The sequence below is a fragment of the Nicotiana tabacum genome, chromosome 5, assembly GCF_000715075.1.
Source record: "Nicotiana tabacum cultivar K326 chromosome 5, ASM71507v2, whole genome shotgun sequence".
In the NCBI taxonomy this organism is placed as follows: domain Eukaryota; kingdom Viridiplantae; phylum Streptophyta; class Magnoliopsida; order Solanales; family Solanaceae; genus Nicotiana; species Nicotiana tabacum.
The window spans coordinates 66,905,534-66,977,622 of record NC_134084.1 but is presented as its reverse complement, the minus strand read 5'-3'; the positions used below and the strand labels follow the sequence as shown (position 1 = coordinate 66,977,622).

General features: G+C 37.4%; 4 protein-coding genes across 4 annotated transcripts; 1 reads left to right on the top strand and 3 right to left on the bottom strand.

The window, feature by feature from the left end:
* The first annotated feature begins 19,761 nt into the window (after positions 1–19,761).
* On the top strand, positions 19,762–21,636 carry LOC107760504 (mitotic spindle checkpoint protein MAD2). The gene is made up of 6 exons (XM_016578560.2): positions 19,762–19,986; positions 20,473–20,603; positions 20,689–20,809; positions 21,076–21,179; positions 21,275–21,396; positions 21,476–21,636. The coding sequence occupies exons 1-6, from the start codon at positions 19,898–19,900 to the stop codon at positions 21,530–21,532; spliced, it is 624 nt and encodes a 207-aa protein (XP_016434046.1). The 5' UTR covers positions 19,762–19,897; the 3' UTR covers positions 21,533–21,636.
* A 3,335-nt stretch (positions 21,637–24,971) lies between these two features.
* Positions 24,972–25,283, bottom strand: LOC107760501 (uncharacterized). The gene has a single exon (XM_016578554.2). It carries the CDS (start codon positions 25,281–25,283, stop codon positions 24,972–24,974), a length of 312 nt encoding a protein of 103 aa, XP_016434040.2.
* Positions 25,284–25,341: 58 nt separating this feature from the next.
* Positions 25,342–26,813, bottom strand: LOC107760502 (uncharacterized). Its single transcript, XM_075252875.1, has 3 exons — positions 26,684–26,813; positions 26,125–26,640; positions 25,342–25,634 (listed from the first exon to the last, which is right to left on the bottom strand). The coding sequence occupies exons 1-3, from the start codon at positions 26,811–26,813 to the stop codon at positions 25,342–25,344; spliced, it is 939 nt and encodes a 312-aa protein (XP_075108976.1).
* Positions 26,814–32,205: 5,392 nt separating this feature from the next.
* LOC107760506 (trihelix transcription factor GT-4-like) lies at positions 32,206–40,684 on the bottom strand. The gene is made up of 5 exons (XM_016578561.2): positions 40,055–40,684; positions 39,166–39,204; positions 34,232–34,360; positions 33,571–33,795; positions 32,206–32,676 (listed from the first exon to the last, which is right to left on the bottom strand). Exons 1-5 carry the CDS (start codon positions 40,602–40,604, stop codon positions 32,474–32,476), a joined length of 1,146 nt encoding a protein of 381 aa, XP_016434047.1. The 5' UTR covers positions 40,605–40,684; the 3' UTR covers positions 32,206–32,473.
* Positions 40,685–72,089: the final 31,405 nt, after the last annotated feature.

The window sequence follows — 72,089 nt, the reverse complement described above, 5'->3', positions numbered from 1 at the left end:
CTCAGGTAGAATGTATGGAGACAGGGGGAGCATAACTAAGGAATGCATAGAGTGAGGGGGAGTTCACACTTGTTGTACTACATGCATTTCGAGAGGAAGACTTCAGGGAAGTAACCAGTCTATCTAGCTTATCTAGCTTATCACTGTCTTTAACTAAGTCTTTGATTAAATTTTCTTCTTTTTATACTCAATGGTTTGTCATCATCAAAAAGGGGGAGATTGTTAGCTTCAAGGTTTAACGTATTAATTTTGATGATAACAAACCAATACAATTATTAATATAAGAACATTTACTTGTGGTAATCTTATTTTTTGTATAGGTTTATTCAAGAAAGAAGATGTCGGTAAAGATCCAAACAAATATGAGAAAAGAGATATCGTATGAAGAATTTATCAAGGAAGATTATTTTCAAAGATTTGATCTCCAAGCGCCATAGAAGGAATAATATTTGAAAGTGAAATTTCAAATATTGAATGTCTTACTACAATATCAGAAAAAGAATCTACGGAAATTATGGATGGGAGGTTTTTCAACATCTTGAAAGGAAAGTTGCTAAAATCATGGAGAAGATCTATTATTTTGTGGAAGGAAGATACTACAAGGACAAGGAAGAATATATTTTCTATGGAAAGAAAATATATTATGAATGTAGTACAATCTATATTATAGAAAGATATTATTTTTCAAGATTAAGAAAGAAATATTTTCAATATAATGGGAGAAGAATATATTTTCTATGGAAAGAAAATATATTATGGGTATAGTATATTCTATATTATAGAAAGAGATTATTTTTCAAGATCAAAAAAGGAGTCAAAGATTTATTGAGATCTATCAGAAAGGAAATATTTTAAGAAAGATATTTTTACCAGGACAAGTACTACAAGGAATTGGCCAAGTCTTGCATTTAAGGAATGTTGCACAAAGAAGCTTATTATTCAAAATATATACTACGGAATGAGATGGAAAGTATTATTCTTATGGAAAGAAGCATGAGTTACTAGAATCAATCAATAAATTGCTACAATAATGGAAAAGTAAATCATGGGGATTTTGATTGAATCATTATGACTATTCTCAAGTAGATATTCATAAAGATTATATATTGCTGAGAATTATTAATCATGGATCTATTCAAGGAAGGAATTGATATTGGCATCATGATTGGAAATTCAAAAGGAAAGTTTGCATTAACAGAAGATATCCAAATCTGCCAAGGATCGAGATCATATTCAAAAGAGCAAGAAGCAGTAAAGGAAAGTTGGAGCAGCAGCAAAGGAAATCCTTTTCCAAAATTAGAAGACCGTTGCAACGGCTAGAATATTCAACGACCAAGTATAAAAGAGAAAGCACTTGCAACAACAAACTTAACCTTCTATACAATTGTCTACCCAACTACAAGTTCTTTGTTCTACTCTTAACAAGAATTGTAATTCACTTTTATAGATTTATTGTGTATCTAAAAAAAGAGAAGAGAGACAGAAAATAATTGGAGAGGCAGTGTGTCCTAGAGGTTGTATCATTGTTCATTTCTTTGGTTGAGCGAGTGAAAACCAAAGGGTCATTGTTGGTGAGCGAGTGAAAACCAACCCTGTCAGCATTGGTGGTGATCGCTGAAAATCACAAAGGCTGTACTCAATTCAATTTACGAAGAGCTCTAAAAGACAACATTCTTGCAACCCAAGAGGACTGGATTAGGATACCACATTGGTTCCGAACCAGTATAAAATTTCTGGTGTCATTTACTTTATCGCTTTTATGCTACATTCTGTTCCTTTACTGTTTCTTGTGATTAACACTTGTTTAAATCGAAAGGACTAACAGTTCTGTGCAGGCTGTCTCCGCATAAGTCGACTAGGTTTAAAGAGTAGTCGTAGAAATTTAAAAAGGCTACAATTTACCCTCCCTCTCAAAAGATATGCGTATTTCACTAGTTAAATATTGAAGAAAGTTAATATATTATTAATAAATTCATAAATTCATAACTAAAGATTTAAACTCTAAAGTACACATTTAAATCCACTTGAATTAGCGAAGATTCATATCCAAATTTTCAGCAAAAAGGTATTCAATAGCTTTCACTTGAAGACAATTTAAGAGCTTAACGGTTAAATCATTTATCTAAATATTTGTTGGCATTTGTCCAATGAAAAAGGTATCATGTGCACATCTTCAAATCTTATGTCCTATGCAAAATAGAAACTTTGTGTAATGGAAAAGATTGTGTGCATATTTTTAAAATTATTATTAGTAACCTTAAAGATTTTATATGGTTGTTATATAGGGGTAATTTTACAAAGAGCGTTCTGTTACAAACATGGTTGTTACTGTTACATATAAAAAGCTGCTATAGAAAAAAAAAAAAAAATCGATTTTGAAAAAAATTTAATTTTTATAATAAATAATTGTTATATAAAAATGTTGTTAAAAGAGAAGTTTGACTGTACTTGGAATTTGAGCCATTTTACTCCCGGCCTACGCTAGTTTCACAAGGACGCTTGAAATTAATTCTGCTAAAAATATCATTCCTTAAAAAGCATATAAACATTAAATGCAAATTGTTATGATTGCAGTGAAATAGAGCAATTGTTTCGAGCTTTTTATCGAAAAGATGAGAGGAAATTTAATGATAATAGTCAAATAATCCTATGGGAAAGGTAAGAAAATAATTGTCCAATCGGCAATATTATTGATACAGTCATACCTCTATAACAACCTCGTTGTTCCGAAATTTTTGACTGATGTTATGAATGACATATATTATAACATAATATAATATTCGATGCCGAAAAATACTCGACTTTTATAGTGAATGACTATTATATAAAAATGATGTTATAGAGAGGTGTGACTGCATAAAGTACGTTACATTTTACTCCCTCAGGACTATAGTATCTATTGTTTTATAAAGTGTTTGCATACTGCTTAAGAAAGATATTTGATAGCTTTATTAATAATAATAATTGTCTGAATTTACCTTCTTTTTTTTTGAATGTCACTTAGTTACTACTCCATTACTACGTCCTAATTGTAATTTTAAATTTGGGGGAAAAGTAATATACGAGTGGAAGTAGTAATTATCATATCATTAAGCATTTTTTCCTTTTCTCTAATGCTCAACTAGATTTTGAATAGAAAAAAATAACTTTACAAAGTGATTTATTTATCTATCTTCTACGAAAAGAGTTATATAACCAAAATAATATTCATAATAAATTACAAACCATATCTCCTCCACGATCGATACTACAATGTTTTATTTACAGATCTTTTGTGACTAGACATCGTGATATTTACAAAGTCACATAACAAAAAAAAAAAATTGTAATGGACAATAAACCGAGTTTCCTCTCCGTTCCTTAACCCCCATGGTACAAGGAAAACACTATGTATAAGATTGCAATGTTTTATTACAAATTTTGGAATCATAACACTAAAATAATATCTACAAACACGAGTCTACTCTCCTGAATCCTGATCCTCAACCCCCATCGTACAAGAAAAGGAAAATACTAGGTACTAGGTACGATATTGCAATTTAAGTGAACAAACCCCAATATCATGGAGAGAGGTAGGCTTGTGTCAAACTTGAGGGACCGAGGCTTTGGCTCTAATAAAGCAGAAGAAGCACGTGGTGGGTAAATGAGGGCGTGTGGGCTGTAAAAGAAAAACACAGTTGATATATGTTTGTCTCGTGCTCTTGCTTTTTTATTCCATTACACATGCAATGAGTGAATAAAGTTGTACACCACAAACTAAAGTTGCCCTATAGTCATGACACACAAACCTTATCCTCCTCACTTACCTGTACCTTTTTCCTTTTGTTTGGTCTTGCTATAATCATTACTTCCATCGTTCCATATTAGATGAGGTAGTTTGATTTGACACGAATTTTAAGGAAAAAAAAAGATTTTTAAAACTTGTGATCTTAAAAATTTAAGGGGTACAAAGTTTGTGGGTCCATGACATTTGTGTGACTATAAAGCTTATCATTAAGGATAAATGAGTAAAATGAAAGAGTTTAAAGTTGAATTATTTTCAAATTTAAAAATGTGTCATTTATTTTGGAACAAGCTAAAAATGAAAGTACTTCATTTAATATGAAACGGAGGAAGTATTTTATATGGATGGCATCTTTGCGAGCTTACATGTATTTTAATTATTTTATTAATGTGTATTGCCTTTTATTAATATAAGTATCGAATAATTTTATATTCACCAAGTTAGATAGATGGACAGATCTTCGTGACTTTGATTTTACTTCATTAACCGCTAATTACATCCTCGAATGCTACTTATTCATACTATTATATCTTTTCTCTAGAGTTCAAGGAACAATTCAATTTTTTCTTCTCTTTCTTTTAATTTTAAAGGGTTTGGGTGGGGTGGGGTGGGGGGTAATGTGTTCTTTGTTTCCATGGCCTTCATGTGAGTGCAAATTTTGGCAGGTTTGTTTTTTATTCTGTCGCAATAGATCATAATATGTTCTCCGTATATGAAATTAATGGTGAAACCAGAATTTTCCTCACAGGTGTTCAAACTTAAAAGAAGCAGAAAAAACTTCTAACCAAGAGAGTTCAATATATATTAGTATAATTTATTGACGAAATACAGTCAATTAACCATCCTTAGAATAATCTCGCTTCGTCCCTGTGTGGAATAAGCTAGGTGATATGACATTGGCTTAATAATTAATATTGTCCCTAAAGTGATATGAAAAAAGCTTATAATATTCACTTTTTAGTTAAATATCCATGATAGGATATCATGGTACCCTTCCCATTTGGCACTTTTCTGTTCATGTATATATATATATATATATAATAAAATAAAATAAAGTCTTCGCAGGGGCGTACGCAAGATTTTTGGTAAGCGGTATCAAAATTTGAAAAAAATGAATGAATGAGTAATCACTATAATGAAAACCGGTGTCATTTTTTATAGTTATACCCAATATTTTCATTTTTTATAGTATTTATATATATATATATATATAATAAAAATTCTGACAAAGTGGTGTCACGTAGCACCGTTTGCCGCATGCTATATCCGCCCCTGAGTCTCTTAGGAAAAAGAAGTCAAATTCGTTATTTCCAACAGAAGAGGAGTTCTCTCTTCTGCTCCAGGGTATTGAACCGGGGTGCTTTGGTACTGTTAGACCAAAAAGTGTTAAGCCTTTTGTTAAACTAATTAATGAGGAAATAGAGGGTGAATCCTAGTTAGACATAATAAATTCTAGATCTAATATTGAAGGGGATCAATGGGATGAGACCGTATTCAAGAGCAATAAATACCAAGCATATGTTCAATGATTGCCAATGAATATAGTAATAGAAGCATGCAATAAATGCAGATAACGGCAATAAATGTAATAAGGAGGAATTCATCACCCAAATATTTGATGACTTGGGTGATTCTTCTTTCTGACAGCAACGTGGAATAGTGAAAGGTATTGATGGATAACGAATCTTTGGATCTTGTAAACAAAGAGTGAACAACGTGTGTTTGAACAAGGTAGTAAGTGAACAAGACAAGCATTTGTATATTCTTTATAGCCAACCCTTTACAATGTGCTCTACTCAAAAAATCATGATCCCCCTTTTGTTCTCTATCTCTTCCTATTTATAAGGGATATTCCCAAGAAACCCTAAAAAGTACAACACAAGGAATATCCAATGGAATATTCTTTATGTCCATTGCTAAACCTATCCTATAGGTTACTTCCTTGATCCATCTACTTGACCTTGGCAATAATCCCTCTTAAGATGACTCCTCGTCGTTGTGCGGTGGTCGACTCTATCCACGACCCTGTTTATTTGCAGATATCAAGCCGCCCAAATTTAGACCAATACAGTTAGTCCCTCTACTTGTTGAGGTCGTGATCTTGCACGTCCTTGATAAGCAGATCCGGTCTGCATCCGTTTAAAAGAAATTTGGTCGTGTTGATTGAGTCGAATCGGCTGTGGTCGAAAAAACGGCGTGGCCAGCGGGGGTGCGATTGGTATGGCTAACGTGGGGAGACGTTATGGCCAAGCGCATCATCATTACGCCTCTTCCCAATGCAGTGTCTGTGCTTCTGTCGCTTCGATTTTGGTGCCATTGACGTTCCTTTGCTTCGATTCTGATGTCACCCAACCCTATAAATAAATGGGGGGGGGGGTTCATTTTCAAAAAAATTCATCATTTCTTATTTCTCAGGTGCATTGTTCTTCTTTGATCTTCTTCTCCGATCTTCGCTTTCAATTCTTTGCAGCCTCTTCAATTCGAATCCATGACTTCTTACCCAGTTAATATTTTCTTATTCAAAATTTGTTGCATACGTTTCGCTACGGAAATATATCAAAATCCCCCTATATTCACGACGAAGTCTTCGATGCCACTCCTTTATCGGTGGCCCTTCTTCCCGGCGGTGAGGAATTCATATTTGAAGAGGAGGAAATCTTCCCCACCGTGGAGGAGGTAGTCCCCAAGAACCCTTTGGTCAGATATGACTTCCCATAGGAACTTGCTCCTGCTCAGAAGCTTTCTGAGATGAGACCGCCTCAAATAACCGACCTCCGGTCTAAATATCGCATTCCTCCTCACGTCGAAATTGTTCCGGCCGAGGGCGTCATCATAGAGGTTCATCGACCTAGATATTGTGCTTTCTACATTTACCCATTCTTAATTGGTTATTCTCTTCCTCTCCCCCCATTATCGGAGGAGTTTTGCCGATTTTACAACGTCTGCCCGGCGCAGCTCTCCCCTTATTTGTACAAAGTTTTCTGATGCTCCGTACTGCATATCTTTTGCAACTGTCTGCAATTCTTTCTGCAACTCTGCTTAATTGCTTCTACTGATACTAACAAGCTTATTGGATTGTGTTTGCAGATAATGGTGAAACAACGAGGTAAAGGCTCTAAACAACCAGGCAGAGGAGAATCCTCCGGGGAGGGAAACAGAAAATGGTAAGATTGAATGTTCAAGCCCGGTAAAACGTTAAAAACATTAGGAAGATGATTAAAGCTGCTGATAGGGCCATTGACATGTCTGGGAGTGAGTACGAGCCCCCCCGGGAGATATCTTCAGACTCAATCCTAGATTATATCCTTGACTGGCCGGAGAGAAATAGACTAAGAGACACTCATCCCACTTCCCCCGTTACCCAAGCGTTAGTAAATGTATCTTCTGGGTCGTTTGAGGGCTCAGCTGAAGGCGATGAGGATGAATACTCCACCTTTCCCACAACTTCATTATCCGGAGAGGGTGCAGTAGGAGACGATGAGGAAGTAGGAGGAGAAGGAGAAGTAGGAGAAGGGGGTGAACCTAAGATTGGCAGGGTTGCGAGAACTAGGAAACCGAAGGTGTGGTAAGACCGATTTATTAGTGAGGTGGCTTATCACAAGTTTAGAGAATGGTGGTCGGTGAGGAAATTAATCTCGGAGAGGAGCTTTGTGGATAGGGATTTACTGCCTCACAACCCCAATGTGAGGAGGCAGTTTAGGGAAAGAGTTGGCTGGGAGTATTTCTTGAACAACTGTGAGGATGAAAACGAGAACCTGGTCAAGGAATTTTATACCAATGTTGCCCTCATCAAAAAGGACACAAAAGTGACCAAGGTGCGAAATCTGAAGGTGTTTTTTGACGGGAAAATAGTAAATGATTACCCCGGATTTGATGAGGAGGATGAGGAATTGTATATGGCAAAGATGGAATTGGGCGAGGAAGTCCGTCCCTGGTTGGCACAGTATCTGGCAATCCCAGGTACCACCCCTATTGGCTAAATGCGGGAGTGAAAATTTTGAGAAGAAGTCTGAATTTCGAAGCCAAGGGGTGGAAAACATTTGTGTGTAGTAGATTGGACCCCACTACACATGACAACTCCCTCCCTCTTTATCGGGCAGTTTTGGTGGCATCGATCATGGCGGGGTACCCGATTAATGTCAGGAAGGTAATGTCTTGGGTAATCACACTTGTAGGCAATGAGCATGATAGAAACTACCATTTCCCCAACTTCTTGACTATGTACTTTAGGGACCTCAGAGTTGAAAAGAGACAATTTGATATCAAGGTCAAAGCGAGGGACTATCTCTTGTTACAGCATGCAGGGGGATGACAACCCAAAGAGCAAGAACTTTAAGGGAACAGCTACTGCTCCAACTGGCCAGTCTGAAGAGCTAGTTGTGGTAGTGGCTCCTACTCAGCCTGCCTCCACCTCCACAGATATTCCTCCTGGCCCATCCACCTCAGTAGATCCGGAGATACCCTCTTCCCGAGCTTACCCAATGACTGCGCACCGATTGAGCCAGGCTCTTCTCAGTATCAACAACTAGACGCAGACAGTGTCATCCAAGTTGTCTATCCTCACTACCACAGTAGAGGCTAAGTTGGCTCATCCGCCTCCACAGGTGCCACAGTCCATAGAGGATGCCCTTAAGGAGATTCTAGCCAACCGAAAAAAATCCTCGACACTCAGAAAGTGCTCACAAATGCAGTTGATACACAGAGAAAGGCTCTCAAGAAGCTTGCTAAGGAGCACAAGAAGTTGAGGAAGACGCAGGCTTCCAAGGAGTCTGTAAAGGCGCTGAGGGTTGATGTTGACAGTATAAAGGCAGATCATTTGCCTTTGGACTTATTGCTACAGGACCCAGTACCATCAGCTCATCCCTAGCCCGAGCAGTCCCAGAGGTCTCCCAAGAGGAAGAAGATGATTCCCAGATCGGACGATGCAGTCATCCTGTTGGCAGATCCACCAGAGGCCTCCTCTAGTCAGCCAAAGGATGCACCTCACGAGCCTGTCTAGGTCCAAGCCCAGGTCCCAGCAGCAGAGCAGCAGGCCATAGGGAACCAGTCTGATGTTCCCGAGCACAATGAGGACCCAGGGATCACTCAGGAGCCCATGCAGGCAGATGGGCCATAGGGAGTCTCTATATCATTTTCCCTTTTCTTTTTGGTGCTTATTTAGTTTAGTTGGCATTGGGAACAATGCCAGCTTTCATTTGAGGGGGTAGACCCTACTTTTATGGATTTGGATTACTGTATATATTTGATAGTTTTTATGTTTTCTTTATTTTTCATCTTTGGGTTGTATATAATTTTAACATTTCGTTACATTTATCGTACTTTTATTTTACTTTGGGTCTGTATATAAAGTTATGTTACATTGTATATATTTATCCCATCTATTGTATATTCGACAAATCCCCTCTTGTATATATTCATTTTACTTTCCGCAATTTTTCATTCTTAGGTTCTTATTTATGTTCGTAGCTTCGTGTTTTGAAAGTTTGCAACAAGCCTTTGGTTTTCTTAATGCCACGGTTCATTCCAAAGGTGGAGTTTGTGTGAACCGGGTGGCTCTTCCCAATGATGGATGGCGTGACAACTTTCTTAAGGGTTTGAGTCCGTTTTTCTTTTTGTTTTTGGTAGTTAGTGATAAGGGTGCCTCAAGCAAAGCTTCACTTGGGCCTAGCACATTTGCCTTTGATCTTATGGTCAAAAATAAATTGTTGTGTTTAGGATGGTGAAAGTCGTGACTTTGAGACTCTTGTGTTGACCGATAATCATCAAGTGATTTTTCGGGACCATTGTATGCTCAAATCTTATCTAAGGTCGTTGTGGGCCCCCGACTCTGTGTCTTTAGCAATCCCATAGCTTGTGTGATGAGAAATTGCAGTGCAAGTTCAAGTCCCGCGCCATTGGTCTAGAACTTTACCTGAATGTTTGTTGAGGTGAAATCCTAAGTGAATTTTGACTTGAGACATTGATTATAGGCTCTTCTTGGTCCAAATGATAGCTTGAACACTTCCATAACCCACCAATGATAAGATCCCTAGTCAACCCTTGTGTGCCTTAAACCTTTTTCCTTCAAAGAACCATGATACAAGCTTTTGCCCGTTCTAAAAAATACCCTCTCTTGGCACCTGATCTTTCCTTTAGCACATGACAAAAGTATAAGTTTGGGGGGAGAGACGAGGATAGAAACAAAGTGGTAAAAAGGTACAAAATGAAAAAAAAGGAAAGGAAATGAAAAAAGAAAGAAAAGCAAAAAGACATAAATAATGCTCAAAGTAGAATTGAATAAAAGGGGATTCAAGAAAAATAAAGAATGAAAGGTGTGGAAAGTTGAAAAAGGAGAAAAGATTTGAAATGTATAAGAAAGAGTGACAATGTGTCTCTCTATCCCCTTAGAAAGAAGTGAAAAGACTCAAAAGTCAAATGAATTTAAGCCAAAATGAAACAAAAGAAGTGCTTAAGGGAAGATGGAACCTACTTAAACCAAACATTACCTAGCCTAAACCAAAAGCCTTCACTATGTCTCCTCAAAAACCCTATATGATCTTGAGTTGAATGAAACTTACATTAGTGGTGACTCACATAAGGGGCAAGCATATGGTACTTAGAGCCGGACTCGTGACTTTTCCTTGAGAGAGATGAGTGATCACTCACATAAGGGGCAAGCATATGGTACTTAGAGCCGGACTCGTGACTTTTCCTTGAGAGAGATGAGTGATTTTCCATTAACCTCGTTCTGAGTGCCACTATTCTAAAGGCGAGGTTTGCTTAGGGAGAGTTGAGGATGTATGAGTTTGGGTTCCACAATGACCAAAGTAATAGAAAGAGTTCTTTGATGTGTTGAGTCAACTCTTGATGCTCTTGTGTCGCACTTAATCCATGGTGTTTCAAAGAGTAAATGTTGTTAATGATTCATTTGTATTGAAGGCAATTGTTAGTCCCAATTGATGCTAGATGAGGTTACTTTAGGACAGCTGAATTTTCTGGGATTTTCACTTGAGGGGTGAGTCTTATTTTGTCTGCTTGAGGACAAGCAAAAGCTTAAGTTTGGGGGAGTTGATAACTAGAGATTTTGCTACATTTTATACTCCTTCTTGCTTAAATTTTGATTAGAAATATGTACAAAATAGTCCCAAAGGCTCACAAGTTGTGCTTGATTGCAGGTTTGATCAACAAGATGACAAGTTTGATCAACAAGGTGACAAGATGTCAAAGATCAGCTCAAAAGGAGTGAAACTTGCACAAGTATCAAGACAAGACAAAGCTCAGACAAAGCAAGGCCAGTGCGGCCACACACCATTCTGTGCGGTCCGCACAAGTGAGGTTCAGAGAGTATGATATTTAGGCAAAAAGGGCAATGCGACCGCACTAGGTTTTGTGCGATCCGCACTGGGATCAATGCGTCCGCACTCGATTTAGTACGGTCCGTAGTAAGAAGGATCAGAGAGTTGCTAGTTCCGAGTTTCAAGCCAATCGGTCCGCGCTCCATTTCATGCGGACCGCACTAGAAGCCTCCGCGGTCGCACTCCATTCTGTGCGGTCCGCATTGCCTGAGTTCAGAGAGATGAATTTTTATGTCAAGAGCCTTAGTGCGGCCGCACGTGATTTTGTGCGGTCCGCACTAGTCCCTCAGGGGTATTTTTGTCCAGATTTTTCAGCTTAGTATAAATAGCTTATTTTCCCATTTTTAGGTCATCACATAGTTTTTAGCTAAGAGTTGCGCTCGTGGGTTCGAATATTTTAGCTATTTTGGGCAATTTTATCTACATTTCAACATTGAATCTTCTTGTTTATCTTAGTAATTAATTAATATGAATCTTTCTTCATCTATTTCTGACTTTTCTTCTTTAATTATGAGTAGCTAAACCCATAAGCTAGGGTTGTGGCTCAACCCTAGTGTGGGTAATTGATGGGTCTTGTGTTTTAAGGCTAGATTGACTATGGGTGTTTGATATTTGGGCTAATTTCATGTTTAATTGCTGAATTAGTGGTTGCAAACACTAGTTTGTATTTAGTTGACTTGAGCTCTTCTTGAGAAAGAGAGCTTGAGTCTCTAAAATTGGTCCAACAAGGAATTGGGGTGTACTCAAGAGATTGATAGCCCCAATTAAAGGGCTAAACCTCAAGAGAGTAATACCCGACTTGAACCTTGATTGCTTGTGTAAATTTACATACCCAATTGGTCTTGATAAAGTCAATTCGGGCAAAATCACTTGAACCACCGAGAGGTGTAGAGTGGGTAAAATCGTGCAACAGTTATATCATACTCCCCAAATATGTCAATCATGCCTTAGACTCAAGTATCCGTCAATTGACCACCTAGGCGAAAGTCACTACCCTAGTGCCTTTTAAATCATTTGAACAACCCGTAATATTTTACTCTTAGCTTATTCTAGTTTAATTTACCATTGTAGTTTGACAAAAGTAGAAGTAAAAAAAAAACCAAAAATGTTTAGAAGTGTAATTTGGAACACATACCCAACTCTAAATTAGATAGATACTCGACTCCAACATCTAGCTCTATGTGAAAATCGATCCCGACCCTAAATCGGGTAAAATCTATTTCGACCCTCTCTCGCTACTTAATAGTAGTGCAGGGTAGGCTTCGATCAACGCCCCTGTCCAGAACGGGTAGCATTATCTCCCCTGAGGTTCGCTCAACTGCATTATTAAAACCTGTTAGTGTTATGCAGCGTGGTGCTATCTTGTCCTCGAGTCTCATTTGTGTGAGAACTCGAGGGTGAATAATACACGTGCCACTTCCTTCGTCTACCATTATTCTTTTTACATCAGTATATGAAATACGTAAACTAATGACAAGGGCATCGAAGTGAGGAAAAGTCAAACCATGGGTATCTGACTTATCGAAGGTGATACTATCTTCGAGGTCATCATACCGTTCGTGGGTGATCGACCGCTTCAGTTTATGTGTGGTGGTAAACTTCACGTGGTTGATTGCTGCTTCATCGCCCCCACTGATGATCATTTGGTTGGTGCGGGCGGGGAGGGTGGCCTTGGGGGGCCTTGGTATTGTTCTCGTCCCCGGCCGAAGTTGGCTCTCCCTCGGTACATTAACTCCCTTAGGTGTCCCTGGTAAAGCATGTTCACTACTTCTTGTTGTAGGGCTATGAAGTCCTCAATTTAGTGGACTCGTTCCTGATGAAACTCATAGAAGACGTTCAATTTTCTGGTACTTGGGTCGAATTTAATCTTTTGTGGCCATTTTACTTTTGGACCGAGTTTCTCCAGTGCGTACACTATTTTTGAAGGGGAAACACAAAAATTGTGAGCGAATAAGAGTTGGGGCATACCTCTTTCGTTTTGCGGAGTCCCTATATGTGGCCTAGACGACCCTTCGACATGGTGAGGAGAGGGCAGGATGGTCGTTCTGACGTATGGTTGGTGCCTATCCCGGTTGGGGCGTGGGCCTAAATGGTCTATTCGGCCATCATTACGACGATCTTTCCTCGGCTCCATTTGGACTGACGTTAGCTGTTGGGTTGGACCGTTGAGGTCATCCTCGTCTACTCTTACCTCGGCGCATTATGCATTGTGAATTTCTTCCCAAGTGGTGGGAGGGTGTTTCATGAGTTTACTCAACAACTTTTTGGTCGCCCTTAACCCATTCCTGTTCAACACATTTTGGAAAGTTGCCACTGCCATCCCTTCTGATACATTCGGTAAGCTCATTCTCACTTTATTGAACTGAGCGAGGAAGTCCCCGAGTCCCTCGCTGGGTGATTGCGTGACGGCAAATATATCATTCACCCTAGCTTCCGCCTTCTTAGCCCCGGCGTGGGCGGTGGCAAACTTGTCGGGCATTTCTTCAAATGTTGTTATTGAATGTGCCAGTAGTTGTGAGTACCACGTCAAGGCTCCCCCTGTCAGGGTTTTGCCGAACTTCTTTAGCAACACTAACGGTACCTGCTCTTTCAAGAGGTCGTTGCCTTTTACTATTGTGACGTAATGAATGATATGATATTCGGGGTTTGTTGTGCCGTTGTATATCTTCAAATACGATGGCATTTTGAAAGTCTTGGGTATGACATGTGGGGATGCCTCCTCGCTGTAGGGTTGTTCGAGGAACCGGCTGACGTCTTGTTTTGGTAGTAGTGCTGGGGCACCAGGTATCTTATCAACCTTTTCTTGATGTTCGCTCATTTGGTCGTGGAGTACTTTATTCTCGTTCTCCATTTCTTCCATTTTCTTTAGAATGACCGCAAGTGCATCATTACCTGCATCAACAACAGTGTGAGTGTTACCTGTTGGAGTAGTGGGTTGTTCGGCGGTGGTCGTTGTGGTATCCGCTTGCGCGGCGTTTCTATTTGCCCTTTGAACGGGTTTGTCGAGTATGTTATTTAGAGTACCTTTCAGCCACTCCTCCAATAATTTTTTCACTACTGGTGGTGCTTCCCCAGCTGTGGACGTGGAGGCTCCCCTTTCGCGTGAAGCGGTTACACTTCCATGAGGGGGAGGTGTATCACTCCGCCTGGGTGTAGCACTCGGCGTCACATTATCATCGTCTTCTCTGTCATCCTCGTTGATGGTGTTCAAGAGGTTGGTAGTGACACCCACTATTGCTTTCTGTCTTTCATTTCCTTTTCCTGCCAATGTTAGTTCGTGCAAACAAGAAAAAGATGGATGTCCTATTTTATGATCTAGAAGAAACTAAAATTTTAACTAAAAAGTCCCCACAGGCGGCGCCAAATTGTTTAACCAAAAAGTGTTAAGCCTTTTGTTAAACTAATTAATGAGAAAATAGAGGTGAATCCTAGTTAAACATAATAAATTCTAGATCTAATATTGAAGGGGATCAATGGGATGAGACCGTATTCAAGAGCAATAAATACCAAGCATATGTTCAATGATTGTCAATGAATATAGTAATGAAGCATGTAATAAATGTAGATAATGACAATAAATGTAATAAGGAGGAATTTATCACCCAAATATTTGATGACTTGGGTGATTCTTCTTCGTGACAACAACATGGAATAGTAAAAAGTATTGATGGATAAGGAATCTTTGGATCTTGTAAACAAAGAGTGAATAACGTGTGTTTGAACAAGTTAGTAAGTGAACACGACAAGCTTTTGTATATTCTTTATAGCCAACCCTTTACAATGTGCTCTACTCAAAAAATCAAGATCCCCTTTTGTTCTCTATCTCTTTCTATTTATAAGGGATATTTTCAAGAAATCCTAAAAAGTACAACACAAGGAATATTCAATGGAATATTCCTTATGTCCATTGCAAAACCTATCCTACCGTTACTTCCTTGATCCATCTACTTGACCTCGGCAATAATCCCTCTTAAACCATTTGCATCGATAAATTGTGTAAAGTTGAACATGATACCATTATCCCTGAATACTGCATTGTTTCCAGTATTATTTATCTACATAATTATAACAGCCACTGCACCAACTATAGATAACTATGATGGAGAACCATTTGCTAATAATCAGACAAGAAGGTTATATATATAATTAAAAACCTGGAGCTTGATTTGGATTTAAACAAGACTTAAGAGTACTCTTTCATTTGAAGGAGACAAAGTTTAATATAAAGTAGCAGTTCTTTACCATGCTTCCCACTTGCAAAAGGTCAGCATCTCCTTTAACTTTTTGGAGTTATTCTAAGGGAGTACTCTCTTAGGGAAGTATTTGTTTGAATTTTATTTTTTCCAAGGGGTTCACTTGAATTTTTTCCTCATGGAAATGGAACTATTGCCTAACTACATTTTGTTAAATGTACAACTCTCAATTTGTTGATTTTGTGTAACTATATCATTTAAAAATTCAAAACATCAACAAGCATTTACTTATAATTACTAAATTATGTCCTCGACGTGCACATTCACATTGCAATCTTATTTTTTAGCCAAGCATGTTAAAATTCTTTTTGAAATTGATGGCGATGAGACTTATACTTAGCTTTAGTACCACGCTAAAAAGGGTGACCAATTAATCTAAAAGTTTAAAGTGTCTTGACAGAATATACATATTATTACTTAATTATTTCTTCCGTACGAATGCTATGCTGCAAGCTTGATAATCCAAAAGTGTCTTGCACATTCATCTATGTTTTGCTTATTTCTTGGATGTTCTTCGCGAGTCCTTGGTACTCCTGTTTAAGTGTCCACTCCAGTAAGCGATGCTGTTATTGTGGATTGGGTTTATCGGTCCTGCATTGTTACATGTTGCGGTTATGAGACTAGAGCGGATCTTCTATTGCTTGATATGACCGACTTTAAGGTCTTCCTGGGCATGAACTGGTTATTTCCATATCATGCCATCCTTGATTGCCATGCCAAGACTGTTACCTTGGCGATGCCAAAATTGTCTAGATGAAATGCATCTAACCGGATTATCTCTTTTCTGAAGACTCGACACATAGTCAAAAACAATCATTTGACTCATCTAGCTTATGTTCGGATACTACTGCAGAGACTTCGGCGATTGATTCTCGCCTAGAAAAGGTTTTGCTAGTCAAGAGACAAATAATGTTAGCTAGAGGATAATCTCCAAGCCACTCAGCTTACTGAAGGGATATTGATGGCTATGACTCGTGTTGTCAAATTCGAGAGAAATTGACACTTGGAGTCATACTAAATTATATTCCTAAATTACCAGCCAACTCATCAACAACTTTTGCCAATAGTAACCCAACCCAGTGGCGCCATTTTGAATCTTCTTGATTTTCTTTCTTTATAGGTGGCTTATCAATGGGTAGGTGCTTGGAATTGGGTTCTAGAAATATCTTAATTCATGCCAAAAGTTACATTTATATGACCTACTCCAAATGGTTTTTATATAGTTTAATTTCTGTGTCACTGACGATATTTTTTTCTAACACTATATTAAATCAGATAATAGATAGTTATAAGTAACCGTCCATAAAAATAAGATTAGTAACTTAAACAAAAGGGCAAACTATCTACTAGAATAAATAAATACACTAGCAGTCAATTTGCTTTTGATTTTGGCTTAAATTCTTTGTGTTGTCAATATCTAAATTAAATTCTTAGCAGCATATTCTAGAAAATTCACCAAGAATGTTAAGGAAACAAATGAAAAATTGTGTCGACATTGTTTTCTTATATTTCAAAGGAGGAGATAATTGGTACAAATTGACTGACCCAAAAAAGAAATGTATCTCCTCCTAGACAATTTCATTTTATGGCAGATTTCAATTTTTTAGAGGACCACCTAGGTCTGGCCTCTTTCTTCTGCCATTGTCCTTTTTAGGACAACACCAAATTTTACTGTCACATGAGCTACTACTCTTTTACTCTTGTCTAGTTATTGAGCATTGATAAATATATGGTACACCTCACCTCATGACCTTAAAGAGACAAAATATACAGTTTTCATAAATAGACAAATCCATCTCGTGAGCACTTAGAATAATACCATTAGGTGGTCATTTTCTACTAATCCCCTTTGTAATCTAGTGGTAAGTAGTCTAAATTTTATTCATAGTTGGCAATCTTGAGAAGAGCATATATGTAATCAGCAAGGCCACATTGTGCATATGAAAATTCTTCAGTTGTGCTATAAACGAAGACAATTCGGTAAGACCGTGAGCTTTTGATAAAGGGATCCTCTTTTCTTCAAAAAAAATAAATATATATTTAACATTTTGAACGGTCACACAAAGTGGTGTTTTTTTCCCTTATCCTAACCACTGTCACATTGAAACTTGTTAAGATTTTACTTCCTTGCTCCTCCTCCTCCCCCCACCCCCCACCCCACCCAAAAAAAATTGACCCTATGGATCAAAAATTTACACTGTATTTATTATTCGTGGCTATACTTTTAGCAAATTTACCATTCGTACTTTATATATTTGAATTTTATAGCAAATCTATAAAACAAGAGATTAATTATTTTGAATGAAACATGAGAGAGCTTTGTTGGTTAGAGGGCGCGCTTAGTTAGGGGAAGTCTTGAGTTTGACTCTCAAAAAGAGCATTTATTTTTCTGTATTTTTATATTTCGCCTTAGTTGTATTTAAACGAATACAGTTTGTATACACCTCTGTATACAGTCAATACAAGTTATATCATTTGTATATACTCTTGTATTTCGCCTTGGTTATAGTTGATACATGTTGTATTCATCGCGCAACGAATACAATTGCGCAAATGGATATAGTTGATACAAGTTGTATTCGTTTTGCAAATGAATACAGTTAACACATATTATATTCGTTGCGCATTTGAATACAAGTGATACAAAACTAGTAACAATTGAACAGTAGCTACGAATAGTAATTAGGCAAACTATAGTTACTAGGCTTTAAGCGATAGTGCTTTACGAAAAGTCCTTAAAAAAATAGAAAAGGTGTTATATCATTCTCAAAAGTATAAGTTGGATTGCATATATATATATATATATGAAAAATTGACATCCTATAACAACACATAATAGAAGTTGGCAACTTTTTAGCCTTATATTAGGTTTGGCAAAGATAGCCCAAACAATTGGCATTATATAGCCAAATCTTAAAAAAACTACTCTCTTTTATATTCTCTCTCAAAAAAAACTACACGCTTATTTTAGCCTCCCTCCCCCTTTCTTTCCTTGTATTTCTTCTTCTATCTCTTCTCTTTTGCTCTCATAGTTTAGCAAAAATTTATGCAAATTATGCAAAAAAAAAAAATCAATTGGATGAAAAAGTAACGTTGATCTCACATCAGAGAAAATCAAAAGCAAAAACTAAGAGAGAAAAAATATATTTCAACTTTGTTTTTCTTTTCTCTTTTTTTTTTTGGTTGGATTGAATGACTGGGTGTGATTGAAATTGATTGAAAATACCTAAATGAGGCTATATATAAAGTTGAGCAAGATTATACATGATTTAGACTGGTTTCAGATAAAAAATAGACCTAATAATCCAACTACGACATGTGTATATCACAATGTATATCAGACCTAAAAATCCAACCGCGACATGTGTAGATCGTGTACATCAGTGTATATCACACATAGAGGACGTCTCTGTATATCACTTTGTATAGCGTGTATACAACACAATTATTTTATGAACGCCTGTGTATATCACATTGTATATCGTATATATAAAACAAATTTTTATGGATATACACAGATACACATAATATAGATGAGATATCACTGATATACATAGAGATATATACATATTACAATAGGGGATACACATGTGGATTTGTCTTGAACTTAAGTTTTCAATCTGAAATGTGTTATACAAAGACAGGAAAATAAACTTTTAATAAATTGTTTTGATATACACATTATTATTATGTTATACACTGTGATATACAAATAATATAATTATTAATTATTGATCAAAAAAGAAAAATAAATGTTTGATATAGCATGTTTAAGCAAGTTCTAAAATATAAAAATAATAAATATAATCGTGAGAATAAATAATATTTTGGTATACAAAGAAAATTGTTTTTTGATATAGACAAAGAAGAAAAATAAATTTATGATATCTATTTTGGTATACGCATGTCCGATGTGCTATACATTGTGATATAAAAATAATATAATATTTTTATTGTGACATACATTGATATACGATGCAGCAATATATATATATATATATATATATATATATATATATATATATATATATATATTATTGATATACAAAGAATAATATTATTTATATACAAAGAATAAAAATAAAATTTTAATATATGTGTTGTTATTGACAAAGAAGAAGAAAAATGTTGTGATATACATATTATTATTGTGATATATATATTTATTGACTATTTAATGCCAATATCTATAACTAGGGCTATTTTCTGTCAATTATATATTCCAAGTTACAAGTGGATCTTATTGGGCCAAATTTTGCGATAGCCCAACTAATTGGCCCAAAGATTTCTCCACTCCTTTTTGTAACGGTTAGTGTACAGTGGAAAATTGAAAAAGGAAAAAGAAAAAACATAAAAGAGCACTTGGACCGTCTTTTGCGTCAATTTCCAAGAACTAGCCGTTGGTCCCTTGTACTTTTCAATTTTCAATAAAACCCTAAATCCATTACTCTCACAAGTCACCAAGAATCAGTAAATTCAACCCAACTTTCTGAGAATCTTAACCTTTTTTCTTCAGATTTTGAATAATGGCATCAAGAACAGCCACCAAGGACATAATCACGCTTCGCGGATCAGCAGCAATTGTCGCTGAATTTTTTGGCTATGCAGCAAATAGGTAAGATTTAAGAAACCCCATTTCGTCAAATCTTTGTCTATGTCGACTTGCACGTTGTTAGTTTAGTAGATAAGTGCGAAAATTCAAATAAATTTTAATTATAGAAAACCCGTAATTTGCCTTGAAAAATTAATTATCAACCTGCATTTGAATGAATAGAGTGCATCGGATATAGTATTCATATGGCAGAACCCAATTAGTTGATTGATTGAAAATGCGTCGTGTTCTTCATTTAGGTGTCTTTTTTCTTTTTCCGGAATGCTGATATTTTTTGGGGGTTTTGATTTGGGGATGGGGGTTTGATAATCTTTAGTTTTAAAAATGGATAGAGACGATTAATATGATGGATCCTAACTCGTTTTTCGCTGGGTATTGTTGATTGATTAATTGATTTAACACAATGCTATGGTGTTTTTTTTAATTATGGTTTTGTTGGAATGTTGATTTTGTTTTTTTTTTCCTTTGGACGGGGGTTGTTTTTTCTAGCATTTTGTACAATAGAGGAGTATATCCTGAAGAAAGTTTTGCGAAGGTGAAGAAATATGGTCTGCAGATGTTGCTTACCCAAGATGAAGGTGTCAAGACCTTCATTTCCAATTTGACTGCCCAACTCTCTGGTAAGTTATAGAATTTTGTCAAAGTTGTGGATTGGTATTTAGGGGTAGGGAAGTGATTATTTTCTCTATGATTGTGATTATGTAGAGTGGTTGGAAGCTGGAAAGCTACAAAGGATGGTTCTTGTGATCATGAGCAAGGCCTCTGGTGAGGTACTAGAGAGGTGGAATTTCAGTGTCGAAACCGATAGCGAGGTTGTTGAGAAAGGGTAAGTTGATCTTCATTTTCTGATCTTTGGTAAATTTTGTGGACTGGTAAAAGTGTATGTTGGAGGCTTCAATGGCGGTAGAAAATATAGAGAACTTCTAATGTTTTTTTTTTGGTTTGAATTTTGTCTTATATAATATGGACTTATATGAACTTTAAATGGAGCAATATGGACAGTGAAGATTCATATAGTCGAGCCCAACTAGTTTGTTGTTTTGGAGAAAGTGTATGTTTGATCCTTCATTAATTAACTTTTATTTGGATCAGTGTTTCAAGGGAGAAAAGTGACAAAGAAATAATGAGGGAAATTCAAGCAATTATGAGGCAAATTATTTCCAGCGTCACTTTTTTGCCTTGCCTTGAGGAACCATGTAAGCATCATTTGTGCTTAGAAATACAATGTCAATGTTTCTTTAGAACTTTCTGGATATAACACAATCCTTGTTTCATTGTGTTTTTTCCATAGGTGTGTTTGATGTGTTAGCATACACTGATACAGATGTTGCAGTTCCATTCACTTGGATTGAGAGTGATCCTAAACTGATTGCAAATCCACATATGGTCAAACTGCATTCATTTGACACCAAGGTAGGAGCAATCTGCTGCTTGATTTTTTGAAGCCTGGATATTTTGGAACACTAATTTGATTTTTGTTTTCTCTATGCAGATTCACAAGGTTGACACTTTGGTTTCATATAAAAATGATGAATGGGATGAGGCTTAGACAATCCTTGTTGTTCTTTAATAAGTTGATGCTGTGTGAATCATTGATTCACATTTTGTATGTTAGATTGTGTAAATCTTGAAATGTCATTTAGTTGTTTCCAAGATCAATTTCTTTGTGTGAAACATCTTTGATGCTAAAGTTCTGAGATTAACAGGGAAAACCAACACTGAGCCCCTCATCTATAAGGTATGTGGTTTTTTTCCCTCTCTCTAGACTGTCGAAAAGAGGAGCGCATTTTAAGGAGTAAATTTCGTACATGGTCCATTTATTACCAAAAGTTACTCTTCTTTCTTTTGTTACACAAAAATTATTGTACTATCAAGTAAGAAGAACATGATTAGGACTTAGGAGGTTTGGCTGGCTGATTTTTTTCATAGGATGCGGCTGGTATTGTGGATTCCAGTCCAGTCATTTAATACACATTTAAAGTTACTAATAAGTACGTACTTTTTTTCAGTTCTTATTTTGGTCCTTTTGTGCCAGTCTGTGATTTTAACCGTTAGTTGTATTTTATTAAGTTGTGGCACCCATGCGTCGAATGGTTCAGCATTTAGCCATCCCATACAACGATTTTTACAAAACAAAAACAAAAGTATGAATCTGCAACTCTGTAGATTGGATATTTGGAAGTATAAACATCGCAAAATAAAGGTGGCATGTCTCGCACTCTCTTTGAGGATATCACTCTTGTAGATTGGATTATGATTCTGGTTGCATGCTTCCGACAGATATGCAGCTCAAAATATGTACTATTATTTGCAATTTGGGGTTGTTTTCTTAATTAAAAATATGCAAGGTTGACACTTCAACTTTTATAAAAATGTACAATAAGGTCTTCAACCTTCTATTTTTTATATGGACCATGGGGATATCGATAACTGCTTGAGTTGCACAAAGACGTTCTTGGTCTGTGGAAATTGAGGATACAATTGGGAGAAGATGATGTCACACGCTCACTTATTTCAGTATAAGAAAATGACCTCACAAAGATTTTATATGTTTCACTTACAGGTTTGCTATATTTATTTTTTATTGATCTCCTATCAAAAAAGATCAACAACAACGGCCCAATATCCACACGTGGGGTCTGAGGATATGTACGCAGACCTTACCCCTACCCCGAGGGGCAGAGAGGCTGTTTCCAGGAGACCCTTGGCTCAAGAAAGCTACAAGAGGCGATATATTAATATCATCAATAGACTCATAATAAAATAACAACAATATAAGAGATACGAAATACGAAATACGAAGTAGATGGATGGTATAGTAAAAACCAGTAGATAAAGCCCTGCATCAGTAGACGACCAGTAGCATCCTCAGACTAACTCCTAACTGGCTAGTCTCACTCTAACCTTAATGCTCGACCTCCACAATTCCCTATCAAGGGCCATGTCCTCAGTAATCCTAAGTCGTGCCATGTCCTGTCTGATCACCTCTCCCCAATACTTCTTAGGTCGCTATCTACCTCTCCCCGTGCCCACCACAGTGCTCACACCTCCTCACCGGTGCATTAGTGCTCTTCCTCTGAATGTGCCCAAACCATCTGAGTCTTGCTTCCCGCATCTTGTCCTCCATGGGGGCCACGCCCACCTTCTCTCGAATATCTTCATTCATAATCTTATCCATCCTTGTATGCCCGCATATCCACCTCAACATCCCCATCTCTGCTACTTTCATCTTCTGGATGTGTGAGTTCTTAACCGGCCAACACTTAGTCCCATACAACATGGCACGCCTATCCATCTATAAAACTTACCTTTTAGTAATGGTGGCACTTTCTTATCACACAGGACTGCCAACACTAACCTCCACTTCATCCACCCCACCCCTATATGGTGTGTGACATCCTTGTCGATCTCCCCACTCCCCTGAATAACTGATCCAAGGTACTTGAAACTACCCCTCTTGGGACTTGAGAGTCAAGTCTCAGTTCCACTCTCGCTTCCGTCGGCTCAACCCCAAATTTGCACTCGAGGTATTCCGTCTTCGTCCTGCTCAACTTGAAACCTTTAGACTCAAGAGCATGTCTCCAAACCTCTAGCCTTTCGTTGACGCTGCCTTGTGTCTCGTCAATTAGAATAATATCATCAGCAAATAGAATGCACCATGACACCTCCCCTTGAATATGATGAGTTCGTGCATCCATCACTAGGGCAAATAGGAATGGGCTAAGCGCAGACCCTTGGTGCAACCCCGTAACAACTGGAAAATGCTCGGAGTCGCCTCCTACTGTCCTAACCCGAGTCTTAGCTCCAGCATACATGTCTTTAATCACCCTAATATAGTCAACCGGGACCCTTTTATCCTCTAAGCAGCTCCATAAGACCTCCCTAGGAACCCTATCGTACGCTTTCTCCAGATCAATAAACACCATGTGTAGATCCTTCTTCCTATCCCTGTATTGTTCCACCATCCTCCTACTAAGGTGGATAGCTTCTGTGGTAGATCGCCCCCGCATGAACCCGAACTGGTTATCTGAAATAGACACCGTCCTTCGCACTCTCATTTCTACCACTCTCTCCCAAACTTGCATGATATGACTCAATAATTTGATACCCCTATAGTTGTTACAGTTCTGGATATCACCTTTGTTCTTATACAACGGGACCATTGTACTCCACCTCCACTCTTCAGACATCCTATTAGTCTTGAATATAACATTAAACAATCCAATAAGCTATTCCAAGTCTGCTCTACCCACACACCTCCAAAGTTCAACCGGAATTTCATCTGCCCCAGTAGCTCTGCCCCTTCTCATCTTACGCATTGCCTCCATTACCTATCAAAAAGATCATATAACTAGTAGAACGTTAAGGGATTACAAAATCTAATTTTTTGCTATTTTTGTGTTGCGTTATCATTTCTAATTAGAAAAGAATGAATTTGATTTCCTACGAACAATTACAAATTTACCTATATGTATTACATTAGAAACTTTTGTACTATTTAGGTTTTAAATTAAAAGTTGATATACAATTTATATTATATACAAATTAGTATTATGATTATCCATTTATGTTAAGAATCAGTTATTTCCCCATCCCTTCTCTCTCTCTCTCTCTCTCTCTCTCTCTCTCTCTCTCTTCTGTCTCTCTCTCATTCTCTGTACAACAACAACAACAAACCTAATGTAAATAAATGAGGTCTGGAGAGGATAGTGTGTACGCAGACCTTACCCCTATTTCCGATAGACCCTCGGCTCAGGAAACAATAGAGATGATATAAAGTAGCTAAGTAGTAAACAAAGGTAACAACAATGCATTATGGTGACGGGTGACACAACAACACCAACCACAACAACAACAAACACATGTAATAATAAAGAACCATGACTAAGATAATACAAAAATAGTCTTAGTACTACTGGTAAGCCTAGGAGGAACATACTACTAACTGTCAACCTGCAACCTTAATCCTCGACCTCCACACCTTCCTATTATGGGTCATATCCTTGGTAAGCTGAAGCAATGACATGTCCTGACTGCCTAATAACCTCTCTCCAATACTTCTTAGGCCTTCCCCTTCCCCTCCACTGACCCGCCATGGATAACCCCTCACACCTCCTGACTAGTGCATCTATATCTCTCCTCTTCATATGCCCGAACCATCTCAACCTAGATTCCTGCAACTTGTCCTCCATAGATGCCACTCCCACCTTACCCCTAACATCTTCTTTCCTAATTTCAGCTGCTTTTATCTTCTGGACATGGAACTTCTTGACAGGCCAATACTTAGCCCCATACAACATAGTTGATCTAACCACCACTTTGTAGGACTTTTCCTTAAGTTCGGGTGGTACATTCTTATCACACAAAACCCCTAAGGCGAGCTTCCATCTCATTCACCCTGCTCCAATAAGTAACATTCTCATTAATCTCCTCATTACCTTGAATAATGGCCCCAAGATACTTAAAACTATCTCTTTTGGGGATGACTTGAGTACTAATCTTCACTTCTACTCCTTCTTCATGCAACCCATCACTAAACTTGCACTTTAAGTACTCAATTTTTGACCTAGTCAACTTGAAACCTTTAGACTCCAGTTTCTGTATCCAAACTCCCAACCTAGCGTTAACACCGCCTCGCGTCTCGTCAATCACTATATCATAAGCATATAACATACACCATGGTAAGGCCCTTGTATGTGTCGGGTCAGCACATCTAATGCTAAGGCAAACAAAAACGAACTAAGAGTTGATCCTTGGTGCACCCCATCTCCACTGGGAAATGATCTGAGTCTCCTTTCGCAGTCCTTATTTGAGTCTTCACTCCCTCGCACATGTCCTTAATCACCCTAATGTACGCTATCGGGACACCGCTAGCCTCCATACATCTCCATAGGACCTCTATCGGGACTTTATCGTAGGCCTTCTCTAAGTCAATGGATATCATATGCAAGTCTTTCTTCCTCTCCCTATGCTTCTCCACCAATCTCCTCACAAGGTGAATGACTTCTGTAGTAGACCGTCCTGACATAAATTCTAACTGGTTCTCGGAAATAGCAACACTACGTCGCATCCTCCTCTCCACCACCCTCTCCCAAACTTTCATAGTATGACTCAGCAGCTTGATACCCCTATAGTTATTACATTCCTGTATATCACCTTTGTTTTTATACAATGGGACCATCAAACTCCACCGCCAATCTCCATGCATCTTCTTCGTCTTGAAAATGACATTAAACAAACAAGTAAGCCATTTCAAGCCAGCCCGACCCACTTCCTTCCAAAATTCCACTGGGATCTCGTCAGGCCCAGTTGCCTTACCCCTGCTCATCTTTTGCATTGCCCCTTCAACCTCATCGCTCCTAATACGCCTATAATACCTAAAATCCCTCTGACTCCCTGAGTTTTCCAACTCACCTAATACGATGTCCTTGCCCCCTCCCTCGTTTAAGAGTCTATAGAAGTACTCATGCCATTTACTCCTAATACATACCTCTTCCACCAAAACCTTACAATCTCCATCTTTGATGTATCGCACTTGGTCTAGGTCCCGAGCCTTCCTCTCCCTACTCTTGTCTAAATTGTACAACTTCCTATCGCCTCCTTTACCCCCAAGATCCTCATACAATCGCTCAAAAGCTGCAATCTTAGCCACTGTGACTGCCAATTTTACTATTCCTTACCTTCTTATTACATTCCTTACACGTCCTCTTTTCCTCCTCATCTGTACTCCTCACTGGCTTTATATATGCCACTTTCTTAGCTTTCACTTTTCTTTGGACCTCCTCATTCCACCACCAGTCCCCTTTATGACCTCGTGAATAACCCTTCATTATCCCTAACACCTGTCTAACAGCTTCCCTAATGCAGTTCGTTGTCGTGGTCTACATACATCTCGCGTCCCCACTACTCTTTCAGGCCCCCATGGCTAATAGCTTCTCATCCAACCCCTAAGCATTTGCTTTAGCGACTAGCCATCCATCACTCTTTTCTCTGTTCTTTCCCCAATTTTTCTTCCTTCATTTTCTCTGCTTTTTATCCTTTCTTTTTTTTCCCCCAAGGAATTCATCAATGAATTTTAATAGTTTTAACTTAGCAATTTTCTTTCATGCTGCACAATTGGTGTTCGAATTAAAATTATCAATCAATAAATTTTGAATATGTTTGGCTCTCCATCATTGAGAATCATTAAAAAAAACTTCAAAGTTTTGAATTCGAATTTAGGTTTTCAAAAAATATTATTTGTTTGGATTGGGTGTTGTTGTAAACGATTGGGAATATCAATTTTGAGGCTGTTTGGTGAAGATTAGAGTTGATTTTTGTTGGATTTCAGATAAAAATTCGAAGAAATTGTATACATACAAATTGTATTATAGTTGTATATAAATTATATTTAAGTTGTATTCTTTTGTAGTTTCATATTTTTTTATTTGAATGTTGTATGAAAACTAAATATTAGCTGTATACTCTATGAGTCCTTGTATGAAATTTGTATTTAAGTTATAAATACTATCTTTTTACATATAAGTTGTTGATATGTATCAAAATTATATTAAGAGAGGAGTTTTAATTGGAATTTCAGAGAGAAAGAAGAACACACCACATACAAAATATATATAAATCATATACAAAGTACGTACAAAAGACATATTGTATAAAAAATTATATATAAGTTGTGTGATGTTGTAGTTATAGTTAACTGGTAAGAATGATGTATGAAAATTGTAAATAAGTTGTATATTGTATAATTAGTTGTATGAAATTTATTTTTAGTTTGTATGTTATTGTAGATGTATCAAAATTTGCAGTAAAATTTAGTTTTAATTTGTATGCTGTTGTACCATACATTATCTTTTCTTACTCGGTTTTATTAAAGAGAAAAAAAGTAGAGAATGAATTCCAAATCGACTCATATACGCTGATTCATGTTTGTATGAACTGAAAAATCAATGATTCAATTTTGCAGATTGCTTTGCGGCCCTGTAGCATCTAAACAATGACAATAAAAGGGCGGAAAATTAATGAACTCAAACTCTCAACATTCTTGGGTGGAAAGTTAATGAACTCAAACTCTCTAACATTCTTACACGTTGATTCTCACTTTAGTACTACTCCTAATAGAAAGTACAAGTACAATCCTTCGTGGTTTCTAAGATTTTTGTCAATTTTGTAGAGACCTTAGTGGAGACACACTAGTATGGGTGTTTATGGTTCGGTTTGAGTCGATTTTTTCCTAAAAAGAAACCAAATCAAGTAAGTCGGTTTTTTAAATATTGGAATCAAACCAAACCAATTAAGTCAGTCTTTTATCGATTCGTTTTTTCCGGTTATTTATCGATTTTTTCTTAAATATGAAACATATACTACCAAATGTATATTCCAGTGACTACATTTTCAACATAACACTATCAAATCACTTGCTCTTTGAAAAATCTATTATTTACCAAGATATAATGATGATAATTGAATCAAGTAGTGATGAATAATTTAAGTACCCAATTAAAAATCGATTATTTTTAACATGAAATAAATTCTTATACTTGACAAAAGAAAACTACCAATCAAACTATTATGTAAAGGCAAAGAATTAGATCACTAAATAGCAAAGAACTAGACTAAAAATATAAATGACTAATATGTACCATAAAATTTTAGAAACTATATATATATATATATATATATTGTGTGTGTGTAATAATAAATTTAAATAGCTACTTTTATAGTCAGTTTGGTTCGGGTTTTTTTGATTATTTTTTTTATCAAAACCAAAACCAAACCAAATTTGATCGGATTTTAAAATTCAAAACCAAAACCAAATCAAACATAAAAAATATCAATTTTTTTATTAATTTGATTCATTTTTCGATTTGGTTCGATTTTTCGGATTTTCATAAACATGCCTGTACACCCTCGTTGAGGGCAAAAAGCCAAAAGAAGATTACTGCTCGTTTTATCTCTACCTTCATTGGAGTGCTGCTTTATTCAGTCTTCGCACTCACTTCATTGACTCTTCCGTTGCAACCCAAATTCTTTCCTTTGCTTCCCCTTTGCGTGAATCGCGCTTTAATGAAGAAAAACACAACTAGAAGGAGACTTTTTAAAGGAATTATATATGAATTGTAAAGAAATCACGATTATAACGGGTAAATTAAAAATCTAAAATAATGTTGGCAAATAAGTTTGAAATATTATATAGGAACGAAAAAAATCTCATTTATAAATGGACCATAAAATTAATCTTTTCCCCCTAACTTATTTCTAACAGATACTATAATAAAAATTAAAGTAATTGAAAGATGCTTATTATCTCTTGTAATGCTTATTAATGTAACAGATATCTCTTTCTCTCTTGCATGTCTAAAAGTTCTAAATTGATAAAAATTATAGCGGGGAGGCTGTTAAAAAAAAAAGAGAAAAGATGGATCCAAATGATGATTTCGGGGGATTTGAACCCGACGTGAATCGACACGCAACCTTCTGATCTGGAGTTAGACGCGCTACCATTGCGCCACGGATCCTCAGATGTATGGGTGCTCTATATGTTTCACATTTGTTTTTAGCTTCTTTGTTTCAGTCATTTTTTTTTGTTTCCATAAAACTAACTCCCATTAAAACGAGAAATTTTGTGACATATGATGTGGATGAAACACCCCAATGAAATTTCTGGTGACTGATAATTTTGAATTTTACAAAATATAAAGAGACAGCACCCCAATGAAATTTCTGGAGTTTGACAGTTCATCACATTAAGAATTGTCTTTTATCTTTTCTTTTTTTGGGGTGGCAGCTTTTTGGGATCTTTGCTTCGAGTCTTCGACACTATTTTATTGTCTATTTGTTCTTTGTTTGCAAGTCTCAGACATCCGCTGTACTTTTTTCAAATTACGAATGCCATATTTTTTACATGAACAGTCACATCACTTCATTCTTATGGCCAATGACACTATTTCATACTACTATTTAACTCTATACTTCTTAAACCTATAAGCAAAAATCAACCACTTTTATATTCTCTAATTTTCTTTATAAAGAGGAAGAGTATAAGAAAAAGAATCAAGTGTATTGGTATAAGTGATAACTTAGCATGTATATCTAGAAAGAGTGGCACGGTTAAACTTAAAACACTAAGGGGTTGTTTGGTTGGGAAACAAAATTAATTATCTCGAGATTAGTTATTTCGGGATTAGTTATCACAACTTCTCATGATAAAAGAATACTACAATCTTAGCCCCTGTTTGGCCATACATTTTGGCAAGTTTTTTTCAAATTTTTTTTGAAAACATTGTTTGTCCATAGATTAGTGATCTGTTTTTGAAAAATTTCTGAAAATATTTTTTAAGTTTCCAAAATCTAGTTTATGGTAGATTTTAGGTGAAAATCAAGTTCCTACTCACAAAACTTCAAATTTTTTTCAAATATAATGCATGTCCAAACATAATTTCAACTTCCAAAAATTATTTTTTCAAGTTTCAACTCAATCTATGTCTAAACGCTAGCTTAGTACTAATCTCAAAATTAGTTATACCACTATTTTATCCAAATCAAACGTGGAATAAACTCATCTTAAATTTTATCCCAAAATTAATTATCCCTCATCCCTCGTATCAAAGCAGCCCTAACACGTTAGAAGTATATATTTTCGCCAGAAATTTGGTACTTTAACATATAAAATACATTGTGCTTGTCAAGTACGTATAACTGACCGTTGAAGCACAACTATATAACAAACTTGGTATTTTATCAGAAAAGCATCTAGGATAGATTGTCTCAAACCATTTTGTTTTGGGCATTTGCATCTATACCCGTTTTTGTGCCACATTTTAACCTGTGCCCGTTTTGCAAAAAAAAAATTATAAGTGTACCCGCTTTTTCGCATAACTTCAGCATACGGGGTTGAAGTAGCAAAGACAATCACGCAAAACTTCAGCATTCTAGTAGTCGGGCCTAAAGTTTAGCTCTAGAGCTGAAGTTTTTGTGTTGTAAATGGGAAACTTCAGCTCTAGAGCTGAAGTCTTTTTACCACCTATTAATATTACATACTAGAGCTGAAATTTCCAGTTACAATACAAAAAAACTTCAGCTCTAGAGCTGAAGTTTCCAGTTACAACACAAACACTTCATCTTTAGAGCTGAAGTTTTTGGTGTAGTAAATGGGAGACTTCAGTTATTCGAGGTGCTAGGATCGTCAAATATCATGCTTCGGAGAATCATATGGACGTCATTTAAGCAACATGTATTACATACAGTAAATCCTTGGATATTAGCTACCTTTGAGATCGAGGATTTAAGAACTGCAGAAACAGACTAAAAGATGACAGTTGGTTGGCATGACATTAACAGAGGGTTGGGAACACATAATCATAAGAGATGACTGTTGCAACGAGGAGTGCGTGCAAATCTCTTCTAGAATAGATTAGAGTTTTCTTGTGGCTTTATAATTCCATCCATGCTACTGAGTAGTTATGGCCTATGGGCCAGTGAAAACCTTGTACTCTTTACGTTCATTATATTGGGGGGTGAGGTTGTGATGGTGATGGAGAAGGAGGAGGAGAAAGGGAGCAGAAGTTATTTAAGAAGTGGGTACAAGTTAAAAGTTTAAAAAAAAAGGGTATAGGTTAAATAGGGGCGACCAAATAGGGCGCCCCATGCAATTTTTACTTTTGTTTTCATTACACTTTAGCATTTTAGATTTTGTTTTCTCTCTCTCTATATATAAGGTGTTCGAGCCTACTTGCGCTACCTTGACTATTCTTTCGGATATCTGCTATGTCCTATCGACACAAACAAAAGTGGCAAACGAGCGGTTTGGGTCGGATATGATTCGGGTCGAAACGGGTAATGAAAAAACGGATAAATTATCCGACGCGACCCATATTTAATACGAATAAAAAATGGGTCAACCGGCAAATAATATGGATAACCATATTATCCATGACTTCTTGCATATGATCACTTTTGGGAGAATTCTTAATCTCCCCAACTTGAGGAACCCCCACTTTGAGGCTTTACAAATATAAAAATTAGACCCATTGGTTATCCATTTAGACCATTTTCTAAATGGATACTATAGTTCTTATCCATATTTGACCCATTTTTAACAAGTTCATTATCCAACTCATTTTTTAGTGGATAATATGGGTGGTTAACGATTTTCTTTTAACCATTTTGCCACCGCAGGCACAAATACTAGATGACTCTAGTCTCAAGGCTTAGGCCAATGGGAGATGTAATGAAAATGAATTCCAGATAACAGCTGAAAGAAAAAGATTATACCATCCGGAGACACTAATATGAACAAGGTTTCATGTTCATTGACTTGTACATTTAAATTGTTCAGTACTATATCACTATATCAGGTTACCATTGCACCATTTACACTTCCAGAACAGCATTATCAACAAACTCTGGTGGCATCGACATCATGTTACTTACAAAGTTGGCAAATGCAGTCACCCCAACGAGCCGTGGATGGACAAGGTATCCCCTATTATCGTCAATTGATACCTCGGTAGACTGCACCAGGGCAAAGCTCATCCAACATATCTACATGCCGATACCCATTGTACTCTCTTAAACATGTCCAGCCTCTGTGGGACAAGAAGTCACGAAAATCATTCGTAGTGTAGAATGTTTTATCCTCGGTGTGCACTGGCAAGTGATCTGCCTCCTCATACATGCAAACTTTTATTGTCAGACCTGTAAACAAGAAAAAAATCAGGCTCTCTTTTTTCTTTTGGTGGAGAGGGTCAGAAAAAGGGGACACCTCATTGTGAAAAAGGCAGCCCGGTGCACTAAGCTCCCGCTATGCGCAAAGCCCAGAGAAGGGCCGTACCACAAGGGTACGCAGTCTTACCCCGCATTTTTGCAAGAAGCTATTTTCACGGCTAGAACCGGTGACCTCCCGGTCACATGACAACAACTTTACTAGTTATGTAAGACCCTCCCCGCCACCTCATTGTGAAGCAATATCTAAATGGACTTGAGATATGTAAGCTGCTTAATCTACATTATGTAAGCGCTAACAGGGCAAATGAAGTAACTTTTACATAAATTTAGTGAGTTAAGACGGTATTATGCTGAATACCCAGGCCAACAGTTATATCTATCATACTTCTAAGCTTAAATATTTTGAGGAGACAATGCCCCTCTTTATCCCCTTTATCTTTTCACGTCCAGTTCAACCTGCTTTTCAGGAGGTTATAACAGACTTAGATCAGGTAGCCCGTACCAAAGACAGAGCAGTTGATGAGGACAAGCCATCCACGCCTTGAGTATGTATATATTATGTGTATGCATATTAAAGCATATATTCACTCATACACATAATAAATCAAAGAAACAGTTCACTATTGTTCTATGAAGTTATTTGGTAGCCAAGTCATTCATTACACTAATAGGTCCCACCGTCAATTGCTAAACCGACAAGGAGTGGAAATGAGGCACTGGCATAGGTATGGGTCCCTTGCCGGCTTGTCCTCTTGCCATCCCTATCAACAGCATTTGTCTTATCTCTAGTCAACTTCTGAAAATGCCAGGTACAATATAATACAGGGCAATACTAGTAATAAATTTGTAGTAGCATGGTATTACCTTCATCAACATGCAAGGTGTAGCTCCCTAGTGGCATATCCCTGTCAAGTGCTCGAACAATATTCTGTTCATCTTCTAACCAAAATGCACGCTCTGTCCTTAACCTAAAAGCAGATTTAATGGCTTGCTTGATGGCATCTGCAGTGCCATCGATACCTATTCTTTTTGTGTAATCACCCCACTTGACAGAAATGACCCTACCTTCCGCTGAGTTACTTTGCTCACCTGGAAAAGAATAGAATAATCGGAAAAGAGCTTGGGAATACAAAATCAACTTCCGAAAGTGTAGGATTATCATGAAAAAGTCACAATTGGAACTCTATGTTTCAAAAATATCAATTGAACAGTCATGGTAACGCTTAACTAAAGCAAGCGGAAATGGTAGATGGCTGGTATAAAAGTATTCAACATCAGGTTATGAGGTGGATGCTATTACAGCAGTACTCCGTCTGCTGCAAACCTGTACAATTGAAGAGAATGCAGGAATTGGGCAGAATGCACCCACCAAAAAAGAACAATTGGAGCATGGGATAATTGCACCTCTAAAATGGCATTTCAGTACCTAGTTTATTTGAAATTCTAAATTCAATCATTTACTTGGGAGTTGGAATGTTTTCTTCATTTTTTGAAGCGGAAAAAGGATGTTTCCTTGAAGACCTACCATTTCCAGGCGTCTCTCTCCAATTCCATGGTGATCCACTTGCAGTGACCGCATCTGCAGCTGTTATAGCAAGAGGATGCCCATCATGATCCAGCTGGCGTTCTAAATTAAGAGTTGGCCTCCCATTCTCTGTACATCAAGAATTTAAAAAGTTGATTCTGCTGCAGAGCTGCCCATAGTAATTCGCAAATGAGTAAATGAGCACGAAAACAACAGGGCTTTGTTTATTATATATATTGTATTTATTATCTATACTTAATATACAAAACATATACCTTTGCCGGCTATAATTTTTTTGGTCGGCTCAAAAATGTAATTATCCCAAAAAAATAAATGATAATAGACAGCACACATCATGCAAAGAAATGAAATAGAAATATCCAGTAGATTCAGAGAATAAATAATAAAACACCTCTTGTGATCACTGACAATCCTAATTCATACCGGGAAGTTCAAGACCAGAGGTAACCAAACTGGAGATCGACAGTTAAGAATTGGAGCTTATGATTCTGATAGATACACCATATTCATCACCCTCTTCTGATGATGCCATAAGTAAAACCTTTTCTAGGTAGAGGATAGTTTTCTTTTGAAGACTCAACTTTTATCCACGTAAACGGAATTATTTCAGCTTCCGCACCTGGCTCCAGATCCAAAAGGGAAGAATCTTTTTATCATCTTAGAAAAGGAATCAAGCAGGGGGCTAAGTTTCATTGATTCATTTATGGGGTACCTATCGGTAGGGATACATGCAGTTTTTTTTACCAATTTAAGCATGTTATGAAGAATCTACATAAAGTACCATACCAAAATAACACTCATTAGAAATGCATATATCAAGACAAAGGAAGGATAGATATAACATAGGTAAGGGATAATAAGTTTCATGTTAACTCACTAAATAATACACTAACCTAAAACTAATGGATAAAATCTTAGAAAAAGAAGCTAGTCCACTAAAAAGCAGTGATGAATAACGTCAAAGTGATTGATTCAGGATTGGTAGGATGAAAGATTTTCATGATTCCTTCTTTTTTGTTTTGGGACAAAGAAAAGATTTTCATGATTCTGGAAAACAGATATAAGAGAGAATTCCTCATATATTGAAAAGCTCCACGCAATCAACTTCCAAAATCATAGGTTCTGCTAAAAGTTATAAAATCATGTGATCAAAACTTGAATAGAATTTATCCAGTAATGAGCACGCGATAAACAACATATAGAAGTAACTTCTCCATCATGACTTGTGGCATCTAAGATGATAATGCATATCAAAAGACAAATTAGTGGCAGCACATGTGCAACCTTTGATGCATTGCCCGATTTTCCACTTCCAAAACCGTGGATAACAAATTACCAATCCATAACATTGTTGATGAGGGTGACTAAAAACATTATTGATTGCAAAGAAATACGACGACTTTGATAATGGAGGACAATGAGGAAGTATTTGAGCACCCAAGGGTGTGGCTTAGCGGTCAATGAATTTGGTGAAAACCATGAAAGAAACGGGTTAAAATCCAAGCATAGACATAAAATACTAGGTGATTTCTTCTTATGCCTTGATGCAAAGAGTTACCCGATTCCTACACTGGCGGGAGGCAGCGGGCAAGCTGGCCAGGGCACTACTGTTATTAAAAAAAAGAGGATTTTTTATGCTCATATATATATATATATATATACATATATGGAGTTCACAAGTTGCAGAAAATCAAATGATGCTCCAAGGTGCTGCATGAAGTCACTTCCTATAACCACTGTTAGGGTGGCAAAAGGGCAGGCCGAATAGGATATGAGCGGATCAAATACGGGTAATTCAAAAGACGGATAAATTATTCGACCCAACCCGTATTTGAGACGGATAAAAAACGGGTTATCCGACGGATAATATGGATATCCATATTATCCATGGATTCTTGAATATGATCACTTGTGAGAGAATTCATAGCCTCCCAAACTTGAGGAACCCCTAATTTGAGGATTTACAAATGTAAAAGTTAAACACATTTATTATCCATTGGTTAACCATTTTCTAAGTGGATAATATGGTTCTTATCCATATTCGACCCGTTTTTAAAAAGTTCATTATCCAACCCATTTTTTAATGGATAATATGAGTGGATAACTGTTCTCTTTTAACCATTTTGCCACCTCTAGCCACTGTGCATTAGCTCCTGAGTTCCAACCCAGCAATCAAACAAGCAAAATTGGAACTATCGAGTGAAAACAAGAAACAATGGTGAATAGAATATCTTCCCAGATATAGGGAATCCATATCTTTATAATGCACTACCGACAAAAGTAGTTAGGAGGGGAAAAAAGGATTCTTATAGACAGCACAAAACCAAAACCAACAATTTTTGCATTAAATGTAAAAACATGAGAAAGCTCCAAAACTTAATGTCTTGTACATATCTAGATTCTAGAACTACAACTATATGGCTTTTTTTTACAAGGTAAGATTATCTGGAATTATACGGCTTCAGATCATATTTGTATCTATTCACGAACTACTGCATTAACTCTCATAAGATAAAGCCAATTCAACCAATATGACCACCCGTTCTGACCAATGAAAGACACAATACAATAGTGTAACGTATAAAGCACCTGGTGCATTTGATCACTAGCACTTTATAGCCAGGTGTGCATGGAGCATGGGCATCGTGTACCTTACCATCAGCAACAGTGGATCTCTCATATAGTAAATTAAATGCATGATATATAGTATGAAGCTAAACTCCCACTTTTTGATATGTACACTTCCCCTGTTCAAGAAATTACCTAACTTGGACATGGATTTTTTGCCTTACCTCTTTGACCATACAGATATGGAAAATATGGTGATATTGACAGTTCTCAAAAAATCCTTTACATCCAGTGCTATCCTCCAGAACCATTGATTTAATATAACTCAATTCATAGATGTTATCTCCCTAATATCCATTTCAGAATAACAATTATTGCATAAGGGCTCATTAGATGCTCTAGTCGGGATCAAGATAACATAGTTTTCGTGATATTTATCATTTATAATTTTTTTAATAACAGTGGTATCCGTGCCAGCTTGCGCGCACATAGACAATTCCACCACGTACCTGGCACCTCCCATCAACATAGGTACCGGGTAACTATGTCACCAAGGCCTAGATGGATAAGAAAAAATTACCTAGTGTTTTTTGCCTCCGCTAAGATTTGAACCTGAGACCTCATAGTTCTCCTCCCACTTCATTGACCACTATGGCACATCCTTGGCTGCATATCATTTATACTTTCTATAAGGAGAAATTAGAGTGATTCCAATTTTATCCTACTTTTCCTAAAATAAACGATTCCACGAGAAAAGTAGGATCAGATTTCTCTATTTTATCCTAAATATGCACCAAGGTGAACTGAGGTAAGGGTTAATATAATCAAACAAAATGTTGATTATGCTTTAGACATCTCAGGCCTAGTCCAATCGGAACAGATAAAAACTTAAAAGAAGAAATGGAGTCAATTTGATCAAAGCAAAATCCACATCAGGAGATTGCCCAAGCATTATTTTAATTTGCGTTCAATAAATTTATTTAGATTATAGCATAAAAAGAGGATATACGATGGCCATAATTAAACACGAACCCTCTAGTAAATGGTACTAGTAATTTTTCGCTAAATTCGGCGATCCATTTATTAACTTACTATTAGGGCTTTTTATTTATATAGTAACTACAATGTAGGGTGTGCTTGGTATGAAGGGAAATATTTTTCTAGAAAATGAATGGTTTTTATCACTTATTTTCCCTTGTTTGGTTGGTGAGCGAAAAACTTTTTCCAGAAAATATTTTTTAGTGTTTGGTTAGAGTATATAAAATACTTTTAGAAAAATAATTTTTTATGCTACTCTCCGTACCTCCCTTCCCCCAAATCCCCATGTTTCCTATGGGGTGGGAATGGTGGGGCAAGAGGGTAGGGGTAGGGGTGGGTGGGGATGTGGGGTAGGTTGGTGGGATTGAAAATAGGGTGTGAAAGGTTGAAAAAGAGTTTTGAAAAATATTTTCCTTTCTCTTGATAGGGAAAATATATTTTCCTCCAATTGGACGAAAATGTTTTCCAAAGCATTTAAGCCAACCAAACATGGAAAAATCGGAAGACATTTTCTGGAACATCAAAAGTAATGTCCTTCAACACCTTTATTTAAATTCTCCCCAAGGATATTGTTTTAATTATCATAATAATGTAGCATGTCTATAACAAAACTTGCTCCTAGCTAATAACATTTTAAGTTAGTTAGCAAGAAATAGCAGAGTTAGGGGGAATCAGAGCCCCATAACTGCTGGTTTTGAATTTAAAAACTACTTCTTGTAAGTCATAACAAGATTGCATACCCCATATACATCTACTTTTTAATTCTTCTTGAATTTAAATTACCTCTTTTGATGTATAACTCACAGCTCCTATTCTCACATCGTGGCTCCAGCACTATATAACAAAGTCCATTTTCATTCACACTCCATTTTTTAACAAACCAGAGCATTTAATGTATTAGGTGATGTTTACGTATACCCCTTCGTGCATATCTCAATTACTCCAGCTATGATATCAAATTCAAAACATTGCCAACTTATAGAATCGATCTACAGAAGCAGGGGAGTAAGACGAACACTCATCCAAAAGTTCTGGAATCTTGTATCAGAAATCGACAAAGACCAATGACGGATGGACATATAAAGGGCAGCCCGGTGCACTAAGCTCCCGCTATGCGCGGGGTCCAGGGAAGGTCAGACCACAAGGGTCTATCATGTGTGTGTATATATATGCCAGACCACAAGGGTCTATCGTGTGTGTGTGCGCTATATATATATATATCGGGAAGCCAGAGGTCATAAGTCAGCAAAATTGTCAAGTCAATCGTAAAGACTAGGAACATGCTAAAACCATCTTAATTAACATACCTTCGACAGGTCCAAATGTTATACTGGTATCGTCAAGACCTGCATTGACAATATCTAGAAGTCAACAGACCACGAAAAGAAATAGAGACAAATCAGTTTAAGAATGTATCAGGGTTATTTACACCCCAAAAGGAAAAATGCACTAAAAGAACAAGAAGCCATCAGTAGGAAAGGTAGATCCTAATGATATAAGTAGAGCTAGTCAAAGGTACCATGTTCAGAGGATTCAAGAAACTAATTCATTTTCTTCTAACAAGGAGAAAAGCATAGTTCCATATCAATAACGGCAAGGATTAAAGGTTCAACATAGCCTCACCTAGCCGCCACTAGTTTAGCCAAAACAAAATTTTACACAAAACATATCAAACATTTTCTGCCAAAATTTTGCTACAGGCTAAAGCAACATTTTTTTTATACCAAATACAACTGCACTAGCTCAATTAAATTGAACATTCAGAAACTTAGCATAAAAAATAACAGCCAATGTAACTCGTCTGAACAATCAAAGTAACACGAAAACCTTGGAAGTCAGTCACCCCGTCATATATCACTGAAACAAAACAAGACCAGCATAATATCCAGATTGAAGACATTTCTTTCATATATAGTAGTTCCCCACCTTCTAAAGCATAGAGATCACCATTTAAAGGACAGAATTATAAAGCAATCAAACTCAATCAAATATCAGCACATAAAATGGTTTCAAGAATTCAAACTTCTATCTTGTAAAACTCCACAAAGCTTTGATAGATAAAAAAAACAACTAAGCCTCAATAAAACATAAGGCGCTGGCTATATGACTCCTCAATTATCCATTCTGCTAAATTTGGACCATTTCATTCCAACACTAGATAAAAACATTTGAAAATAAAGAACTAATAGGGCATACCCTTCTGAGAAAACTGCATAAAGGTATCAACTTTAAGCGTAGGGTTCTTATAATTTTTGTTTCTGGCCTTGAGAATCTCCTCAATCTCCTTATGATAAGACATCTTCGCAGACCCATTTGGTTCTTGATTGTGTTTAGCCTTTTTGAACTCCTTTAACAAGTTCCTCCATTTATCAGTACACATGGTAGGGGACCTATCAAACCCCTTTTCCCTCATCTTCAAGGAGATCTGGTCCCACAAGTGCTTGTTCGATTTTGAAGTGTTGAACAGTGAGTCGAGTTCTCTGCGGAGGCTAATGAGCGCTCGTGTCTCTTCTTGAACCCATGTTTCTGCTCGCTTCTTGGGTGCTAATTTTAAGTTGTTGTTGTTGTTGTCCTCGCCACCGCTGCTGGTCGTGTCGCCACCACTGATTCCGGGAAGGAGAATTTGCTGGGGTTGTTGAAGATGGGCATTGGGGGTGGCCACTTCTATGATCATGTGGTTACTGTGTTGATCCATAGATTCTTGCTCCTCGTACAAGTTGATAGATGTTGGAGGTTTATCAGACATGTAAGATAGAAATAGGTAATACTTGCTTGGACTTTGGGCTTTGCAGTGACTGACGCTAAAAGAAAGAGGCAAAAGTCTCAAATAAAGAGGAAGGGATTTTCTCTTCTTTTCCTATTATTTTTAGGAAAAATTAGGCGACATAGTACTATTCATAGCTATACTTTTAAAAAATTACAATTTATAACTATATTTGTATTTTATAGAAAATTTACCTATGGTACTAAACAAGAAATCTTTTGAACTGAAAATTATAGCATCCGCGTAGGTTTTGAGTTCGACTCTCAACAAAAGTATTATATTTTTCTCTATTTCTATATTTTGTTGGTTACAATCGATACAGGTGTAAATTGAGAGTATTTATTCATGTAATTAGTAGTAGGTCAAATACATAAGTGAACTCTTAAATTTGGCCCTTTTTTTTGTTTAGACACTTGAACTAAACTTTGTTCCTAGTGAACACCTTAACTCAAGTCTAAGCGTATCTATCAGACCCACGTTGCTGACATGTCAAGGTGTGTGTGCTACACTTCGAATGAGCGTGTGATGCCCTCTTTTTCTTATCAATCTTTTTTTCTCTTTCTTCCTCACCCTCTCTCTCCCTACCATCCTCTACTTTCCTTCATTAATCTATCATGTTCTTCAACTAAAACAATCCACTATATTTTTCAAGACTTGATTTTGTCAAGAGCACAAACAAGGAATGAATATTTTTTTGCAACAGCTTAAAAAGCTTGTTATCAAAAAATTTAGAACAAATAACATCAAAATTTAGCTAAGCAGTATCAAGGCCACTAGTAATGAGCCATATATCACAAGCATAAGAGTACAATATTCATCAATAACTTCTCTAAACCTTCATCTAATCCCAAATCTCACGAGTAAGTATTGTCAATTTGCCACCACAAATAGTCAATTAAGGCACAAATGGTAAATTCATGTGTAAGCAAACTTTTAAAACAAATTGTGTAAGAAATATCTCTTTAATTCCCATATATGTTTAATACCCACGTGTTAAATGCCCTCCAAATGGTAAATCCAAACTTTAGTTCTGTCATGTGAATTCGAAACTGTTGCATAAGTAGCGAAATTTGTAGGAAACATGAATATGGTGGAACATTTAATCCACTTCATGGGGTCCAACTGAAAAAAGTAGAAAAATAGGGAATGGGGAGAAAAGAAGAAGAACAGGAGGTGGAAAAGTGAGGGACGTGGGTGGTGGCAAGAAGAACGGGTGGGGCTCGGTGGAAATTAAAAATAAATTGTAAAAGAAAAAGGTTTTCTTTAAATTCCACATGTCACAAAATAATTCGTCTAGTTTTCCATGTAAAGGCGTATGATAACACGCGCATACTCTTTACAGAAGACTGAAAAAAGTGTGTCTAATTGACATATATTTTAGATAGTACAAGTGTTCAATAGGAACAAAGGCTAGTTCAAGTGTCTAAGTAAAAAAAAGGGCCAAGTTTAAGGGTCCACTTATGTATTTGGCCTTAGTAGTAGCTATCACAGGGGTACTTCTTAATTAGGTATTAGCGTTAGTCAATTAGATATTTTCTTTTCCTACCACACGTGTGTATATAAACGAAACATAGCAAATGAATACAAGCTAGTCTTCATTTTCTCATTTTTATTTGTCCAGAAGCTTCTTCTCTTTCACAGCTCAATCTCTCATTTGCCTCTCAAGCTCAATGTGCCATATAAATGGCAGTCTACGCTCATGGTTAATCTCTGAAATTAATATGGTATCAGAGCCAAGTTTTCAATTTTGAATCTAGTTCTCATTCACTCATCGTTCTTCGTTACCCTTTTTTGTTCAATTCAAAATTGCAAATCAAAAGTTTGTGAAATTGCGATATGTTCGAAGTACGTCGAAATTGTTGCTTCGTTTCTTCTCAAATTCATCAATTGATTGCTTATTTCTATATTTTCTTCTCAGCTCATGGCTGGAGATAAGGATGATTCGTGTTCGACTAACCCTAGTTTGGATTCAACCAATCCGTTGTATATGCGGGTATCGAAGAGTGCCGAAGCAAAGTTGGTACCAGTGCATTCGATGGAACTAGTTACAGATCTTGGAGGAGAGGAGTCCTTAGAGCCCTCTCAGTGAAGAACAAAGTCGGCTTCATAACTGGAAAGTGTAAGAAACCAGACTCCAATCACGCAGCTTTCGAATAGTGGGAGAGGTGCGACGACGTGGTGACATCGTAAATCCTGAATTCACTTTCGAAGGATTTACCTGGCAGCTTGCAATATGTCAATAATGCTAAGGAGCTATGATAGAAATTAGAAGATAGGTACGACCAAACGAATGGAGCAAAACTCTATCAACTTCAGAGGAAAATCAATGAATTGAGTCAGGGAGCCCTAGATATTATAGGATATTATACAAAAATGAAAAGATTTTGGGAGGAACTAAACACCTTGAACACACATGCGCAATATAGTTACTAGTGTACTTGTGGTGACAAGGCCAATATGCATAAGGTTGAGCATGATCAGACACTAATCCAGTTTCTAATGGGATTAAATGAGGTATATACAGTTGTGAGGAGAAGTATCTTGATGATGAACCCATTACCTACCATAGCACAAGCTTTTTCCATCTTGATTCAAGAAGAAAAATAGAGAGAGGTTAGGCCGAATAGTCACTTGGTCATGGAATCTGCTTCACTGAACGTCAATGGACCTGTGAACAACACATTCAATACCAATTATGCTCAACAAAGAAACATTGCGGGGAATAATTCATACAGGACTAGTCTTCCACTTAATAGATCTCGGTTGTTCTGCAATTATTACAAGAATACTGGACACACCTGTTAAGCAGAAAAGTAACACACTTTAGGTTATCAAAGCCTTTGTGTGCATGATAGGAAATCAGTTTAATTCTTCCGTTAAGTCCATGCGATCTGACAATGGGATGGAGTTTGTTAACAATGAATGCTCGTTATTTTTTCAACCAAAAGTCATTGTGCACCAAAAGACTTATCTGTATACACCACAACAGAAAACATAAATACTTACTTGAGACTACAAGAGCTTTATTATACCAATCCAAATTACTTATTAAGTATTAGAAAAAGTGCATTCTTACAGCCACCTACTAGATAAATAGACTGGCTTCCATAGTCCTTAACAACAATGTCCTTTTGAGGTCCTGTACAAAAGAAAACCAAAATTTTCACATCTCAAAAACTTTGGATGCTTGTGTTATCCTATTATTCTCAAAGCTCACAAAGATAAGTTTGAACGAAGAACTGGACCTCATATCTTTGTGGGATATCCTTTTGGCGAAAAAGGGTTACAAGGTACTAGATTTGGCCACCAAGAGGATACATAGTTCTAGGGATGTCCAGTTTCATGAACATATTTTTCCTTTTAGTCGGCTTAATTAGTATCCTTTCATTATGTGTTGCGAACACTTTCATTTTGAGCCTCTCATCTTCTCTAGAGAAGCAAAACTCGAATTGATAGAACAGATGGTCCAACTACATAACTTTTTTTTTCATTACTTCCATGGTCGTGCCTTACTTTCTTAAACAAGACATCTGTCCATTCAATCGGAATTTCTATTTCTAGGGGTATACTCCATTTAGTGATATCCCCTGTTGATACCCAATTTTTTTTATATATATTTTTAATACATATATATACTTTCAAATAGCATATGTACATATATAAGCATGTATAAGCATTTTTATAATTTTTTTAATAATTTTTAAAGACTTCAAATTGATTTATTTCCTCTCTTTTTACTCATAAAATTTCCAATAATTATCTTTCAAACTATTTTTTTGTGGTAATTTAGCCATATAAATTTCATATTTATGCCAAAATACTACTTAAATATTTTTAGTGCATTTTATATAATTGTATTTACATTTTTTAGTTAATTTGCATATATTTGCAATACTAGCCCTATTAAAGCATAATTACGTTTTAATACATAAAATAGCCTTTTATATTTTTAAAATTTTAAACAATTATTTTAAATCATTTTAGTACACAAAATTATTTTTTCAGAAATTATTTATTATTTCTTATAAATTATTAGTGTTAAAATGGCTATTTAAAATATGGCCTAATCATATTTCAATTTTAGCCCCAATTCAACCCAATCCAATCCCAATACCCAGCCCAATTTCTGATTAAAATACCCGGCCCACACCCCAAATACCCGATCCGGCCCCCACACCTTTTAATCCCAGCCGTTGATCACAAAGATCAACAACTACCATTTCCCACTTCCTAAATTAAACCAAAGACCCCCAAAACCCTATCATTTTCATTTACACCGCTGCCTTGAAATCCCCTCTGCTCTCAAACACTCTCAACCTAAACCCTAATCTCCAAACGTCGACCCCCTATCTATGGCCATCTCCGGTGACCTCTCACCATCTCTCAGGCCTCCAATGGTTTCTCTCATGTCATTCTTGACATCTCTAAGGCCCTCAAGGGACTAAGGCCATGTCAACTTATATCTAGGGTTCATCTCTCACCTGTTCATGTCCATTCCAATGTGATTTCGAGTGAAATCGTCCTATACTAGCCACGATCTATGGTTTTCTAAACAGGTTTTTTCATCTTTGTATGGTTCTCTTCGAAACCCTAATTCGTTTCTAAAACTCCTAGATATGTAGAAATCTAAAACGATTTGAGTTTGTTCCTTGTGTGTTTTATAATAGCCTTGAGTTTCTTTATAAGAATCGTATGATTTCAAGTGATTTTTCATCTTTTTCTAAAATTAGGGTTTCCGGAATTTCTTTTAAAACTCTGTTTAATGATTTTTTATGTTTAAACTTCTGTTTCTCACATATTTTGACTGATTCTATGAGTCTACTACAACCTTAACTCGTTTGTGCTAAAGCCCTAATTTTTAGGGTTATTCGTTTGGTTTCTGAGTATTAGTATATCTAAATGGTTCTTGCTTTGAGTTCTTGTAACTTTCTTGCCTTAATATGCTTCTACTGAGTTTCTTAGTTTGAGCTTTCACTGATTCTATGTACTTATGTTCATCTTGACTATTCACATCAAGACTTGTATACTTCTCCTTGAATCAGTGTTGTTTAACTTTTGTTAAAGTTATGTATCGATTCTCGACTACTCATGCTTTACCTCATTTTATATGCTAAGCATGCTGATTCTTCCATGACTCCCTCTTTGACTGAACCCTTGATTATTCTGAATCCCTTAATCTCTGGTTTAATTGGAATACTTTCCTTTAAACGTTTGATTCTTACTTCTTTACTCAATTTGATTGAATTTACTTGCCTTAATTGTTTTCCCTGCCTTGTTTGTATTCCGCTGATTATTATTGATTTGTTTCCTTAATTAAACTACTGTGCATTTACCCTTAATTACCTATTTTATACCTAAGATTTACTTTATTCCTTTCCTTAAATACTGAGTATGTTTTACCGTTGGTTGAGTTGTCCCTTGATTAAAGGAAATCTTGCTGATTCACATATGGTTTCCCTGATTTAATGCTTACTTGATTTATTACCTTGTTTGTTAAGTTTTTGATTCCTATATAAACCTCCTCTTCTTTAAAAAGAAAAGAAGGACAATGAACTCTAGTTCATCTGCACTATTATACTCTCAAAAGCTCTTTACTCTCTTATGTTCCTTGCAACTCCTATTAGTTCAGCCGGCTGTAAGCCAAGGATGATTACTAGCATTATTTTTACTCTATATTCTACATACTCTCCTTAACTGGTATGTTCTGATTCAATTCACATTCCAAGCTATGTGTTTACTTTGTTCCTGCAGTTTACCAATCTTGATTTCCAGTTTATGAGCTATTTTACTTAGTATACAATCAACATGCGTAGATTATTGTATCACAAAGCATGTTTTAAGTTTATGGTTTTATACTGTTTAGCATGACCAAACCCTGCTTGTTCTAAAATTTTAAATGTTTTTCTAGTATAGTTTGTTCTAATGTAATTCTGTTTGTGTCTTAAACCTATGTGTTCTCAACTTAACTTTGCAACTACCATCAATGTATTTGATTGCCATCAGTAAGGTGTATATATGCTAGGTATTCCCCTACCTCTTCCCTTTATGTGAGATCTGTTCTGAAGCTGTATGTTCTCTAGCCTGCTTTCTGACTATTTTTTTAAATGTCTTCTTAAACTATTCCTACTCTTAACTTTGTTCTGACTTTCATAAAAGTTCTTTCTGCTACTAAGATCTTCTTTCTCTGTCTACCAAACCCTTTCAAAGTCATTATGCACTCCCACATTACTCCTAGAGTATTAGGTTCTGCCCTCTGGTATGTGTACTGCCTTGAGATTCTTGAGATCTCTCTGAACTCTCGCATGTCAGAGCTGGCCCTTCCACACTGCACTTAAATCAGTTGTTGTTGAGAAAGGGTCTAGGTGTGAGCACTGCCCGGGATCTTTGAGGTCCTTAAGGAATTTTGACACACTTAGACATGATATTGTCTATGGAACTTTGGTATTGAGGCTATCGGAGGCTTGGGAAGTCATTTAGGCCTGCTTCAGGCTCCCTATAGTTAACTTCTTCATTTTCTTCTTTATTTATTTATGTAATTTATTTCAGCTGGTCTGTAATAATTATTTGTAAACAACATTGGGGTGATTAGTGAAAATGGATGGGTAGTTATATCTGTTAGGGTAATTCAGATAGATACCATGCCTATAGGATTGTGTTAAAACACTTGCTATGTTTACTTTACTTTTACAATATTAGAAATCATGTCTATAGGGTTAAAATCAACTTTGTAATTAGAAATCATGCCTATAAGATCTAAATGGCTTTGTAATTAGAAATCATGCCTATAGAATTTAAATGGCTTCAATAACTAGATACCATGCCTATAAAGTGTAAAGTAATTGAGTTCTATTTCTGCCACTGCATGTATTTGCATTTGTTTCACTAGAAATCATGCCATCAACTCTTAACAATTAGATACCATGCCTATAGGAATTAAAATAAGAAATCCTGCCTATAGAACTAAAATCAGTTTGGTTAAAAAAGTCAGTTTAATTCATGTCTAATTCGTGTTCAAATTGGTTCAATTACTATCCATTTCTTTAAATGAGTTTCCATACACTGCCTTAATTTACTACTGCTAGAAAACATGTCTATAGGATCTCAAGTATCCGTTTAAAACTGTTCACTATTTTACTAAATCAATGTAGATATCCCGCTCTTAGGACATCATTGTCTGCATTTAGGCAAACCTATAGGGCGATTAAAATTTTGCAACTTTGAAACTGTGCTTTTACTATTTAAAACTGTCCAGATTTAACTGGTTTAAACCAGTAGGCTAGCTAAATAGGATTTTGACACTTTGTCCTAATTCAAGGCTGTGTAATCCCTGCTCACCTAAATATCATGTTCTAGGATCTTCTCTTAAAGACTTGACTGTTGTTTGAACACGTGTAATTACTTGTTATATTTGTGGAGGTAACTGTGGGCCTATAACTTGTTCCCTTTAAATGCAGTCCTAACTGTTCTTGATTGACGCCTAGACTTTTATCCTTTAAAACCTTAGGAAGGTCTTGAACTGTCCAAAAGTAGAGGTCCTGAAATACCTCCAGGGCCACGAGGAAGGGACGGGTAGTGTACACATAAGACATTTTAGGTTATTAGAACGCTTTATGTTATGACCAAAGGGGTGGAAATTGGGTAGAAAAGGATATGATGACTACGCGCTAATGTCACGTGTAGCCCCTTATTGAGGAGTGTTTACCGGGCATTGTGTGAGGTGATCCTGTAGGCTAATCAACCTAGGACCCCTCTCTCTAATTCCCAATGTTTAAACTTTACTCTTTTATATGCAACTTGCTCAAATTCTTTGTCTTATTATTATTTGAGTCAAACAGTGTCCGATATGCTTTTATTTACAAATTATGTGTTTTAACTTCTTGTTTGTTAAAGGACTAACTCATAAGTATGAGTTCGGTCGAGACCCACTATTGTGGACCGAAAGGGGTGTCTAACATCTTCCCCTCAAAGTTATTTTGAGCTCTTACCCTAAATCTCTAATAATGTAAACTAGTCTAAGAGTTAATTACTCTAGGTTCCCTAACGCACCATAAATTTGTTAGGTGGTGACTCTTCAAATACCCAAATCCCAAAAGGAAATGAGTTATTATCCCCATGAACATCGGAACTCGGACTTCTCTCCGCGGAGGAAAAAAAGGGGGCGCGATATCCCACTTATCTTCCTAAAAGTCAAGTGCCACACCGGATGTCCAGTTTCATGAACATATTTTTCTTTTTGCTGTTCCTTCCAACCATGTATCCTTTTCTTATGTCTTGCCATCACTACATTTAGATTCTACTTGTATAAATCATATGTCTGATACTTCAAGTGATTGTCTGCTACAAACCAGGACCTCACCAAGTTCTGTCACCAGCACTCCTTTATCTATTAGACCTAAAACTATTGACCAAAGTAGAATTAAAACTTCACCAGACCACCCAAATACTTCTGATCATTCTGATAGTCACACATCTTCACATGTAGTGCCTATAAGACCATCCAGAACAGTTAAAATACCTACCTACCTCAATGAATATGTTTATTCTCTGCCAAACCTGAAAAACAATACAACACACACCAGTTCACTTAATGCACTTTTTGCTAAACACTAGACAATCTTTTACCGCATTGAGCAAGGACAGTCAGGATATGATGAAAATATCTCTCATTATTGTGAGCCATGTTCTTATGAGGAGGCATCCTTGAGTTCTGCATGGCAGGCAGCCATGACACAGGAGTTTGAGGCTTTGTATGCTAACCACACTTGGGATCTAGTGCAATTACCTGCGGGTAAGAAAACTATAGGATGCAAATGGGTATACAAAATCAAGCACACAGTAGATGGAGGTGTTGAAAGATTCAAAGCAAGGCTTGTGGTAAAGGGATACACGCAACAAGCAGGCATAGACTACACTGAGACATTTTCTCCAGTCATCAAGATGACAACTGTGGGGACCTTGATCAACATAGCAATCAAGAGAGGATGGGAGCTTTTCCAACTAGATGTAAATAATGACTTTTTGCATGGAGATTTACATGAGGAGGTGTACATGGAGGTCCCACATGGGCTGGAGGTTGAAGCCCCGAATGTGGTTTGCAAGTTGAACAAGTGCTTATATGGACTAAAACAAGCAGACAATGGTATGATAAACTAAGTGAGTTATTGTGTACAAGGGGTTTCACATATTTAGCGAATGATTATTCACTATTCTATAAAAGGGATGACACTTCGGTTGTATTTGTTTCAGTCTATATAGATAATGTGATACTCACAGGCATAAACCTTGAAGAAATTAAAGCACTGAAGATCTTCTTACATGATCAATTCAAGATCAAAGATCTAGGAAGGTTGCACTATTTCTTGGGATTAGAAGTATTTTATAAAGATGAAGGGGTTCTCATATCCCAAAGGAAGTTCACTACAGACCTATTGAAGGAGTATGGCAATCAATATACTATAGTTTCTACTCCTTTTGATTGCAGCATTAAATTAAAGGCCGATGAGGGATCTCTATTGCCTGATCATACACACTATAGGAAATTGGTTGGGAAGCTTAACTTCCTGACCAATACAAGATCGAATATTTCTTATAGTGTTATGCATGCTCCCAAAGAGCCACATCTCAGGGCTACCATACATGTTCTGCGGTACCTTAAAAATGAGAATCTTCCTTTCCAATAGTTTAGATTGTACAGTAAAGGCTTTTTGTGATTTAGACTGGGCAACATGCCCTGATTCGCGACGATCAGTGAGTGGTTACATTGTCTTGCTTGGTGATAGTCTAATTAGCTAGAAATCGAAGAAACATGAGATAGTTTCCTTATCCTTTACAGAAACAAAATATAGGTCTGTTAGGAAGGTAGTTGGCGAGTTGATCTGGGTTAAGAGATTGCTGGAAGAGCTTACAGTACCTTGCCAACATCCTATATTTGTCTTCTGTGATAGCCATGCTGAAGTGTATATGGCAAGGAACCCTGTGTTTCATGAGCGTACAAAGCATATATAGGTGGATTGTCACTTTGTAAGGGATAAGCTACATGAGGGACTAATCAGCCTCTACCACATTTTCACACACGATCAATTGACAGACATATTAACCAAGACCTTAACAGGAATTTAGCACACTAATATTCTTAGCAAGTTGGCTGTAAGTACATTACCTCCAACTTAGGAGGGGGATATTGAGAGTATTTATTCATGTAATTAGTAGTAGCTATCTTACAGGTACTTCTGTAATTAGGTGTTAGCATTAGTCAATTAGATATTTTATTTTCCCATCACACGTGTGTATATAAAAGAAATATAGCAAATGAATATAAGTTAGTCTTCATTTCCTCATTTTCATTTGTCCAGAAGCTTCTTCTCTTTCAGAACTCAATCTCTCATTTGTCTCTCGAGCTCAAGGTTCCATATCAATGGCAGTTTACGCTCATGGTTAATTTCTTAATTTGACAGGTTGTATTTGTTGTGCGAATGAATATAGTTGATATAAATTGTATTCGTTGTGCGAATGAATGCAGTTGACACAAGTTGTATTCGTTGTGTGTTTGAATACAAGTGATACAAACTAGTAACAATTGAACAATAGCTACAAATAGTAATTAGGCAAACTATAGTTATATATGATAATTAATCTCTAACTTTAGTGCTTTAGAAAAATCCTCTTATTTTTATTCAAACAAGTGATTAGGGAATGATTATGAGATGGGGGGTCAAATTTGAAATATTAAAAGTTGAACATTAAAAAATAAATATCAAGAAAAAACATAAAACCCCGTATGATCTCCTCATCCTCCTTCTCGAGTTTCTTCTTCTTCAAATTTTGTAGATGATTCCAACTATATTAATTTTGAGGATATACCATTGTTTAACCAACTTTGAAGTTTTGAGATGAATTTGAAATTTCGAACTTGATTTTTATGTTGGTTTGAAGTGGTATTGTTTGAGATTGCCGGGAATAATATTTGGAGGTTAAATACAAAATTTGAAATCATTTGAAATTTATTTGAATTGGATTTGAAATGATTTTGGATCAAATGTTTTACTAAAATTTTTCAAACATCTATATCTTGAGAGATGTTTAAACATCTATCAAGTTGTTTGAAACATCCTCTGAGTAGGGATGGATTTAAGGGGTGGAAGGGAGTTCACCCGAACCCCCTTCGTCGGAAAATTACATTGTACATATAAAACAAAATTCATTTTGTGCCTCTATATATTATATTTTGATCTCCTTGACACAACCTAAAAGCATAGCTCGTGTTCAAGGGGGTTCAAAACCTTTGTGATTTGTGAGATAGCCGGTTCATCCCATTAGGCACAACCTCTTTTAATTTTTTACCTTTTCTTTTTTGAAGCCCCTTAGCGAAAATCTTACCTCCACCATTGCCTGTGAGTTGTTTAAACACCTCTAACAATATCTGAAACATTTCAAGATGTTTCATCTTCGTCTTCGTTAAGCATCTTCTTTTTTCATTTATCATCATCATCATTATTATCTTCTTCTTCTTCTTCTTCTTCTTCTTCTCCTCCTCCTACCCCTTTTCTTCTTCCTCACTTCCTTTTTCTCCTAGTATTTTTAAAGTGTGAGGGAAAGACAGAATGGTTGCCAGGTTCTGCACAAACAATCTGAGAAGACGCTTAAACATTTCTTTGAATATATCAAACATCTCAGATGTTTCAAACATCTTTTTGAATATATCAAACATCTCAGTTGTTTGAAACATCTGTGAAATATTTCTTCTAATGTTCATCTGTTTAGAGAAGTGTATATCAATAGAAATTGTAGAAAACCTTATTTTGTGTTAAAGAACACCAAGTCACTAGATATTATAATAAAATGGTACCAAGTTGAGCAAAATAGGTAATAAAAATTCATACAGCCGGTCACGACTAACTTAATTAAGGCATAATAGTAGCAATTGTTGTCAACATACTTTAATTATTCTCTTTTATCCGAACTTTAGATCAATTATACTTTACAAGCAGGGGCGGAGTTAACAAGTAACACCACACCAATATTTTGTACCAAAAAAAATCTGTGTATTATGTTGATTCTTGAATGATTACTTTTACGAAATAATCACTTCTTCCTCTATACTACTTTTAGCGAAAGGATAGATTACAGATTTATTTTATTACTTATCACGACCAATCAAGCCAAAAGAAATGAAATAAGAATTTTATTTTGTTTGGTTAATAGCTTTCAATGCATTATTTTTCTTTTTCCATGTGAGCAAATGAAGCACTTTTACTTACTACGCAGAACACGCTAACATTATTTATGGTTTTGGGGTAATGATTGGAACTTAAGAGATGACATAAAATTACTATTATTTTTTTGTTCCCTCTAAACTTTAAACTCGATAATAAATTGTGAGCACATGATTTTTACCCTATATGAATTACTCCCATAAATTCAAAACAAATTATTTTTTCCATTGTTTGCAATTTCATGGATTTTCGTAGCATTTTTTGTTATGGCTTGCATTTGTCTGCGCATATTTATTTTGTTTAATTCATGAAAAATACAAAAATATGTTGCATTTGCATTTAGGATTTAATCTTACATTTTGTTAGATTAATTAGCAAATTAGTTGTTTTATAAGAAATGGAAAATCACAAAAAATAACTTATTTTTGCACGTTCTAATTTTAGTTTTGAATTTTGGTAGATTTTCTTTAAATTTGATTTTTTAATTAGTTATGATAATTATTATTTAGGTTTAATTAGTGTTTTTGATAGATTAATTTAGTTTTAAGATTTAATTTAGGTTTTAATTTTAATTTTGAAAAAAAGAAGAAGAAAATTTTGAAGAAAAATGAATTGAAAAGGAAAAGAGAAAGAATGAAGAGTCAGATTGTTAGGCCAAAAAGGTTTGAAATTCCCGGCCCAAATCATTTTTTCTATACCCGTTTAAAGTCCAGCCCAGATTCGCCCCAACCGGTCTCCCCCACCAACAATCCAAACGACACCATTCAGTTACCAAACGACTCCATTTTACTTCGGTTGAATCTCGGCCGTTGGTTTCCCTTCAATCCAACGGATGGGAACTGGGGTCCCTTTTAATATAAAACTGTCCAAACGCCTAACCCCCCTCTTTCATCGTCTCTCTCATGCCCCCCAATCTTCAAAGACTCAAGAACAAAACCCTAGCACCGCCCCTAAATTCTCCACTCTCCGGTGGCGGCGCCGTTACCAAATGACCCCAAATCGATACCACATAACCACCATGACCCCCTCGTTCCAAATCCCATATCTGTTTCCCTCGAATCTTGCTAGAACGTCTCGAATCTTAAATCTAAAGTTCGAGCCCTAGAAACCAAATCCAAACATGTACATGCAGGGTTATTGCTCCAATTCTCATGAGCTTTTAGGGATGGTTTTGTCACGAAATAACGTTGTTTGCTTGTTCTTAACAAAGAACAAGCGATTGACATTATTTGGGGATGAAATCGGAGTGTCAAGTCTCGAGTTCGAGCTTTGTTCGGTGAGTTCTTTCTGTTATTTTGTTCATTTTGTGTTATTTCAACCTTCTTTCTTCTTCTTTTCTTTTCTATTCTTTGGACAACTCAATTGAAATTTGACCAAAGTCTTGGCCGAGGTCAATAATTGTCCGTTTGTTCTTCGCCAGTTTTTTTCTTTTCCAAGTCTGTTTCTCCAGTCCTTCTTAGTTTGTTTAGTTTCTTTTGTTAATAGCATGGTTATTGTTCTAATTTCATCTCCCGTTTAGTCACCTAATTAATTTGATTAGGCCTATAACTTAGTTAATTTCCTGTTATGTGTTTAGGTTAATTAGTTCATTCACCCTCTTCTTTGTTTTGATTGCATTTTAAAAGGTTTCCGGGTTTTCTTTTGGGAAATTTTGATCAGTTCTTAAAACTGTGAATCTTTGATTGATTTGAAATGGGCTCTGAAAAAATCAAGAGCCCAAGAGGGAATTCAACTTGGGTTACAGACCCATACCAAATTGAGTCGGGTCAGTTTGACCCATATTTTGGCTGGAGGGGTAATTTTCAGAGGTTTAAGGGGTAATCTGGGTAATTGGCGTAAGGAATATTTCAGTAACAGACTAGGGAAGCTTCTAGGAAGCTGGGATGGGGGTTATTTTGAAAGTTTAATTTCTGAACTAAGGGTATTAGAGCTAAAATAAAAATATCAAAAGGTGCAAAGTGCAAAAACTAATCCTTTTAGGCTGTCCTAATAGCTTGCCTATAAAGGCATTATTACTTGAGACTAAAGTCAAGATTTTAGAGAAGAAAAATCCAGAAAAACTGAAATGGTTGCATACTTGAACTTAACACTGATTTCCTTGCATTACTTGTTTGAAAAATTGGCTCAAATTTGCTTAGTCTATAGTTTTTGATCTTCATTACTTAGTTAAAACTACGAAAAAAAATGATGAGATCTCACACTTGGGTTGAAATGGATTGAACTCTCGGTCTTTGAAAGTTTTGGTTTGAGTTTCTGCTGGTTGGTTTACCATTCCATTACTGGGTTTGAGTTGATTCCTGTTGACGCTTCTCACTGTTGATCTATTGCTGCTGTTCATTTCTTCCTAATCTCAAACTGAGTTTCTGGTTCTGTCTTTGCTATATTCAGGTACATGCTCCTGAACCTCATTTGTTTGTGAAGTTTGACTTGAGGAATGAAATGCAAGGCAGAAGTTTAAAGCATAGCATTAGTTTATTTTGTTGATTCAATTGTGTTATTTTGATTTTCTTTTAAACCTGATGTTGTTGTCTCGACTGATTGAGTTCTGGTTTGAGTAAGTGAGTTTCTACCATTGTATTTAACTTGGGACTACCATGAAAACTTGGGTAACAATTTGTTTAGTTGAATTAGTGGTTAGACATTGGTGTTGTATAATTGAACATTTTATCATGATATTTGGTTTGGAACTATTATGAAAGTTTGGGTACTAGTCTGTTTAGTCAAACTCTATATTCTTCTTTTTACCTTGAGTTCTAGACAATTTATTATTAGCATGTGTGTAAGGCACAAATGATTCTTTATGGTTCTTAAGTTAGTCGATCTGGGCAGTACTCTATCTTGAATCCGTGATCCACAGGTTTTGTTTGGATTCTCAGTTATTAAAATCATTGTTTAAGGCTATGGTGGTACAGTGTCAAACCATATAGGATCTATGAGTCCTAACTGCAATTCACCTCTCATCTATTTTATTTAGTTAAAAAAAATTGATTTAGAATCAGCTTTAATTCCAAATTTAATGTATGTTTTGTGCCATTAAAGGAGTTCGATCCTGAATCCCAATTTTGATACAATGGGATGGCTTCAGAGCCGGATTCTCGTGGGCTCAGTTTAAGCCATTGTGCAATCAGCAATTTGTTGGCCTTGTAATTTTGACATGCTATTGGGTCTCATTTCAGGCCCAAGTTTTGAAGGGGATTGGACGTTGCCTAGTATTAGTCATTGGTTTTTGCTGAATTAGCTTGGACTTTAGCTTAGAGTAATTAAAATTTTAGTCTTCATTTAATTAATTTGGTTTTTTTTAGATTGGAGGTGTGCCATATTAGCCAAATGAACAATTTATGGCCCCCATGAGCTAATTTAGAAACCTTTTGGGTTGGAATAAATCGAGGTGTGCCGTGCCGAATAAAACCTCAAAATGCATGGCCCTCACTTAATTAATTTGAACCTTTAGAAAACGAGATGTGCCATTAGCTAATTTTCCATGGCCCTCGCAAACTTGAAAGTGCATAGTCGCTTTAGACGCGTAATTTAAATTACTTTCCTAAACTTGGGTGTGCATTTATGTGACCCAAATCCAAATCTCAACAAGGTTAGATAAACTATGTCGAGGACATGGGGTGCATTTATGTGACGTGGTTCAAGACGTATTTTAAATGACATTGCAATCTTCCTTAAAAATAATTAAAAACGGCTAACAAGTTAAAATTGCATCATAGGCTAAAACATGTACTAAAATCAGATAATATGCCAATTATAACAGTTGAGCGACCATGCTAGAACCATGGAATTCGGGAATGCCTAACACCTTCTCCCGAGTTAACAGAATTCCTTATCCGAATTTCTGTGTTCGCGGACTGTAATACAGAGTCAATCTTTTCCTCGATTCGGGATTTGAACCGGTGACTTGGGACACCATAAATTATCCTAAGTGACAACTCTGATTTCTAAATAAATAATCCCGTTTCGATTGTTACTTAAATTGGAAAAAACTCCCTTATACCCTTTTCGGGTGTAGGAAAAAGGAGGTATGACAGTTCTGGCGACTCTACTGGGACCGAACCCAGAATCTCTGGTTCAGGCTTCAGAATTCGAGCTTAGAATAATTATTGTATTTGACTTTATTTATTATCTGATTTTATTCACATGTTTGAGCCTAATGTGCTAAGTGCTGCTTTTTACTGCTTTAATATTATCGGCACTGTATATAAACTGTTACGAAACCCTTCTCTTCTCATCTTCGGGGATGTGCACGCTGGCGTGACTCCCTATTCTGTTAGTGTCATACCTTGAAATAAGAAAGAGACTCGGACAATTTACCAAGTCGGATGGCCTTTTGGTTCCCGGTACGTAGCCCCCTCCTCATCTCGAGTTGTTGGCTCGGGTGCACAAGCCTAGAACAGTATACCCAAGCTTTATACTTAGAATAACTCAGCCTCATGCCGTATCCTTAGTAGGAACGTTGTTTGCATCATGTGCATTTAACTTTGTAGACTCAACACAAGGGTTGAGTCTGTCTAGGACAGGTGTACCCGAAATGAAAAGACCACCCTGATACATTCTACTTGCTACTTGTGCATTCATTTGCTTCAGATTTGCATGTTGATCGGCTTATCGAATAATAGGGGAAAAGTTGAGAAAAGGAAAGTCAATGTGAGGGCTGAGAGAGATAATTGCCTGTTTTTGAAAAACCAATGTCCAAAATGTACTGAAACTTTGCCGAAATTTTGAGAAAAAAGAGAAATTTTTGTTTTTAAAGAAAAAATAGTTGGTTTTTGTTTTGTCAAAATTGCCCGAACTACGCCAGTTTGATTCTCACCATATGTGGGATATGTAGGCAACCCCCATCGGGTCCAACTTTCTTTTTGCAAAAATAGCCCAAATGGACCAAATTTTATTACTTTGTTGTAAATAAGTAAGGTTATGCCATTCTTGTCGAAAATAGCCGAATGTCCCAAAAGAACGCCGGAAGGCTGTTTTTGTAAGAACAACCACCTTTGGTCTCTTTTTCGAATTTTCGGGCCGGTTAGCAAGCACAGCCTTTAAATCTTCTCCCCCGAAGTGCTGAAAGGCCGTATTTGCAAAGCCGGGTTTTATTTTTGAAATGAAAATTCGAAAAAAATAGTGTTGACTTTTCTTGAGTCAAATGAGTCATGATTTTGCTTAATCACCCTAATAAATGTGCAGAATGAGCACGAGTTAAAATTTGCCAATAACAGTCATGAACAAGATCCCTTTGGAGCTGTATATGTGGTGGGAAGATCTAGGTAAATCAGGGCAAGATAGGGTCAATCTATACTTGGGAGGTCTCACCGGGTTGTTAAAGATCAGGCCTAGAGGAGACATTATAAAGGCATTGGTTACGTTCTGGGACCCGGCTCACAACGTATTTTATTTCTCAGATTTTGAACTCACACCAACTTTGGAAGAAATAGCCGGATATATTTGGAGCACTGAAGTTCCTCTGAGACACAAGTATTTGATTGCTCTAAGAGTCGTCGCTGTGCACAGGTTCCTAGATTCCTTAAAGATAAGCAGGGGGTCTATTACCCAGATTTGGTAGCTGGTTTTTCCACTCTACAGTTTATATACCAGCGATACGGACACATAGGGGGGTTTAACAATCCAGAAAGCAAAATTTGTAGCAAAGGGAATCGCCTAAAATGGGAGGAACACAGGTGCTTTGCTTTTATGGTGGTATTCTTGGGTATTCTAGTGTTTCCCAAGAAAGATGGGAATATCGATATACAGATAGCTAGGGTCGTCAGCACTTTGCTTACTCAAGCCAAAAGCACCCTCGCACCCATGATAGTGTCTGAAATTTTCCGAGCTCTCACAGCCTGCAAAGCCGGAGGAGACATTTTTGAAGGGTGCAACTTGTTTCTACAAATATGGATGATTGAACATCTATGTCATGTCCTCAATACATGAACTATGAGTCAACAGAGAAAAGCTGCATAGAGGAGTTTTATACGAGGGTTGACAGTTTTAGCATGCCTGAATGGGTCACAGAATGGATATCACGTCTCCGTTCCGTCACTGCAAATCAAATAGAATGGACGTTTAGGTGGCTCCCTATAGATGAAATCATATACATGCCAGTTACCGGGCCTCACTTCCTCCTGATGGGTCTCAGAAGTATCCAGCCCTATGCGCTATACCGGGTTTTGAGACAACTGGGGAGATATCAAATAGTTCCAAAGGATGAAGACCTTAGTATGCAGGTAGTCGAGATTGGTTCTACTGGTCAATTTCATGAAGCAGCAGTTCGCCAGATTTGGAGTGAATGTCAGTACTTGACGGCAAATACCTGTGTGCGTGATCTATCCAAAGGTGAAGTTTCACCAGGGTACCTTGCTTGGTATAAAAGGGAATTTGAGTTTGGAAGGCTGGCCAAAAGACCCCATCTTCAAGAATTTGTCGAGGCGTCACAAGCACAATGGGATTGGTTGGCTAAAGAAAATGAGTATAGGGCTACCATAAGCAAACTGGAAAAGCAAGTCAAGGATCTTCAATTTGAGAATAGGTTGTAAGCCGTCGCGGATGAGAGTGAAAAGAAAAAGCTAGCCAAAGAAAATGATGCCCTCCGAGCCCAAATGAAAATAGCAGCCGAAAACCTCGCTAGAAGTGCAAAAGATGAAAAGCTTATAGGTAACCTTAGGTAGAAAGTGGGTGACTATGGTTTTGATCTGAACAAGGCCGAAGGCAAACTGGCAAGAGCTCGAAAACAATTGTCCAAGAATGCGAAGGAACGAGCACGCTTGGTTAAACAGTTAAAAGAGAAGTATGACAATGAGGTTGTGGGGTTGAAGAAAAAGATCACCGTCCTTGAGAACAAAATGATTAAGCAGGCAAAAGACTTTAAGGCAGAGAGAGAACACTGTAATGCAGCGATGGCACAGTTAGAAAGAGATCTGCGACAAATTCAAGAACAAAACCATACAGTTGAACAAACTTTGGAAGCTAGGGCCCAGCAGATTGGGCGTTTGTTGCAAGAAAAAGGCGTCATAAGAGAAAGGGTTAGAAGGATCACCGACTACATCACAATGAAGTGCAGTAAGTGTGAAGACATGACCAGATCCATGTTTTTTGCCACTGTAATGACCTTTGTCCGCCAGATAATGGAGGATATCTATCATCTCCAAAGGGATTTGACGTGTAGGCCCGTGGCGAGACCGACTGATGTCCCGCGGGCCCCAGGAGCAATTGAGGCATTAATGTATTCATGATTTTTACTCGAGTCTGTGCTTTCGTCTTTCTGTTAGAGTCTGTTAGTCTGTTTTCGAGTTTGTGTTTTTATCTTTCTGTTGGAGTCTGTTAGTTTCCCTTTTCGAGTCTGTTAGTTTTTATGATTAAATTTGATAGGATTAGTCGTTGTAATCAAAAAGTTTTTGTTTTATGGAAAATTTGAAAATCCCAAAATGTTTTATTATTTATTTTTACAATTACCCCCCAGAACTACGCTTGGTCTAATTCATGCGGGGTCATGATACATAGGCAATCTCCATAGGGTTCGATCATAACCAAAAGAAAAAAAAGAAGGAAAAAAAAGAAAAAAAGGGAAAAAAAAACAAGAGAGAAAAGAAAAGAAAAAGAGAGAGAAAGCAAGAAACTGTGGGAAGGAAACAATGACAAAGAAAGAGGGAGAAATGAGAGAATAAAGAACAACGAGAAATCAAGCAAAGAAAGGCATGAGTGAAAAAAAGAGAGGAAGAAGTTGCAAATGGAAGTTAGGGCAAGCCGGGATGATACAAGCAACCGATCAAATGCATAATAGAAATGGTTAACTGCTTAGGTGCGTTACATTCCCCAACGTGCGGTTGCCTATCTGTTAAGCTCTAATCGCTAATAAAGTTTGTTGTTGATACTGAGTATAGGACGATGGTTAGTTTGTTTGGCATTCTGGCAACTCATCCATACAACACCAGGTCCAAAAACAAGTCGATCATGGCTAACCAAAAACTTGATGCAAGTGTTATCGATCCTTCGAGAGAGGGGGAAGAGTCGGATGTTAATCTAAAAGAAGAGTTGTATAAGCTGAAACAACATATGGCTGAGATATACCAGGCATGGGCAAAAGGGCACCTACCACCACCTTACCCTACCAACCCTGCTTTTGTCCCGCCCTTGGCTCAGTCCCAAAAACCTCCCACTACCGATTCGTCTCCGGGCTTTCCCATATACCACCACTACCAGAGCACCACTTCCCAAACACCACAAGCTCCACCACCCAAACCAGTTCCTTACCCTCCTCCACCAGCTACTCCTATTTTCGTGGCACCCCCACCCACTACACTTCACCGATCCTCTAGCGAGCCTTTATTCCAAACCCACGACAACTAATATTACCCCTGAAGCCCACTTTCAAAGCTCTGGAACCATATTCCTACACTCCTCGTTTTGATCTCCCTATGGAAACTGAGAAACCATCTAAAAATCCCGAACAGGAGGAAATGTTCAGGAAAGTTAAAAGCCTGGAACAATCATTTAGATACATGCAAGGGTTGGGAGGTCAGGTAAGCATGACTTACAAATATCTATGTTTATTCCCAGATGTTCATTTGCCGGTGGGGTTTAAGATTCCCAAGTTTGATTTGTATGATGGGCACGGTGATCTGGTACTTAAAAGGTTTATGTAGCAAAATGAGGGGAGCTGGCGGGAAAGATGAGTTATTAATGGCATATTTTTGTCAAAGTCTAAGTGGTTTGGCGCTGGAGTGGTACGCTCGGCAGGATCACGGTAGGTGGTATAATGGGATGATCTAGCCCAGGCATTCGCTTGCCATTTCCAGTATAATCTCGAGATTGTTCCGGATCGTCTGTCTCTGACAAAGATTGAGAAAAATCACAATGAAAGCTTCAAGGAGTATGGTTTTCGATGGAGAGAACAGACAACAAGGGTTGTCCCTCCAATGAAAGAAAGCGAAATGGTGGACTATTTTCTGCAGGCCCTAGAACCTACTTACTACGACCATCTGGTGTCGGCCATAGGTAAGTCCTTCAACGAGGTAGTGAAGATGGGTGGCATGGTAGAAGAAGGGCTCAAGTCAAACAAAATCATGAGTTATTCGGCTATTAAGGCAACTACCCAGGCCATTTAGAGCGGAACTGGGGGAGTAATCGGAAAGAAGAAGAAAAAGGATGTGGCAACGATTGATTCAGGAGCTTGGTTCGAACCTAGGGACTCATCTCACCACTATAATCAGCCTCGACCCCACCACCAAACCTACCCACATACCCAGTATAATCCACCCCAACACTACTACCCATCACCAGACCCCCATTTTTCTGTCCACCACGCCCAAACATACAACCAACCCCCCGCCCACGCATAATGGCGTGCGCCAGCCCCACAAAACACCTACCCACCTCCACGAACTTACCGAAACCCTCCTGGACCAGGTTTCCAGCCCAATCAAGCATTTAAGAATGAGAGGTTGCAGAGGAAGAAAACCTTCACTCCATTGGGAGAGTCCTATACTAACTTGTTCCACAGGCTGAGGCAACTGGATATGCTAAGGCCAATTGAGTCAAAACTGCCAAATCCTCCTCCGAAGAATCTGGATTACTCTGTAAGTTGTGAATATTGTTCTGGTGCTCCGGGGCATGACACGGAGAAATGCTGGCATTTGAAAAATGTTATCTAGGATATCATTGATACAAATCGGATTGAAGTCCAAGCTCCGGAGGTGCCCAATATCAACCAGAACCCATTGCCAACCTATTAGGAGACAAATATGATCGAGATAGTGCATAAGGGAGGGGAGCCTAAGAAGCCTTCACAGACCGTCATGATGATTCAGTCCAGCGAAGTCAAGCCGGTTAAAAAATCAGCGAGTGAGATATCGGTAATCAAGTTGAGCAGGACAAACAGTGAACCATCTACGGTAGTCAAGAAGGGGTCCTCAAGTGATGTTGCAGCAAAACAAGAAAGGGCAAAAGTGGTTGTGCCAGGAGTGGCGAACAATCCTGTCATGATTGTGGAGTGTGCCCGTACAGATCTTGTCATTATCAAGCCTGTAACCCAGTTACCAATAGTCAACAACAAGGCTATTCCGTGGAATTATAAACGGGTGATAGTGACTTACAAAGGAAAAGAAGTTAAAGAAGAATTCTATGAGACCCATCGATTGACTCGTTCAGGGAGATGCTTTGTCCCCGAGGAGTTAAGAAAAGCTAAAACCTCCAAAGATAACCCAGTGCTAGTGAAGAAAGCGGTAACTGAAGAAGAGACAGAAGAGTTTTTGAGAAAGATGAAGGTGCAAGACTATTCCATTGTGGATCAGCTGAGAAAGACACATGCTCAGATTTCACTGTTATCATTGTTAATCCACTCAGATGAGCATCGTCGGGCCTTGATGAAAATCCTGAATGAGGCTCACGTTCCCCACAAAATCTCAGTGAACAATTTGGAAAAGATAGCCAACAAGATATTTGAGGTAAACAAAGTCACTTTTTCTGATGATGAGTTGCCCGTAGATGGTACTAAGCACAATAGAGCCCTCTATCTTATGATGAAATGCGAAGATTCCGTGGTTACCCGGGTATTGGTCGACAATGGTTCCAGTGCAAACATTTGCCCTCTCTCTACTTTGAACAAGTTGAAAGTGGACGATGAAAGGATTCACAAGAATAGTATCTGCGTTCGGGGATTTGACAGTGAAGGGAAAGATTTAGCCAGTGATATAGTGCTCGAGATGACAATAGGACTAGTTGAGTTCACCATGGAGTTCCAGGTGCTGGATGTAGCTGTTTCCTACAATCTGCTATTAGGTCGACCTTGGATTCATGCCGCCAAAGCAGTCCCGTCTACTCTGCACCAGATGGTCAAGTTTGGATGGGATAGACAGGAAATCTTTGTGCACGGCGAGGATAATTTGTGTGCTCCCAGTGATGCCATTGTTCCGTTCATTGAGGTTGAAGACGACAAGGAGCCTTGGGTCTACCAGGTTTTTGACATAGTGTCGGTCAAGAAAATTCCAGAAGGAAAATGCGTTCCAATTCTGAAGGTAACCGCTGCATCAGTCATGATAGCTTTTGAAATACTGAAAAATGGTTTTGTACCAGGTAAAGGTTTGGGTGCATCTCTGCAGGGTATTGTATAGCCGGTGTCTCTACCTAAAAACTTGGGTACATTTGGTCTGGGATTCAAACCCACAGCCGCAGACGTGAAAAGAGCTAGAAAGTTGAAACAGAAGGCGTGGGTCCTTCCAAAGCCAATCCCACGTCTCTCCAGGTTGTTTGTCAAACCCGGTGCCAGAAAATGCCCAGTGTCAACAATTCCCAGTTCTGTGGTTGATCTTGATAAAGAGTTAATTGAAAGGTTCGATAAGTTGCTCGACGATGTGAACATGGTGGAAGTTGGAGAAGGTTCCAGCAAAGCGGATGTGCAGTTTGTTGGGCCAGGTGTAAAACTTAACAATTGGAAGGCTACTCCTCTCCCTACCAGAAGGAGTTTTGGTAGTTTGCTTTGATTTTCTTTCAGTTTATTTGGATTATTCGAGGGTTGTAATTCAGATTCTATGTTCCGTCCGTTTGGATGTATAAACCTTGTTATCTTTTAATTTCAAATGAAATGCAATTTTCCTTTTTCATCATTCCTGATAGTTTTATTTTTGTTTTTCTTTTCTTCCTTGCACAGTTCTTTTTATGCTGGTTTCAATGACATGACATGCATGAGGAATCTTCGACCCAGTCTTAAAAGTCAATCTAATTCTGAAATAATAATTTAAGAAATAGAGTGTGATAATGAATCAGAATATGATAAGGATGGGGCCTTTGAAGAAATTAGTAAAGAGTTGAGCCATTTTGAAAAACAACCCAAGCCTAACCTGAGTGATACAGAAGCAATCAATGTAGGGGACCCATATAATGTCAGAGAAACTAAGATAAGTGTCCATTTTGAACCGCAAATCAGGGAAGAGATAATTAAAGCATTGTTTGAATACAAAGATATTTTTGCATGGTCATATGACGACATGTCGGGTCTAAGCACTGACTTGATGGTTCACAAATTACCTACTGACCCGACATTCCCTCCAGTCCAGCAGAAGTTGAGAAAGTCCAAAACCGACATGAGTGTGAAGATTAAAGAAGAGGTCACAAAGCAGTTTGGTGCAAAGGTCATTCGAGTCACGCAGTATCCCACTTGGTTAGCCAATGTTGTGCCTGTGCCAAAGAAGGATGGCAAGACCAGAGTGTGTGTTGATTACCGTGATCTCAACAAGGCTTGTCCAAAAGACAACTTCCCACTGCCAAATATCCACATTTTGATTGATAATTATGCCAAGCATGAGATTGGGTCTTTTGTGGATTGCTATGCGGGCTATCATCAGATCTTAATGGATGAGGAAGATGCGGAAAAGACGACATTCATCACGCCATGGGGAACATATTGTTACCGGGTCATGCCTTTTGGTTTGAAAAATGCTGGGGCAATTTACATGAGGGCAATGACAACCATATTCCACGACATGATACACAAGGAGATCGAGGTCTACGTGGATGATGTGATCATAAAGTCCACGAAGTAGCCTGACCACGTCAGAGATTTGAGGAGATTTTTCTAGAGGCTTCGTAGGTATAATCTTAAGCTTAACCCCGCCAAGTGAGCATTTTGTGTTCCATATGGAAAACTACTAGGATTCATAGTCAGCCGTCGAGGTATTGAATTGGACCCGTCAAAGATCAAAGCTATCCAAGAATTTCCACCTCCAAGGAACAAGACTGAGGTGATAAGTCTGCTAGGGAGATTGAACTACATCAACATTTATTGCTCAGCTCACGACAACTTGTGAGCCTATCTTCAAGATATTGAAGAAGGATGCTGCGGTCAAGTGGACAGACAAGAGTCAAGAAGCATTTGATAAGATAAAGGAGTACTTGTCAAACCCACCTGTTTTGGTCCCATTAGAACCGAGGAGACCTTTGATTCTGTATTTGACAATCCTGGATAACTCATTTGGTTGTGTGTTGGGTCAGAATGACATCACCGGTAGGAAGGAGCAAGCCATCTATTATCTCAGCAAGAAGTTCACATCTTATGAGGTTAAGTACACTCACCTTGAAAGGACATGCTGCGCCCTAACTTGGGTAGCACAGAAGCTGAAACATTATTTGTCATCTTACACTACTTACCTCATTTCTCGTTTAGACCCGTTAAAGTATATCTTTCAGAAGCCTATGCCCACGGGGAGGCTTGCAAAGTGGCAGATCTTGCTCACAGAATTTGACATCGTCTATGTGACTCGGACTGCAATGAAAGCCCAAGCATTGGCCGATCATTTGGCTGAGAATCCGGTGGATGAAGAATATGAACCTTTGAAGACTTATTTCCCTGATGAAGAGGTGATGCACATTGACGAGTTGGAACAGGTTGAAAATCCAGGTTGGAAACTTTTCTTTGATGGAGCTACTAACATGAAAGGCGTTGGGATAGGAGCTGTACTTATTTCTGAAACAGGGCATCACTACCCTGTTATGGCTCAGCTTCGATTCTACTGTACCAACAACATGGCCGAGTATGAGGCATGCATTTTGGGTTTGAGGTTAGCTGTAGACATGGGTGTCCAGGAAGTCTTGATCTCGGGAGACTCGGACCTTCTGGTGCATCAAATTCAAGGAGAATGGGAAACACGGGATTTAAAGCTCATACCGTACCGACAATGTTTGCATGATCTTTGTCAACGGTTTCGATCTGTAGAGTTCAAGCATATTCCAAGGATCCATAATGAGGTGGCCGATGCTTTGGCTACTTTGGCGTCAATGTTGCACCATCCGGACAAAGCTTATGTCGACCCTCTGCATATTCAAGTCAGTGATCAACATGCCTACATTAATATGATCGAAGAAGAACTTGACGGTGAACCCTGGTTTCATGACATCAGAGAGTATATCAGGATGTGGGTGTATCCAGTACAAGCCACAGGTGATCAAAAGAGAATAATTTGTTGTTTGGCAAGTGGATTTTTCTTCAGTGGAGGAGTTTTGTACAAAAGAACTCCAGATCTTGGATTGTTAAGATTCATAGATGCTAGACAAGCCACAACTATCATGACCGAAGTACATTCTGGAGTTTGTGGACCGCATATGAGTGGGTATGTTCTGGCGAAGAAGATTCTCTGAGCAGATTATTATTGGCTCACCATGGAGCAAGATTGTATCAGTTTTGTGCGTAAATATCATCAATGCCAAGTACCCGGAGATTTGATTCATTCTCCGCCATTTGAATTACATACAATGTTCGCACCATGACCTTTCGTTGCTTGGGGCATAGATGTCATTGGACCAATCGAGCCAGCAACATCCAATGGGCACAGGTTCATTCTGGTAGCCATTGATTATTTCACTAAGTGGGTTGAAGCTAAAACTTTCAAGTCTGTGACCAAGAAAGCAGTGGTCGATTTTGTACACTCAAATATCATTTGTCGGTTCGGGATCCCAAAAGTGATCATCACAGATAATGGCGCTAATCTCAACAGTCATTTGATGAAAAAGGTATGTCAACAGTTTAAGATTATGTATCGCAATTCCACTCAATACCGCCCTAAGGTGAATGGAGCAGTCGAGGCAGCTAATAAGAACATAAAAAAGATACTTCGGAAAATGGTGGAAGGTTCCAGGCAATGGCATGAAAAGTTTCCATTTGCATTGTTGGGTTAACGCACTATTGTTTGCACCTCAGTAGGGGCAACTCCTTATTTATTGGTATATGGCACTGAAGCAGTAATACCTGCAGAAGTTGAGATCCCGTCCCTTCGGATTGTCGCTGAAGCCGAAATTGATAATGATGAATGAGTCAAAACCCGCCTGGAGCAATTGAGTTTGATCGATGAGAAACGATTGGCAGTAGTATGTCATGGTCAGTTGTATCAGCAAAGAATGGCAAGAGCATATAACAAGAAGGTGCGTCCACAAAAGTTTGAAGTGGATCAGCAAGTGTTGAAACGTATCCTTCCACATCAGGCTGAAGCAAAAGGCAAGTTCGCCCCAAATTGGCAGGGGCCGTTCATCGTAACGAAAGTGCTGTACAATGGTGCTTTGTATTTAACAGATATAGAAGGCAAGTATGTAGAAATGGCTATCAATTCTGATGCAGTCAAAAGATATTATATATGATTTCTTTGGTTAAATTGTGTTGTCTGTACTTGGCATGTTTTGAAGATTGGAATGACGAAGGTATTTTGTTCTGCTATCTAAGCACTTTATCCTTTGTTACCCCTTTGAGCCTCATTTATTTTCTTTCATACCCCTCTTTTGGAATCATTAGCAAAGTTTAGAAACATGAGCGCAAAAGATAAGTAACAGAAAAGAGAGAAAAAAGAGAAAAAAGGAGAAAAAAACAACAAAAAGAAGAGACAAAAAAAGATAAGAAAATAAGAGAATGAAAAAGAAAAGAAAAGAGAAAATCACAACAAAATAAATCAATTCTTATGTCGTGAACTACGTTCAATCTGATTCCTTTAAGGATACGTAGGCAGCCTCACAGTTCGGTCCCATCAATATAAAAATCCAAAAGTCCCCAGGCAAAGAAACTGGAACAGAAGTTGTGGTTGTTGTAAGAAATCTGATTCCGAAAGTTGTAATTTTGAACCTATTCAAATTATTTTGAGCCTTTTGATATACTTTCCTTCTAACCCCATCCAAACCCACATTACAGTCCAAAGAAAGACCTTCCGATCAGTCTTCGAGAGATGCCAAGTCAAGCAAATAGAGGTGATTCATATCAAGGGCAACACTCCGGTCTAAGCATGAAAAATTAAAAAATGAGAGAGTCTTATTGGTGAAAACCCTTATGGGCACCATAAGGCGATGAAAGCTGAGAGAAATAAAAAATGAGAGAGTCTTATTGGTGAAAACCTTCACGGGCACCTTAAAGAGAAAGTGAGTTTAGAGATGAACAAATGAGAGAGGTTTGTTGGTGAAAATCCTTCAGGGCACCGCAAGCCGAACAAGGTCAAGGTTTTGGTGAAGGAATTAGGTTTTGAAGATCTCGGGGTGTAAATACGGCGACTGAAAGTTGATTGGTTGGACAAACTGGGCTGATTAATCCGAAATGCATGTCATGATCATTGGTACCAGCTGCTCTACTCAGATAAGTCTCTTTTCTTTTTCCTCTTCAGACAATCTTCCAATTTTGGATTTTCTTATCCCTAACTCTCAAAGTCATTGCATTTCATTTCTTTTGGGTTTATTTCTCTAAGATGTTTCCAATGTCAATTTTGTTTAAGAAAATAAGAAAGGGTTTCAAAGCTCACTGCCATCTTCCAAAATTGTACCAAGCACAGTACGACCAAAGCATTACCAGAGATAGTATGATGTAAAATAGGATACAAAGGGTCAGCGAAAGTTCCATTGGTGAAATGGTTTAGTAATTTCATGGGAGATACGAAGGTTCAGATAGATGGGTCAGAGATGTAACACAACGGTTTGGGTATAGAAACACTCGGTCATCCAAGGTCATGTGGGTGAAAGTCAGCCAGAAAGTCAGACAATTCTTGGCTAGTTCGGGGAAACTAGTCAAAGCAAAACACAACAGCAGAGAGGCCACCTTCAGAAAGAATGCCACAAACTAACCACCATATTTTAAACTGATAAGATTTTTCTTTGATTTGAAACAGGAGCAGGAAATTTCATTTGTTTTGGAGAAATCCTCCATAAGGAAAAGCAAGTCCCAAACAGGTTTGACCGTAAATTCTTAGGACCCTCCTAAAAAATGGGACCTAGTTTAAAATTCAAAACAATCATGAGTAGCAAAATCTAGCATAAATGTACCCCAAAGGAATATAAGTTGGCTTCAAAGTTTGCATGCTTGAGATAGGATTCAATTAGGAGTTTTCAGGACCCTCCTGGTAATAGGATGTAGTTTTGAGATTTTCTTAGATAACAAGATTTAGCGGAAGTCACACCTTTAGAAGATATAATTTAGCTTTAAAATTGTCATTGGGATCTAGCTTTCAAATTCTTTGTGATATTTGGTAACATGATTTAGTTAACACTCACAGATGTGCCCAGCTACCAAACTGGGGCAGAAAATTCTCTTTGTTTTGTCTATTTTGTTGAAGTTAGGAGACCACCTGGAGAACATAGCAAATCAAACGTTGGTAATTAGGATCCCACCTGGAGAACAAAGCAAATCAAGTGTCGTTGATCAGGAGCACACCTGGAGAACAAAGCAATTCAAGCGTCGGTAATCGGGAGTCCACCTGAAGAATAAAGCAATTCAAGTGTCGGTAATCAGGAGCCCACCTGGAGAACAAAACAACAATTCGAGTGTTGGTAATCAGGAGCCCACCTGAAGAACAAAGCAACAATTCAAGCGCCGGTAATCAGGAGCCCACCTGAAGAACAAAGCAATTCAAGTGTCGGTAATCAGGAGCCCACTTGGAGAACAAAGCAATTCAAGTGTTGGTAATCAGGAGCCCACCTGAAGAACGAAGGGAAAGCAGCAATGTTCGAAGGAAGACAATTCAAGTTCAGCAGTCAGACGCCCACCTGAAGAAAAGGGAAAACATCTCAGATTACAATTCAAGTCAGCAACAAAGGAATTCCACCTGGAGAATACAAGTCAACAGAGCAACAGGAACTGCAAGATCAAGTTTGAAGATATAGATAGGGTTCTTGTAATGCATAGATCGTAGTTTAGTCTAGCAGGTTGCGGTCAAATCTTTCAAAAAAATGCTTTCCACGGAGTATTCAAACGGGCAAAAATCGCTCGTATCCGCTCACTTTATCTTTGCACGAAAACTCTTCGTATTTCCGAGCAAAGAGGGCCAGCTGTGAGCACGTGATTTTTGCCCTATAATAATTACTCCCATAAATTCAAAACAAAATAATTTTTTCATTTTTTGCAATTTCGTGGATTTTCGTAGTATTTTTTCTTATGGCTTGCATTTGTCTGCACATGTTTATTTTGTTTAATTCATAAAAAATACAAAAATATGTTGCATTTTCATTTAGGATTTAATCTTACATTTTGTTAGATTAATTAGAAAATTAGTTGTTTTATAAGAAATGGTAAATCACAAAAAATAACTTATTTTTGCACGTTCTAATTTTAGTTTTGAATTTTGGTAGATTTTCCTTAAATTTTGTTTTTTAATTAGTTATGATAATTATTATTTAGGTTTAATTAGTGTTTTTGATAGATTAATTTAGTTATAGGATTTAATTTAGGTTTTAATTTTAATTTTGAAAAAAAAGAAGAAAATTTTGAAGAAAAATGAATTGAAAAGGAAAAGAGAAAGAATGAAGAGTTAGATTGTTGGGCCAAAAAGGTTTGAAATTCCCGGCCCAAATCATTTTTCCCATTTAAAGTCCAGCCCAGATCCGCCCCAACCGGTCTCCCCCACCAACAATCCAAACGACACCGTTCGATTACCAAATGACTCCATTTTACTTCGGTTGAATCTCGGTCGTTGGTTTCCCTTCAATCCAACGGACGGGAACTGGGGTCCCTTTTAATATAAAACTATCCAAATGCCTAACCCCCCCATTTTCATCGTCTCTCTCATGCCCTCAATCTTCAGAGACACAAGAACAAAACCCTAGTGCCGCCCCTAAATTCTCCACTCTCCGGTGGTGGCACCGTCACCAAATGACCCCAAATTGACACCACATGACCGCCATTACCCTCTCGTTCCAAATCCCAACTCTGTTTCCCTCGAATCTTGCTAGAACGTCTCGAATCTTAAACCAAAAGTTCGAGCCCTAGAAACCAAATCCAAACCTATACATGCAGGGTTATTGCTCCAGTTCTTATGAGTTTTTAGGGTTGGTTTTGTCACGAAATAACGTTGTTCGCTTGTTCTTGATAAAGAACAAGCTGTTGACATTATTTGGGGATGAAATCGGAGTGTCAAGTCTCGAGTTCGAGCTTTGTTCGGTGAGTTCTTTCTGTTATTTTGTTCATTTTATGTTATTTCAACCTTCTCTCATGTTCTTTTCTTCTCTTTTATTTGGAAAACTTAATTGAAATTTGACCAAAGTCTTGGCCGAGTTCAATAATTGTCCGTTTATTATTCGCTAGTTTTTTTCTTTTCCAAGTCTGTTTCTCCAGTCCTGCTTAGTTTGTTTAGTTTCTTTTGTTAATAGCATGGTTATTATTATAATTTCATCTCATGTTTAGTCTCCTAGTTAATTTGATTAGGCCTATAACTTAGTTAATTTCCTGCTATGTGTTTAGGTTAATTAGTTCATTCACCCTCTTCTTTGTTTTGATAGCATTTTAAAAGGTTTCCAGGTTTTCTTTTGGAAAATT

Bases quoted from the DNA above. Each gene is read 5' to 3' on its own strand.
- LOC107760504 (XM_016578560.2), top strand. From the start codon at position 19,898: ATGGCATCAAGAACAGCCACCAAGGACATAATCACGCTTCGCGGATCA. The intron at 20,604-20,688 runs GTAAGTTATAGA...GTGATTATGTAG, and splicing joins TTTGACTGCCCAACTCTCTG to AGTGGTTGGAAGCTGGAAAG. The intron at 20,810-21,075 runs GTAAGTTGATCT...TATTTGGATCAG, and splicing joins AGCGAGGTTGTTGAGAAAGG to TGTTTCAAGGGAGAAAAGTG.
- LOC107760501 (XM_016578554.2), bottom strand. From the start codon at position 25,283: ATGTTGTATGGGGCTAAGTATTGGCCTGTCAAGAAGTTCCATGTCCAG.
- LOC107760502 (XM_075252875.1), bottom strand. From the start codon at position 26,813: ATGAAGGGTTATTCACGAGGTCATAAAGGGGACTGGTGGTGGAATGAG. The intron at 26,641-26,683 runs GTAAGGAATGTA...TAAAATTGGCAG, and splicing joins TGAGGAGGAAAAGAGGACGT to TCACAGTGGCTAAGATTGCA. The intron at 25,635-26,124 runs GTAATAACTATA...CTTATGATATAG, and splicing joins CAAAGGTGATATACAGGAAT to TGATTGACGAGACGCGAGGC.
- LOC107760506 (XM_016578561.2), bottom strand. From the start codon at position 40,604: ATGTCTGATAAACCTCCAACATCTATCAACTTGTACGAGGAGCAAGAA. The intron at 34,361-39,165 runs GTATGTTAATTA...CTTGATGTACAG, and splicing joins AACATTTGGACCTGTCGAAG to AGAATGGGAGGCCAACTCTT. The intron at 33,796-34,231 runs GTAGGTCTTCAA...ATTCTTTTCCAG, and splicing joins GAGAGAGACGCCTGGAAATG to GTGAGCAAAGTAACTCAGCG.